Source organism: Nicotiana tomentosiformis, chromosome 2 (assembly GCF_000390325.3).
Source record: "Nicotiana tomentosiformis chromosome 2, ASM39032v3, whole genome shotgun sequence".
NCBI classification, from domain to species: Eukaryota; Viridiplantae; Streptophyta; class Magnoliopsida; order Solanales; family Solanaceae; genus Nicotiana; species Nicotiana tomentosiformis.
This window is the reverse complement of record NC_090813.1, coordinates 164142215-164214303: the sequence shown is the minus strand read 5'-3', so window position 1 is coordinate 164214303 and position 72089 is coordinate 164142215. Positions and strand designations below refer to the sequence as shown.

The following is a 72089-nucleotide window of genomic DNA, read 5'->3' as shown; positions in this document are numbered from 1 at the left end:
TGCTCATGACTAGTGACACCCCGATGTCAGTCTTTTCTTTTCTGCACTTCTGTTTTCTTTGATTTGAACTCCTTAAATGAAGGTTTTATGTTAACTAGTATTGAAATTATCTTTGAAATGTAAAATATCAGTTTGTTTGGAAATGAGTCGGCTTGCCTAGTTCCACGATAGGCATCACCATGACAGATTAGGTTTTTTGGGTCGTGACATTATCGGTTAGGGTGGATCATATTTTTGTTCTGATATGTCTCATGTGTTACTCTCCTATACTGCGATGGGTTATGATCTGTTGGTTATCTCCACACCGATGCAGTTATATTTGGGATTTGTAGCAAAATTCGAGCGAGGTTGCTCTTGGGGAGTTGAATGGTTGATTGTGCCTTAGTTATGATCTTCCTGTTTCTAGTATATAGTGATATCCATATCTCCATAGTTATGGTCACGCGCTTCATGTGTTTGATGTTGATATGCTTAATGTTTTTGATTGTGAGTATCATGGCTCGAAGTATTCCAGGTGGACCGGTGTCGGATTGGGCCATGCATCGCAGTGGCGTTATGCTAGGATATGATCCTTTGTGCTTAGTTCGTGTGTTATGTTTCCCCTTGTGTGGTGGATTAATAGCATTGCACTTCGTGGTGGTATTTGTTGAGCTAGCGGATGGAATCTTCATTTCCTTTCTCTTTTCATCATTGGGTATATTTGAGTTATTGTACGTTGGTGCACGAATTGCATGGTATGTGGCTCTAAGTAGGATTTGTGTGAAATGTCGGTCAAGTAGCTTGTACTGGATGAGGTGAGGTGATTGGTCTTGATATGAGTGCCAACGGATTTATTAAGGTATGTTTGCATGAATTATGTCACTAGTCGGCTTAGATTTTGGCTATGGTTCTTATCGGGAAAGAAAGCTCCACGACTTGTTAACCTGATAGGTGGTTATGAGTTTCAGTATGTTTCTTTCATCATTCGCAGTGTACGAAGGTTCAGAATAATGTTTTAGTTGATATGAGGTTTTTTACCGATGTCGGGTTGGTTATCGAGCAGCTATTGCTGTCAGAATTTATTGCTATGAGTATTTGAGTTATGTGGTATATCATGTGATTATGTCTTGAGATATGTTTATGGATTGATACAGCTTTTTCAGAGTTATACGGTGCATAGATGCAAGAATCGGGTCATATAATAAGTTCCAGATATTGGGGATTTGGGTTTTAAGGTTTATGGACTAAGGTTAAAGTAAGGATCCTCTGTTAGCTGGTGTTGTCGGGCTTATATAGATTGGGGTGATGTGAGATCATCCATGGTTATATGTATGGTGAGGGTATATGGCGATTTTATGGCTTTGGAACGACTCTTGGCACGTTCGAGGACAAACGTATGTTTAAGTGGGGGAGAATTTAACGACCCGGCCGGTCATTTTGAGCTTTAGCATTCCATTCTATAGTTTGAAACTTTGAGTAGCTTCATAATATGTATTATGACTTGCGTGTATGGTTGGTTTCGGTTTTTGAGCGGTTTGGGATTGATTTCGAAGAATGATTCTCGTTTTAGAAGCTTTAAGTTGGAAGAGTTGACCAAGGTTTGACTTTTGGGTAAACGGACTCGAAATCGGGTTTTATATATTCCAATAAGTTTGTATGGTGATTTGGTACATGTCCACAAATATGGGATAAATTACGATGAGTTTTGGATAAGTTTGGGTTGTATGGTGATTGTTTTCGTTTTCAACATCGATTTGAGCATAAAGGTTACCATATTGAGCAAACGGCCTTTGATTCGTGTTTCAAATAAACTATTATATCCGTATTGTAATTTTGGAATCATAGCAACTGGAATCATCGAGTTTCGACATCGTTTGAGAAATTTATGGTCATTTTACTAAGAATTGGGTTGCTAGATTTTTCAGATTAATTACGAAATGGCCATTGAATTCGTATTTAAAAATCTGTACTATTTCCAAATATTGAAACCAACATATCTCCTTCATTATAAGGTCAAATGGAGTGACTGAAATTTTACGGGGAATCCATGGGAGGTATCAAAAGTGAGTTTTGGGATCGTTTGGCAAAAGAAACAAGGCAGAACAACTGGACGTTTTTGGCGATTAATGTTCTTGGAGTTTTTCTCATCTTAAAAGTTTGGGATTGGGAGAATTCAAGAATGTTCTTCATTTTTCTTCCATAGGGTAAGATCTAAACCATAACCTAAGTGTTTTCGTTTTATTTATTCCCTAGGTTTAAGCTTTAATCCATGATTTTAATTGAAAACCCATTTAATTCTTTAAATCAAGACCTAGGGTTATGTCCTAAATTTTAAAAACTTGAAAATGAGTTAGAGGCATTTATTTTCCGATTCCTTTTGGGCTTTGTTTTTCTATATTAGGAGAACAACATACTCGAATTTGGCGAGTTTTGGAGGAGTATTTCGGGAGTTATGGAACTCAACTAGTGTGGGTTGGACTATTGGGTTATGAACACCCAAGAGTGATGGTTTGGCAAATTGGTTGAGCAATCAGACTACGATTGAGTCGGATTCGTTCGTGTGAGCTTGTATTGGTTTAGGTTTCGCTCGAGTAAACTTGTATTCGGAATACAAGGTGGACCTCGCATTGACTTTTATTGACTTTTTGGGGAAAATGTAAAGCTTGTAGCTTTATTTATTGTAATTGGTTTCTCTTGCATTATTTAATGTTATTAAGTCATTTTTTGTTAGATTTGAGTCGTGTAGGGGCGAATTTTAGGGGAAAAGCTATTTCGGAGGGTTGAGTTAGCTAGTTGAGGTAAGTATCTTGCCTAACTTTGTGTGGGGGAAACTACCCCTTAGGATTTGGATTGATTGTGTTATTTGTATTATGTGAAAGTTGTGTATGCAATGTGGGTACACAGGCTATATGTGGTATTTCACCGGTTTAATTATCTAGACTCTTTCCATGCCTTTAATTTAATTGCGATAACATGTTATATCTTTCATTGTTAATCTTCTCTTATATGCTCTATTTGACGTTGTTGGCACTTGTTCTACCTCTTACTTGTTATTTTGCTCTGATATGCTTTAGTTGAAGTTATTTCCTTCCTTATTGTCTTGTTACCTCTTAATTGTTGAATCTTTTTTAATTGAAGTTGTTATTTCGTGGAATATCATCTTGTTGAGTTATTATTGTTGAAGTTGTAATAGCGGTAATCACATTGAGGCGAAGTTGTTAATTGTTGAGATACCTTTCCTTATTGAGCATTCTCATTTGAAATTCTTGTACATATTGTGGTTGAGCCATGAGCTATTTATTGTGAAAATATTGGTATTGTTGACTTTGTGGCAAGTTGTGGCATATGGGCACTTGCGGTGTGAGTTATGATTGTATTGTGCTATTGATACGCATGCGGTGGTATAAGTCTAGGGGTTGATACGCATGCGGTGAGATAAGTGGGCTTGATATGCGTGTTGCTAGTAAGGGGACTACTTGAAGCCACGCGGTGAGATAAAGTGGGATAAAACGCGTGTAGCTATTTCGGGAAAAATAATTTTCAAAACTAAATATAAGGCTCACGCGGTGATATAAGGAAAGATTGTGATTGAAATTGTAAAATGTGAATAAGAGGCGCTACCTCGATTGTGATTTTCATTGTACATTCCATGTTGGAACAACTTGTTGATTTGAACGGTCATTGTTTTTTCTTCAATCATTCATCCGCATGATTGTGTTTGGTTATTCGTTGTTATATTGGTGTTGGAATGATTGTGGTTTCTTGTATGAGTCATGTATTCTACGTGATTTGTTGTGTTGCTTTAACATGCCAATTTGTGCCTCCGTTATAACTTGGTAAATTAATTGTCAATGTGAATTTAATTGCGTGGAGTCACTATATCATATTCTGTTAAGTTGTTAATAATATAACAGTTTAAATAAAATAATTATTAATATGTTTTAGTCTATGTATCTCTTAAGATAGAACTCGTTATCTCACACAGTTCCCTATTATTCTAAGTGGTTATCGCGCCTTTACTAGCTATAATTGTGTCCTCAAATTTTACTTATCACCCTATCAGATGTTTACCTTACTTAAAATTGTTACCATGTTTTTCCTTAACAAATTCTATATTTAATTCGTTAATTTAACTTATATTTTGCTTTGTTTAAAAATGATATTTTTACTTAATTTTATTGATTTTTAAACTAAACTCATCTTATACTTTGTTTCTTACAAATTATATGTTATTTTACTATACTTGATTTCTAAAATTAACTCATTATTTCATTTGACACCTTACTTTATTCAAGATTGTTATTATGTTTTATGGTGTTTAAATATATCTTTCGTTCATCTAAATTAATATTTATCACGGTTGCAAAGTACATGATAGCACGTGGGCTTTGTTGTGCGAAGGTGATTGTTATTGTGGGCACGAGGTGCCATATGCGTGAGATTTGAAAATTGTGGTCCATGACTTGTGGTTTATGAGGTCTGGTGCCTCGGGATAATTTTTGTTGTAAGTTTATGTGTTGGGAATGATTTAATTATTTGAGTTGTCATCCGTTTTTCCTTATTTGAGTTTATTTACATCTCATCGGTGTTCTAATTATGTTGTTTCTTTATTACTCGTTTACTACTTGCTACCATTTATGTTTTTATTACTTCATTGTTGGTTGTAAATCAATAATTTTCCCGTCGTTGGTCTTACATTGACGTCCTTTCCATTTTTAGCTTATGTATATCTTAAACATGTTTCTATGTCTAGTAGGTGTCTTGACCTGGCCTCGTCACTACCTTACCGAGGTTAGGCTTGATACTTACTGGGTACCATTGTGGTGTACTCTTGCTACGTTTCTGCACATTTATTTGCAGATCCAGGTATTCTGATTATGTTGTTGAGAGTTGCGTTTGCGCGTCGGGAGACTTCAAGGTATACCTCCTTGACGTTCGCAGGCCTCGGAGTCACCATCTTACTTCATTATCCTATTGTTAAATTGTTATTCAAAACAGTATTGTCTTTAGAAATTCTAATATGTTTTAGTGGTGCTTATGATTCCGTACTACTGGTTTTTGAAAATGTATAACTCTTGGCCGTTTTCGGATATGTATGTCATTTAATGGTTTATTAAAAATGATTAAATAGTTCAATTCTGTTATTAAATCAGCATGTGTAGGCTTACCAAGTCTTAGATACTAGGTGTCATCACGACATCCTAAGGTGGAAAATTGGGGTTGTGACAGTTCGGGTTGACTTTTTGTTGAGTTTTTCAAATATGTTAAAGATCAAAAAAAATTATATTAGCTTAGTTTCTAAAGCTTATTCTGACTTACTTAAGCATTGTTGGATTATTGATTTGTTTCCAAAAGAGGTAAGTATCGTGGTTAACTTTGATTTAAAGAATTAGAATTTTATTGGATCTATTTGCTACATGAATTGTGTTGGGGATGGCATATATGCAAGGTGACGAGTGTATATACCTTGTCATAGATCAAAGCATTCGGGTAGAATTTATTTATTTTATGTCTTATTTATTACATGATTTTACATGTTCCGTGCCTTTATCTATTACATGTTTTACCTGTTCCATGACTTTATTTGTTACATGCCTTACTTGTCACATTCTTTACTTGTTGCATACTTTTACTTGATAAATGTTTTCACTTATTATATTCTTTTATTTTATACATGCTTTTGTTGGATAAATGCTTTTACTTGACATATGCTTTTACTTAATAAATGTCGTTACTAGAACATGCCTATACTTGTTTCATACCATGCTTGTTCATGCCTTATTTTCCTGTGAATGTTGGGGATTGTGTGATCATTTGATCGTTTGTGTCAATAACATTGCTTTGATCCTTACTGCATTATATGAGTAAGAATAGCACTAGAATTTGGGAATTACCATTACTTCTTGTTCGTACTCATTTTTTCCTTAGTAAATTTATGCTTATTTATTCTCCTCGATAGTTATTATAAGTTTTATCATATTTGGATGTGTTGTTGGATGATTCTGTGTGAATTGATATGCTGGATCGGGTTACCGCCGCAACAATATTATGATAAGGATAGGTTTGCTCGCTGCAACAATAGTATGGCCATGATATCGGGTTGTCACTGCAACAATATTTGTATGTGTGTCGGAACGGTTGTGTGCCAAACATTTGTTATGAAATGTTGGTGCCGTTTTTGATATAGCCTTACTTTATGGGTTTTGTTACACCCCATGTTTTCATACGTGGAAGTATGCCATAAGTAAATTGATATAAGATCGAAAATGACATGTCACATCCCGCATTTTCATACGTCAAAGTTTCGTCGTAAGTTAATCGACGTAAGTTTAGGAATGAGATTATTTGGAGATTATAAGCATTATGCTACTTCAAACAAGTGATGAGTAAATTCGTGAAGGTGAGAGGGTAAGCAAATCGAAAAAAATAAATTTTTGTCAAAGTTTGACATTTTGAGATAAAATACGGTCCAAGCTACAATACCCCATATTTATGGACTAGTGTCATACAAGGTACCACATGACCATAATATAAAGGTGTGCAAAGTGTGTTAAAAGTGAGTATTATTTTAAATAATTTGAGATAATTCCTAATTATGTGGATAATTAGGTAATTATTGGTTAATGGGGGATTAACAAATTAATTAAGGAATTAAGTGGCTAATGTTGGATAAATCTAAATTTCCCCACGTGGCAGCAACACATGGTTCATAAGTGACTCTTGAATTAAAAATTGCAAGATGGCACAATTAAGAGGGATTGGTGCCTAAGTCATCACTTTAGACTACCTTTTCCATAATTCCAATACAAGAATTCTAACATATTTCACGTCAAATCCAAATGCTCTTTGAATTGTATAACGCATGAAAAGAGAATCATAAGATGCTGGTTTAGCCTTCTATACATCGCAAGTTCCTGAAAAATGGTAGGCAACTTACTAACGTGACATTTCTGCTTCAACAAGAATTCGAGCAAGAATATCATACAGATTTGTTCCTACTCCAGGTATGTTAAGGCTAAGCCCTTCCTTCATTTTGGCATGATCTCGTAATTACATGTGTTTGATAATGAGGCTTAAAGAGAAGTTCATTCTCCCGAATTTATATACATTATCCTAGTCTCGTAAATTATGATATTCTCCTTATCGGGACTTCATATTCAATTGAGTATTGTCTTCTTCCAGTCAAGAGAGCAGGGAGCATATATATACAGTATTACAGTATTTTCATTACCATCAAGCTCTAATCGATGGGCAGGTCCCTATTGGGCAACCTCTGATCAGATGGTAAGTTATATACCGAGCCTATTGTGGCCGAGCGCCTATGACCGAGCCCAGTTGGCCGAGATACATAGCCTAGTATGGTCGAGCGCCTATGAGCGAGCCTACTACGGCAGAGCAGTTGTATATATACCGAGACTTATAGGGCCGGACAACTATTTTACTTACTATATTGAGAGAGTTGAGTCAGTATCATCAGCTAATCATATCTTCAGATTATCTTTGACTCCCAGTTACTTTCAGTTATTATATTATCAGTTCAGTTTTAGCTTTCAGTTATTCTGTTGCCTTACATACTCGGTACATTATTTGTACGGGCGTCCCTGCAACGACCCGGCCGGTCGTTTCGAGAGTTGTAGCCCCATTTTCCCCATTTCTACTTCTTTTGTGTTATTCTGCTATATTATGTTATATCAGGTTAGTTGGCTCGGGACCGGAGTGGTTTCAGAGTGAATTGAGACACTTAGTCTCTTAAGTAGAAACTAAAGTTGGAAAAAGTCAACCAGATGTTGACCTATGTGTAAATGATCTCGGATTTGAATTCTGATGGTTCCGTTAGCTCCGTTAGGTGATTTTGGACTTAGGAGTGCATCCGGAATATGATTTGGAGGTTTGTGGTAGAATTAGGCTTGAATTAGCAAAATTGGAAATTTGGCGATTTCGGTCGGCAGTGGAAAATTTGATATTGGGGTCGGAATGCAATTCCGGAAGTTGGAGTAGGTTCGTAGTGTCATTGTGATGTGTGTGAAAAATTTGAGGTCATTCGGACGTGGTTTGGTTGGTTTCGGCTTCGATTGCCGAATTTGAAAATTTAGAAGTTCTTAGGCTTGAATCCGAGGGTAATTTGATGATTTGATGTTGTTTTGAGTGATTCGAAGGTTCGACTAAGTTGGTATGTTGATATATGACTTGTTGGTATTTTTGGTTGAGGTGCTGAGGGCCTCGCAGTGATCCCGGGTGGTTAACGGATTTGTCGAAGTTGGAATTTCCAGTTGGACCTGCTGCTTCTGCTATTTCCGCACCTGCGGAAGGAAGAGTCACAGGTGCGAGGCCGCGGGTGTGCGTGGGGAGTGCGCATGTGCGGGCGAAGATGGGCTAGGCAAGATGTGCAGGTGCGAGTTGGAGGTCGCATCTGCGAGCCCGCAGGTGCAAAACCTGAGGCGCAGATGTGGAAAAGGGAAATGCTGGGCAGGCTTCGCAGAAGCGAAGGAAACGCGCAGGTGCGCCTTCGCAGGTGTGACGGGTTTGCCGCAGATGCAGAGTCTGGGCGCGTAAGTGAGTTACGCAGGTGTGGCTCCTTGGACCGTAGGTGTGGTCGCGTGGGTGCGAGAAAATAGCTGTAGGTGCGAGAAGCCTGGGCAGAGGGTACATATTGCACACTTCGCGAATTTTGGTGCATTCTTCACCATTTCTATTCGGTTTTGGAGCTTTTGGGAGAGATTTGAAGAGGGAATCAAGGGGGTTTCGTTGAGGTAAGTTACTTGAGTCCTAATACTTGTATATATGGTGATTCTCCGTTGTTTAATCATTGTAATTAGTGAAAATGGGGGGTTAGGGCTTGGAATATTTGGAGAGTAATTTAAGGATTTGAAAGACCAAACGATGTTGGATTTTGATGAATTTGGTATGGTTAGGTTCGTGAGTGAATGAGCTTTCTAGTTTTGTGAATTTTGTCGGATTTCGAGACGTGGGATCCGGGGCCGGGTTTGCGCCAATTTCGGGTTTTGGTCTAATTTTGTAGCTTTTCTTGTGAAATTCATTCCATTAGCGTATATTGATGGTATTGTACTGATTGTGAATAGATTTGGAGCATTTGGAGGTCGTGTCTAGAGGCAAGAGCATTGCGGGGTAGAGATTTGACCGGTTTGAGGTATGTAACGATTGTAAATCTAGTCCTGAGGGTATGAAACCCCGAATTTCGTATCATTCTACTATTTTGAAGTGATGCACATGGTAGGTGATGGGCGTGTGGGCGTGCACTGTTGGGGATTGTGACTTGGTCCGTCCCATAGCAACTGTAAAGTTGCATATTTTATAGAAATTATATGATACTTATGTATTTTCAGAAAGAGTTTCTGTTAATTGGGTTGAATGCCATGTTTGGGCCTTGTGCCAATACTGTTTGGACCCTTAGGGGCCTTTTCTTACTATCCTCTCACTGTTTTCGATTGAAAATCTATACTCAGTCATGGTTATACCTGTTTACTGCATAACTCAGTTTTATTACTCGATTTTGATGCATATAAATGGTGTTTTGGGCTGAGTGACATGCCCCAAACTCAGGGAGCGCGACCGGCGCTCAACCGAGAGAACCCGGCCGAGCAAGCCTATTAGACTTACTTCTACCCAAACTCATCCATGAATAAAGAGGAGATACACTCTATTAATCAATCACTGAAAAGATTTTATTAACAACTTCCTTTTCATTCCCATTAGTAGCTTCATTCATAATTTCCAAAACATTACGAGTTTATAGAATTAATGAAAAACATAATTTCCAAGTACCAACATTTCTAGTTCAATTCCCAACATCAGCCATAACCCACAACCTGTCTTCGGAGCCTCTAAATACAATAGAAGAGTAATATGAAAATGCCGGCAACAAGGCTCCAACTATACCTCAAAACATAGTACATGAGAAACAAAAGACCCCGAAATAAAGTGGGGCTCACCAAATCAGCTGAAAAGAGTGCGCTGCTATCACTGATCAATGTCGCTTGTTGTAGAACCACCTGCATCCATTAAAGATGCAGCGCCCCGGCAAAAGGGACGTTAGTACTGTCGAATAGCACTAGTATGTATAGCTAAAAATCCTTTTTCAAAATAGAATGCCCATATAAGAAAAAGGCAACACATAAAAACAGCAAGTCCCAATCAACAATATCCAAACGTCCAGTTAAAACATAATAATTTCCAAAATACAAACTTCATATATAATTTTGGTTGGGAGATCATTAGCACCGATATACCACCGTCTTTGTTAGCATGGAGTCCGATCACGCCCGATCGACTAGGCTATATCCCCACGAACAATGTGGTTTGACATGTGATGCGAAAGAAAGTTGTTACCAAGAGTAGCACCACCATATGCGCAATATGGCATCTGATCTCCACCCGATCAACTAGGCTGCCTTCCCACATATGCCGTGCGGGTTGAATTTTCCAATCCACAAATGTGCCAGTTTCATCCCAATTAAGGGGAACAATATCACAATTTCCCAAAGGTTCCAATTTCATCCCAAATAAGGGGAATAATCACAATCCACCCCTACACCGGCACGTGTAGTTTCAGGTGTGGGCCTTATGACCCACCCTTCCTCGGTATTGCTAATGATGCTCCCAAAAATATTTTTGATTTGATTTGCAAACAGAAATATCATAAATACAATTGTACTCACCTCAACATCTTTCACATTGTATAAATTCTCATTAGTATTTCCAGTCATTCACAACGACAATATTTCCTTGGCTCATTAGGCCATTCACAAGATTCTTTATTCCTGGCACGATAGCCGTATTTCATATTCTACATTTTCACCTCTTTCAATTTCAAAGATCACCATCAAGTATCAACATATAGGATATTTCAGAAATCATATACTTCAAGTCCATTTGAAATGGAAACTTCAAATACAAATGGTTTCTTCACAAAGAATGAGGCATACCATCCAACAATAGAAAAACACATGAAAACCATAAACAATCAATACACCATTTATTCTTACAATGCTCTTCCCTAGCAATGACAATGTACCAGTTCAACACATGAGTATATAGAACTCGAATCACACTAGATATATTTATAAAGCAAAGCATTAGTTGAAGCAGCCACTAATGGGCATGAATTCAGTACAAAAGCTCTAAGGCAAATTCTATTTCTCCAAATCACTTTTAACACAGTTGAATCGAGGCTCATTTCATATTCTTTATCGCATCTTCTCAAATCATTTGCACTACTAGACAGAATCATAACTTAAATTTTTGGCACGTTGTCCACACTGTATATCCCCAATTAACTTATTTCACTTCCAACCATCTTTATAGATTTTCAACAATAAGACATTTCCAAATCAAGACTTTAGGTACACATACGAGTAATTAAGAGTCTTAAGAATATTGAGATTTTCTCACACAATTTGGCATACTATCTTTCATTGAAACACGACTCAAATACATAACCTTTTAATACGCAACCCATACTTTGAAACTTATTGAAACATTATGGAATTCAATTCCAAGAGAGAAAGTTTAGCCAACATACCTCAATCGAGCTTTCTTAACTATAGGATGATCCCGAATTCTTAGCAATATCGATCTATTTTAAGACATAACAAAATTGAACCATTATTAGGAAGATATTCATGATCTCAGCTCATTTGAGCATTTTATCAAACACTAGGTGTGCAAATCTAACTACAAGGTTCTTCTACAAGATTTCCTTCACTCCACAACCCAATCCTTACTTATTTCAGCTCAACAATCTTCCCACAATTCTTATTGGTACATGAATGTATAAATAATAATCTCATACCCATGAATCATACTCCTAATCAACCATCTTCTACCCAAATTCGAAATTGAAAACTAGGGTATGGAACCTTACCTCTTAGATAAAGAACTTGTGGGTTTTCCTTGTTAATCCTCCAAGATTTGAGCAAGACTTGATGAATAATTAGCCTAGGGTTTTCCTCTCTCTCTAAAACACTCTCCCTTCTCTCTAAAACATCTAATTTTTACTCAAACATGACCCAAAGTGTGTATTTAATGAAGTAGGGTCAGGTTTTAAAAACCCAAAAATGGAGCTCCGGAACAGGTTCTACAGTCGCATATTCGACCGCATAATGGATATGCGAATCGTATATCGGTCGCATAATTACAGACCAAAACGATCTAAAAGTTGTCCGTGTATACGGTCACTATGCGGTCCACATAACTGTTATGCGATCGTATAATGCAACGCGTAACAGTTATGCGGTCGCATAGCCGACCGCATAATTGCCCCCAGACTGGCCCTTCACCTGCTCACTTTTGCGGCCATTATGCAGCCCGCAGAGTGATTATGTGGTCGCATAATGGACCGCATAAACTCGCTTTTTCGCCAAAAATTTTTCTTTACTTTCCGGGGCATTGTTCAACCCAAAAAGTCCGAACACGTAAGCCTACTCCGGCACCACAAAACCTTGAATTCACTTGCGAATATTACGGGGCTTTACATTGAAATACTTCAAATTTTTTGGGGGGTTTTACACTGAGCACCCTGTTTTTACTGAAATGCCCGAGTGGCTTGAGAGGTTTATGACTGAGTGAGGCCGAGGGCCTAATTTGTGAGGATATTTATGGGATCGGGCTACACGCCATAGCATGTTGCATATTTATGGGATCGGGATGCACGCATCATCATGTTTGATATCGACCGAGGGCCTGAGTGATTTATGCTATGATTTGGCTTGATATAGCACTTGGGCTGAAGGAGCCCCTCCGGAGTCTGTACACACCCCCAGTGAGCACAGGTACCTACTGAGTGCGAGTGCCGAGTGCCGAGTGCTGAGTGACTGGGAGGCATGAGTGACTGTGAGGTATGCCCGAGTGGCAAGAGTGATTGTGAGGTATGCCCGAGTGGCACGAGTGACTGTGAGGTTTGCCCGAGGGGCTGTTTATGATTTCATCATTTTGCTCACCTTTGCATTTTTCCTCTATTTGAAAACTGTTAAAAAATATCGTTAAATGATTTTTACTGGAACTGGGTTATACGAGATGTTTTGATTCAAATCCTGATTTTTAAAAACATGTGGTATTTTACTGAGTTTTTCCAATATGAATGTTATATGCTTTATTGCTCATCTCTACTGCTCAGTCTTTAGTTATTGTTGTTACTTACTGAGTTGGCGTACTCACGTTACTCCCTCCACCTTATGTGTAGATTCAGGTGTAGCTAGACACGGTAGCGGTTATTGATTGTTCTGGTTGCAGATTTTCTTGGAGATAGCAAGGTAGCTGTTTGGCAATCGCAGCCCCTGCTCTTCTCCATCTTATCTTCCTCTAGTTGTATTTAGCTATTTTCCAGGCTGAGTTAGCCTCAATATTGTTAGACAGATTGTAGTAGATGCTCATGACTAGTGACACCCCGATGTCGGGCTTTTCTTTCCGCACTTTTATTTTGATTTGAACTCATTTACGTAGGTTTTTATGTTGAATGACATTGAAATTATCTTTGAAATGAAAATATCGGTTTGTTTTGGCAATGAGTCGGCTTGCCTAGTTCCACGATAGGCGCCATCACGACAGGGGTTAGTCTGGGTCAGGACAGATTGGTATCAGAGCCTAGGTTACATAGGTCTCACGAGTCATGAGTGAGTTTAGTAGAGTCTTGCGGATCGGTGCAGAGACGTCTGTACTTATCTTTGAGAGGCTGCAGAACCTTTAGGAAACTCCACATTCTTGAATTCTTGTCGTGCGAATCTGTTAATTCTAGTAACTAAACATCTGTTGTTTCATTCTCTCACAGATGGTGAGGACTCGTGCTACCGGTCAGGAGGGCTAGCCACCAGTACCACTAGCCAGGGCCGCGAGAGGCCGAGGCCACGGTAGAGGCTGTGGTAGGGGTAGAGGTGCAGCTCGTACAACAGCTGGGGCAGTAGCTGCAGATCCACTAGTTATCCCAGGTCAGGGCCAGGTTCCAATTGTTGATGCACCAGCTCAGGCACCACCTGTGCCTATTGTGATTCCAGGCCTTCAGGAGGCCCTAGCTCAGATTCTGACAGCGTGTACCGGCCTTGCTCAGGCGGTCTCTATTTCGACGGCCGCAGCCACTTCTCAAGCCAGGGGAGGCACTCAAACTCCCGTTGCTCGCACACACGAGCAGGTTATTCAGGGACTTCAGACACTGGAGGCACCACCAGCCCAGCCAGTTGCAGTTGCTCAGGATTATGTGGTTCCTGCTATGCCTGAGGATGATTAGCATAGGTTGGAGAGGTTTGGGAGACTCTATTCACCACCCTTTAGTGGCACAAAGAGAGAGGATGCTCAGGATGTTTTGGACAGGTGTCAGAGGATACTCTGTACTGCTGGTATTCTGGAGACTTGTGGGGTCTCATTCACTACCTTTCAGTTTTCTGGGGCTGCACTCAGATGGTGGGAGACCTACGAGAGGTGTAGGCCTATTGGCGCAGCACCCCTTACTTGGCAGCAGTTCTCCGTGGTCTTTTTGGAGAGAGGAGCTACGCAGATAGTTTGAGCGGCTTTGCTAGGGTGATATGTCTATGACACAGTATGATATCCGGTTTTCTTAGTTGGCCCGTCATGCGATCTGGTTGGTTCCCACGGACAGGGAAAGGATCATGAGGTTTATTCATTATCTCACTAATTAGCTACAGTTGCTCATAACCAGAGAGAGGGTTTCGGGTGCTACTTTTGATGAGGTTGTCGACATTGCTCGGAAGATTGAGATGGTTCGCGATCAGGAAAAGGCTGAGAGGGAGGCCAAGAGGCCTCGTGGTCAGGGTGGATTTAGCTGTGCTCTTTCTAGGGGTTAGTTCCAGCACAGTAGAGGTCGTCATTTCAGACAGGCTCAGCCAGCTCGGCCATTTCATCGGGGTACGTCATCTGGCCATGGTTCTCACAGTTCTCATCAGGTCCACTCATCACTTAGTGCCCTTCCAGCTTAGAGTTCGCCCCTTGCTCCACCTGTTCAGGGCTCTTCCATGCCAGGTTCTTCTACCAGTCATCCTGGTGCTAGGGGTTCCCTTCAGTTTCAACCACCAGCACCAGGGAGTTGTTTTAAGTGTGGGGAGCTTGAGCATTTGTGGAGGCATTGTCCTTGTCTTCATGGAGGTCTATCTCAGTATAGGAGTCAGCCTCCGACTTCAGCACCAGTTACCTCACCACCCGCACAGTCAGCTCGGGGTGGAAGCCAGAAAGCTAGGGGTCGCCCTAGAGGGGGAGGCAGATCAGGGGGTTGTCAGGCTCGTTTCTATGCCCTCCCTGCCAGACCAGATGCTATTGTTTTAGATGCTGTAATTACAGGTATTGTCTCAGTTTGCCACAGAGATGCCTCAGTATTATTTGACCCTGGTTCCACGTATTCATATGTTTCCTCATATTTCGCCCATTTTTTGTATATGCCCCGTGAGTTTTTAGTTTCATCTATACATGTATATACTCCTGTGGGCGATACTATTATTGTGGACCGCGTATATCGGTTATGTGTGGTGACTATTGGGGGTCTGGAGACCCAAATGGAGCTTTTGTTGCTCAGTATGGTCGACTTTGATCTGATATTGGGTATGGATTGGCTATCTCCATGTCATGTTAATCTAGATTGTCATGCTAAGATGGTGACGTTGGCTATGCCGGGAATTCCAAGGGTTGAGTGGAGTGGTTTTGTAGATTATGTACCAAGTAGGGTGATTTCATATTTTAAGGCTCAGCGCATGGTTGAGAAGGATTGCCTATCTTATTTGGCTTTTATGAGAGATGTTAGTGCAAAGGCTCCTGTCATTGATTCTTTTCCGGTGGTACGTGATTTTTCGGATGTGTTTCCTGCAGACCTATCGGGCATGCCGCCTGACAGGGATATTAACTATGGTATTGATTTGGTGCAGGGCACTCAACCCATTTCTATTCCGTCGTATCGTATGGCACCGGCGGAGTTGAAAGATTTGAAAGAACAGCTTCAGGAACTCCTTGATAAGGGGTTTATTCGGCCTAGTATGTCACCTTGGGGTGCACCGGTTCTATTTGTGAGGAAGAAGGATGGTTTCATGAGAATGTGTATTTATTACAGGCAGTTGAACAAGGTCACAGTCAAGAACAAGTATCCTTTGCCTCATATTGATGATTTATTCGACTAGCTTCAGGGAGCGAGGGTGTTCTCCAAGATTGATTTGAGGTCCAGTTATCACCAGCTGAAGATTCGGGATTCAGATATTCTTAAGACAGTTTTCAGGACCCGAAATGGCCATTATGAGTTCTTAGTGATGTCTTTTGGGCTGACCAATGCCCCAGCAGCGTTCATGCATTTGATGAACAGTGTATTCCAGCCCTATTTGGACTCATTCGTTGTTGTATTCATTGATGACATCCTGGTGTACTCTCGTAGCCAGGAGGAGCACGCTCAGCATTTGAAGATTGTATTATAGAGATTGAGGGAGGATAAGCTTTATGCAAAGTTCTCCAAATGCGAGTTTTGGCTCAGCTCAGTAGCATTCTTGTGGCACGTGGTGTCTAGTGAGGGTATTCAGGTGGATCCGAAGAAGATAGAGGCGATGCAGAGTTGGCCTAGACCGTCCTCAGCCACGGAGATTAGGAGCTTTCTTGGTTTGGCGTGTTATTACCGTCGCTTTGTGGAGGGATTTTCATCTATTACATCGCCCTTGACCAAATTAACCCAAAAGGGTGCTCCATTCAGGTGGTCGGATGAGTGTGAGGAGAGCTTTCAGAAGCTCAAGACTGCTTTGACCACAGCTCCAGTGTTAGTTTTACCATCAGCTTCAGGTTCTTTCACCGTGTATTGTGATGCCTCGAGGATAGGAATTGGTTGTGTTTTGATGTAGGAGGGTATGGTGATCGCCTATGCTTCGCGCCAGTTGAAGACCCGTGAGAAGAACTATCATGTCCACGATCTTGAGTTAGCAGCCATTATTCACGCCTTGAATATTTGGCGCCATTATTTGTATGGGGTTCATTGTGAGATCTATACATATCACCGGAGTCTGCAGTATCTGTTAAAGTAGAAGGATCTTAATGTGCATCAGCGGAGATGGTTGGAGCTTCTTAAGGACTATGATATCACTATTTTGTACCATCCGGGGAAGGCCAATGTGGTGGCCGATGCTTTGAGTCACTGGGCAGAGAGTTTGGGGAGTTTAGCATATCTTCCAGCAGCAGAGAGACCTTTGGCATTGGATGTTCAGGCCTTAGCGGGCCAGCTTGTCAGATTGGATATTTCGGAGCCTAGTCGGGTATTGGCTTGTGTGGTCTCCAGGTCTTCTCTTTATGACCGTATTAGGGAGCGTCAGTATGATGACCCCCACTTGCTCGTTCTTCGGGATACGATTCGGAGAGGTAATGTTAGGGATGTGACTATTGGTGATGACGGCGTACTGATAATGCAGGGCCAGTTATGTGTGCCTAATGTAGATGGGCTTCGAGAGTTGATTCTTGAGGAGGCCCACAACTCGCGGTATTCTTCCGGGCGCCGCAAATATGTACCAGGATTTGAGGCAGCACTATTGATGGAGGCGGATGAAGAAGGATATAGTTGGGTTTGTGGCTCGGTGCCTCAACTGTCAGTAAGTTAAGTATGAGCATCAGAGACCGGGTGGCTTTCTTCAGAGATTAGAGATACCACAGTAGAAGTGGGAGCGGATCACCATGGACTTTGTAGTTGGGCTCCCACAGACTTCGAGGAAGTTCGATGCTATTCGGGTTATTGTGGATCGGCTGACCAAGTCCGCGCACTTCATTCTAGTCGATACTACTTACTTTTCAGAGCGGTTGGCTCAGATTTACATCTGAGAGATCGTTCGCCTGCATGGTGTCCCAGTTTCCATCATTTCAGATAGGGGTACTCAGTTCACATCACAGTTTTAGAGGGCTGTGCAGCGAGAGTTGGGTACTCAGGTTGAGTTGAGCACAACTTTTCACCCTCAGACGGACGGGCAGTCCGAGCGCACTATTCAAATATTGGAGGACATGTTGCGTGCTTATGTCATTGACTTTGGGGGTTCATGGGACCAGTTTCTACCACTCGCGGAGTTTGCATATAACAACAGTTATCAGTCGAGTATTCAGATGGCTCCATACGAGGATTTACATGGGAGGAGGTGTAGATCTCCAATTGGATGGTTTGAGCCGGGTGAGGCTAGGCTCTTAGGTACAAACTTGGTCCAGAATGCATTAGATAAGGTAAAATATATTCAGGAGCGGCTTCGCACGGCGCAGTCTAGGCAGAAAAGCTACGCGGATAGGAAGGTCCGTGATGTGTCTTTTATGGTTGGGGAGAAGGTTTTGCTGAAGGTATCACCCATGAAGGGTGTTATGAGATTTGGGAAGAGGGGCAAGTTGAGCCCCCGGTTCATTGGGCCTTTTGAGGTGCTTCAGAGAATAGGGGATGTGGCTTATAATCTTGCCTTGCCACCCAGCTTGTCGAGTGTGCATCCGGTGTTTCATGTTTCCATGCGCCGGAAGTATATTGGAGATCTGTCCCATGTTTTGGATTTCAGCACGGTTCAGCTGGAGAGTGATATGACTTATGATGTGGAGTTGGTGGCTATTTTGGATTGGCAGGTTCGAAGGTTGAGGTCAAAGGATATAGCTTTAGTTAAGGTGCAGTGGAGAGGTCAGCCTGTGGAGGAGGCCACCTGGGAGACCGAGCGGGAGATGCGGAGCAGATATCCACGCCTATTCGAGACTCCAGGTATGTTTCTAGACCCGTTCGAGGACGAACAGATGTTTAAGAGGGGGAGGATGTAACGACCCGGCCGGTCGTTTCGAGAGTTATAGCCATGTTTTCCCCCATTTCTACTTCTTTTTGTGTTATTCGGCTATATTATGTCATATCGGGTTAGTTAGTTCAGGACCGGAGTGGTTTCTGTTAGCTCCGTTAGGTTATTTTGGACTTAGGATTGCATCCGAAATGTGATTTGGAGGTCCGTGGTAGAATTAGGCTTGATTTGGCGAAATTGGAAATTTGGCGATTTCGGTCGGCAGTGGAAAATTTGATATCGGGGTTGGAATGCAATTCCGGAAGTTAGAGTAGGTTCTTAGTGTTATTGTGATGTGTGTGCAAAATTTGAGGTCATTCGGGCGTGGTTTGGTTGGTTTCGGCATCGGTTGCCGAATTTGGAAATTTAGAAGTTCTTAGGCTTGAATCCGAGGGTAATTTGATGATTTGATGTTGTTTTGAGTGATTTGAAGGTTCGACTAAGTTGGTATGTTGATATATGACTTGTTGGTATTTTTGGTTGAGGTCCCGAGGGCCTCGGGGTGATCCCGGGTGGTTAACGGATTTGTCGAAGTTGGAATTTGCAGCTGAAGCTGCTGCTTTTGCTATTTCCGCACCTGTGGAAGGAAGAGTCGCAGGTGCGAGGCCGTGGGTGTGCGTGAGGAGTGCGCAGGTGCGGGTGACGCTGGGCTAGGCAAGATGCGCATGTGCGAGTTGGAGGTCGCATCTGCGAGCCCGCATGTGCGAAACCTGAGGCACAGATGCGGAAAAGGGAAATGCAGGGCATGCTTCGCAGAAGGGGAGGAAACGCGCAGGTACACCTTTGCAGGCGCGACGGGTTTGCCGCAGATGCGGAGTCTGGGCATGTAAGTGAGTTGCATAGGTGCGGTTCCTTGGACCGCAGATGCGGTCGCGCCGGTGCGAGAAAATGGCCACAGGTGCGAGAAGCCTGGGTAGAGGGTACATATTGCACACTTCGCAAATTTGGGTGCCTTCTTCACCATTTCTATTCGGTTTTGGAGCTTTTGGGAGAGATTTAAAGAGGGAATCAAGGGGGTTTCGTTGAGGTAAGTTACTTGAGCCCTAATACTTGTATATATGGTGATTCTCCGTTGTTTAATCATTGTAATTAGTGAAAATGAGGGGTTAGGGCTTGGAATATTTGGAGAGTAATTTAAGGATTTGAAGGACCAATCGATGTCGGATTTTGATGAATTTGGTATGGTTAGGTTCGTGAGTGAATGAGCTTTCTAGTTTGGTGAATTTTGTCGGATTTCGAGACGTGGGTCCGGGGGCCGGGTTTGAGCCAATTTCGGGTTTTGGTCTAATTTTGTAGCTTTTCTTGTGGAATTCATTCCATTAGCGTATATTGATGGTATTATACTGATTGTGAATAGATTTGGAGCATTTGGAGGCCGAGTCCAGAGGCAAGAGCATTGCGAGGTAGAGATTTTACCGGTTTGAGGTAAGTAACGATTGTAAATCTAGTCCTGAGGGTATGAAACCCCAGATTTTGTATCATTCTACTATTTTGAAGTGACGCACATGCTAGGTGACGGGCGTGTGGGCGTGCACTGTTGGGGATTTTGAATTGGTCCGTCCCGTAGCAACTGTAAAGTTGCATATTTTATGGAAATTATATGATACTTATGTATTTTCAGAAAGAGTTTCTGTTAATTGGGCTGAATGCTATGTTTGGGCCTTGTGCCAGTACTGTTTGGACCCTTAGGGGCCTTTTCTTACTATCCTCTCACTGTTTTCGTATACTCAGTCATGGTTATACATGTTTACTGCATAACTCAGTTTTATTACTCGATTTTGATGCATATGAATGTTGTTTTAGGCTAAGCACCCTATTTTTACTGAAATGCCCGAGTGGCTTGAGAGGTTTATGACTGAGTGAGGCCGAGGGCTTGATTTGTAAGGATATTTATGGGATCGGGCTGCACGCCACAGCATGTTGCATATTTATGGGATCGGGCTGCACGCATCAGCATGTTTGATATCGGCTGAGGGCCTGAGTGATTTATGCCATGATTTGTCTTGATATAGCACTTGGGCTGAAGGAGCCCCTCCGGAGTCTGTACACACCCCCAGTGAGCGCAGGTACCTACTGAGTGCGAGTGCCGAGTGCTGAGTGACTGGGAGGCATGAGTGACTATGAGGTATGCCCGAGTGGCAAGAGAGATTGTGAGATATGATTGAGTGGCCCAAGTGATTGTGAGGTTTGCCCGAGGGGCTGTTTATGATTTCATAATTTTGCTCACCTTTGCATTTTTCCTCTATTTGAAAACTGTTGAAAAATATCTTTAAATGACTTTTACTGGATTCAAATCCTGATTTTTAAAAACATGTGGTATTTTACTGAGATTTCCCGATATGAATGTTATATGCTTTATTGCTCGTCACTACTGCTCAGTCTTTATTTATTGTTGTTACTTACTGAGTTGGCATACTCATGTTACTCCCTGAACCTTGTGTGCAGATTCAGGTGTAGCTGGACACGGTAGCGGTTATTGATTGTTCTGGTTGCAGATTTTCTTGGAGATAGCAAGGTAGCTGTTTGGCGATCACAGCCCCTGCTCTTCTCCCTCTTATCTTCCTCTAGTTGTATTTAGCTATTTTCCAAGCTGAGTTAGCCTCGATATTGTTAGGCAGATTGTAGTAGATGCTCATGACTAGTGACACCCCGATATCGGGCTTTTCTTTCCACACTTTTATTTTGATTTGAACTCATTTACGAAGGTTTTAATGTTGAATGACATTGAAATTATCTTTGAAATAAAAATATCGATTTGTTTTGGCAATGAGTCGGCTTGCCTAGTTCCACGATAGGCGCCATCACGACGGGGGTTAGTTTGGGTCGTGACAGTCCCTTTCTCTGGGGACGCTGCATTTCATGCATACAGGTTTAGACAGACAGGCGGGTAGACCTCCTCAGTAGGTGTTGCCCGAGTTCAGCTTTATCGGTAAGCTTCACGTCCTTCGGAGTGGTCGGGTCTAGGAGTTTGGTATACATCTTGTGTATATATGTATATAGGTCATGAGTAGGTCGGGGCCCTGTTCCAATCACGGTACATCCATCAGTAGAGGCTTATAGACATAACCTGTCAGTTAGTGCAGTATGTTGGGCTTGTAGGCCTTGTATGTATATTTTGTTGGTTTGTCAACTGTAGTAGTCATGACGGCCTTGCCGGCCCAGCTTTATATTGATGTTTAGTCAGCTTTGGTATCCATTCAATTTTATATTTTGCTTCGCAAATTATCTTGCAATGTGGCCACTGGCTAAAGTATGACATTATATGTTCAGATTCCCTTAGTCGCAAGTTGGTACGCAAGGATAGGTGAGGCACCGGGTGCCGGTCTCGCTCCCCGGGTTCGGGGTGTGACAAAAGTGGTATCAGAGCAGTTCTGTCCTAGGGAGTCTACAAGCTGTGTCTAGTAGGGTCTTGTTTATAGATGTGTTGTGCACCACATTATGTAAGCAGGGGACTACAGGGCATTTAGGAGTTCGTTACCCTTCTTTCAAATCTAAATCGTGTTGTAGAACTAAGTTATAAGAAATTTGAGTTAAACTTACATGTTGGCATTTGCATGCACATATGACGGTGACTAGGAAGGCTACGGCTAGCCAAAGGAGAGATACAGCAATAGGTGAGGGGACTAGCAGGGTACCCCCAGTAGATGGGGCCCAATCTGAGGCCCAGGGAGAGACCCCTACTCAGCCATTACTGGCTCTTCCATCACCTGAGGAGATTCCTAGGGAGACCACACATCCAATTCCCCCTCCGCTTCCATCAGATCAGGACTTGAGGAGTGCGGTGCATTTGTTGACACAGTTGGTAGCTACCCAGTAACAGGCTAGGGCATCCGCTAGTGCAGGACTTTCTGAGGGGTATGGGAGTTCAAGGGTCCGAGAGTTTATTGCTTTGGGTCCCCCAGAGTTCACAGGGACAGATCAGAGGGAGGACCAGCAGGATTTCATAGATCAGCTTCACAGGATCTTTCGGGTTATGCATGCCACGGAGAAAGAGGCAATTGAGCTAGCAGCTTTACGACTCCGAGATATAACCATCCTTTGGTATGAGGGATGGGAAAGGTCCAGGGGACGTGATGCACCTCCAGCTATTTGGGAGATTTTTCGGATGCCTTGCTTGACCAGTACTTACTGCGAGAGATCCGACAATCTCGAGTCGATCAGTTTCTAGCCCTCAAGCAGGGCAATGTGAGTGTTCGAGATTATAGTCTCAATTTTGACTCATTAGCTAGATATGCACCATCCATAGTTGCTACTATGCGGGACAGGATTCACAGGTTTATAGTAGGGTTGGCCCTAGAGTTGACTGAGGCATGTGCCACCGCTGCATTGCAGGATAGTATGGATATCTCCCAGATTTAGGCATTCGCCCAGAATATAGAAAGGGGTAGGCGTCGGCAGCAGGGTACGGAGAGGACTGAGTTAGGGAAGCGTAAGAGGATGAGATTTGCCAAGTCTCTGGAGCAATCTCAGGGTAGTTATAGGCCCCAGTACTTCGAATGGCCACCTAGGCCTCCGCCACCTCAGTTACAGGGTTATAGGTATGACCGTTATACTCAGTCAGGACCAGGCGAGAGCTCATGAGCATCGGGTTTGCAGCGACAGCAAGGTTCAGGGCAGACATATTCATTTTCGCCGGGGTGTGACATCTGTGGTAGAAGACACTTGGGCCAATGCCGAGCCGGTTCAGATGCTTGTTATACATGTGGACGTCCGGGACATATGATGCGAGATTTCCCAAATAGAGATTCTGGGGGTATGGCACAACCACTGGGTTCAGCAATAGGATCATCTATGTATGTGCATCCTTCAGAGCGCGAGTCTCAGTCTTCAGCTGGTAAAGGTCGAGGCAGAGGTAGAGGTTCCAGTTCAGGTAGTAACCCAAATCCTAGCCATGCTTTAGCGGGTCGACAGGACCAGGAGTCTTCACCAGACGTTGTGACAGGTATGTTGACCATTTTCTCTCACGATGCTTATGCCTTGATAGACCCAGGATATACTTTATCGTGTATTACCCCATTTGTTGCGGGGAAGTTTGGTATAGTGCCCAAAATACTAAGTGATCCTTTTGCGGTATCTACACCGGTTGGAGAATCGATTATTGCTAGACGGGTTTATCGAGGTTGTACAATGTCAGTTTGTGGTCGTCAGACCTCACCCGACCTAGTTGAGCTAGAGATATTAGATTTTGATGCTATCATGGGCATGGACTGGTTGGCAACTTGCTATGCCATAGTTGATTGTCGAGCAAAGACAGCCAGATTTTATTTTCTGGGTGAGCCAGTCCTTGAATGTGTAGATGATACAGCGACACCCAGAGGTAGGTTTATTTCCTATCTGAAAGCGAGGAAAATGATCGCAAAAGGGTGCATTTATCATATTGTGCGAGTTAGAGATGCAGATGCTGAGATACCTACACTTCAATCTATTCCAGTAGTCAAATAGTACACATATGTATTTCCAGATGAACTTCCAGGTATTTCTCCAGAGCGAGAGATTTATTTTGGCATCGATTTGCTTCCGGGAACTTAACCAGTATCTATCCCTCCATATAGAATGGCACTTGCCAAATTGAAGGAGTTGAAGGAGCAGTTAAAAGATTTGCTAGAGAAAGGTTTCATCAGGCCCAGTACCTCACATTGTGGTGCACCAGTACTATTTGTACGGAAGAAAGACGGCTCGTTGAGAATGTGTATCGATTATAGGCAGCTGAACAAGGTAACTATTAAGAATAAGTATCCACTTCCAAGGATAGATGATTTGTTTGATCAGTTGTAGGGAGCTAGATGCTTTTCAAAGATAGATTTGAGGTCGGAGTACCACCAGGTCAGAGTTCGGGAGAAATATATTCCCAAGACAGCCTTCTGGACCCAATATGGCCACTTCGAGTTCCTTGTCATGTCCATCAGGTTGACGAATGCACCTGCCGTATTTATGGACTTGATGAATAGCCTATTCCGTCCATTTTTAGATTTGTTCGTGATAGTATTTATTGATGATATTTTTGTTTATTCACGTTTAGAGGATGAGCATGCGGACCACCTGCGAGCGGTACTCCAAACCCTCTGTGATAGTAAATTATAAGCTAAGTTTTGTAAATGTGAGTTCTGGTTGAAGTCTGTAGCATTCTTGGGGAACATTGTATCTGATTGAGGTATAAAGGTAGACACTCAGAAGATCGAGGCTGTGAAATCCTGGCCTAGACCTACAACTCCGACAGAGGTTCGTAGCTTTCTAGGCTTAGCAGGATACTACCGGAGGTTCGTAGAGGGTTTTTTTCCATTTTGGCACCATTAACGAAGTTGATGTAAAAAGCAACTAAGTTTCAGTGGACAGAGGCTTGCGAGCAGAGTTTCCAAGAGATTAAGAACAGGTTGACCTCAGCGCCAGTTCTAACACTTCTAAAGGGTCCAGATGGTTATGCCATGTATTGTGATGCCTCAGGTGTCGGGTTAGGATGTATCCTGATGCAACATGGTAAGGTAATTGCGTATGCTTCAAGGCAGTTAAGGAAGCATGAGCGAAATTATCCGACCCACGACCTCGAGTTAGATATGGTTGTCCATGCACTTAAGATATGGCGACATTATTTATATGGTGTTCATGTTGATGTATTCACAGATCATAAAAGACTGCAATATATCTTCAAGCAAAAAGAGTTGAATTTATGACAGAGGCGATGGCTTGAGTTATTGAAAGATTACGATGTTAACATTCTCTACCATCCAGGGAAAGCTAATATTGTAGCAGATGCCCTAAGTCGCCGATCTATGGGTAGCTTACCACATGTAGAGGCCGAGAAAAGACAATTAACTAGAGAGATTCATCAATTGGATTGTTTGGGGTTCGGTTAATAAACTCTGGCGATGGTGGGGTTGTACTCCAAAATACTGCAAAATCATCTCTCATAGCTGAAGTAAAGGAGAGGCAGTACGAGGACCCAGAGTTGGTCGAGTTGAGAGAGAGAATTCTGCAGCAAAATAAGCCGTTGTTAGAGCTCAAGGGAGATAGGGTTCTTAAATACAGGGGTCGTTTGTGTGTTCCAAATATGGAAGGGCTACGAGACAGGATTATGTCAGAGGCACATTATTTGTGGTACTCCATTCATCCTGGGTCGACGAAGATGTATCATGACATTAAGGATGTTTACTGGTGGAACGATATGAAGAAGAACATTGCTGAGTTTGTCACCTAATGTCCTAGTTGCCAGTAGGTGAAGGTAGTGCTCCAGAAGCCCGGAGGTCTAATACAGACTATAGAGATTCCGACATGGAAATGGGAGGCGATAAACATGGACTTTATCACGAGTTTACCTCGTTCTCATCGTAAGTTCGATTCCATATGAGTGATAGTCGATAGGCTCACAAAATCAGCTCATTTCCTACCGATCAGATCTACATATACAGCAGAAGATTATGCAAAGTTATATATTAAAGAGATAGTGCGGCTAGACGGAGTACCAATATTTATTATATCTGACCGTGGGGCCCAGTTTACAAAACATTTTTGGAGGTCATTTCAGAGAGGTCTAGGGACTCAGGTGAATCTCAGCACACCTTTTCATCCATAGACTGATGGACAAGCCGAGCGCACAATTCAGACGCTTGAGGATAAGTTACGAGCATGTGTGTTGGATTTTAAAAGAAATTGGGATGAACATTTGCCTCTTATCGAGTTTGCATATAATATCAGTTACCATCAGTATCTAGACGGTTTTGTATGAGGCTTTGTATGGGCGTAAGTGTAGATCTCCTATAGGGTGGTTTGATGTTGGAGAATCTGGGTTACATGGGCCAGACCTCGTTCAGCAAGCCGTAGAGAAAGTAAAGCTTATCTGGGAGCGACTGTTGACAGCCCAGAATCTTCAGAAGTTATATTCTGACGTGCGGCGACGAGTCTTAGAGTTCGGGGTTAATGACTGGGTATTCTTAAATGTGTCACCTATGAAGGGCGTAATGAGGTTTGGCAAGAAATGCAAGCTTAGCCCATGGTATATTGGGCCTTATAGGATCATTTGGAGAGTGGGCCAAGTAGCTTATGAGCTAGAATTGCCCTCAGAATTCGAGTTTGTCCATCTGGTTTTTCACGTATCTATGCTAAGGAAGTGCATTAGCGATCCTACCCGAGTGGTGCCCACAGATGATGTACAAATTATGGAGCACTTGTCATACAAAGAAATTCTGATTGCCATCCTAGACCGACAAATCCGTAAGCTACGAAATAAGGAGATAGCCTCCGTGAAGGTTTTATGGAGAAGCAAGAAGGCGGAAGAGATGACGTGGGAAACGGAGGAAGAAATGAAGTCTAAATACCCCCTCCTATTTCAAATTGAAGATATGGCTCGAGGTGAGATACCTTATCACAGCTCTATTCAGGCCAGTATGTCATTAGGTAAGCTCTTATTTTTTACTTTGAGAATTTATAATGGACAGATATGTGAGGCCAAGTGTTGCTATTTATAGACATTGGCCATATGTGGCATGTATAGTATGTTTTCTCGCTGCGTACAGGTTGGTTTTAGTCTAGTATACGGAGGAGACTCTGGCAAACTTTTTCCAAAGTCTCTAAGATTAAACATTCGAGGACGAATGTTCCAAAGGGGGGAATGATGTTACACCCCATATTTTCATACGTGGAAGTACGCCATAAGTAAATTGATATAAGCTCGGAAATGAAGTGCCATATCCCGCATTTTCGTACGTCAAAGTTTCGTCGTAAGTTAATCGACGTAAGTTCGAGAATGAGATTATTTGGAGATTATAAGAATTATGCACCTTCAAACAAGTGATGAGTAAATTCGTGAAGGTGAGAGGGTAAGCAAATCGAAGGAAATAAATTTTCGTTAAAGTTTGACATTTTGAGATAAAATACGGTCCAAGCTACAATACCCCGTATTTATGGATTAGTGTCAGACAAGGTGCCACATGACCATAATATAAAGGTGTGTAAAGTGTGTTAAAAGTGAGTAGTATTTTAAATAATTTGAGATCATTCCTAATTATATGGATAATTGGGTAATTATTGGTTAATGGGGGATTAACAAATTAATTAAGAAATTAAGTGGCTAATGTTGGATAAGTCTAAATTTCCCCACGTGGCAGCAACACATGATTCATTAGTGACTCTTGAATTAAAAATTGCACGATGGCACAATTAATAGGGGTTGGTGCCTAAGTCATCACTTTAGACTACCCTTTCCATAATTCCAATACGAGAATTCTAACATATTTCATGTCAAATCCAAATGCTCTTTGAATTGTATAACGCATGAAAAGAGAATCAGAAGATGCTGGTTTAGCCTTCGATACATCGCAAGTTCCTGAAAAATGGTAGGCAACTTAGTAACGTGACATTTTTACTTCAACAAGAATTCGAGCAAGAATATCATATGGATTTTTCCCTACTCTAGGTATGTTAAGGCTAAACCCTTCCTTCATTTTGGCATGATCTCGTAATTACATGTGTTTGATAACGAGGCATAAACAGAAGTTCACACTCCCGAATTATATACATTATTCTAATCTCATAAATTACAGTATTCTCCTTATCGGGACTTCATATTCAATTGAGTATTGTCTTCTTCCAGTCAAGAAATCAAAGAGCCTATATATACAGTATTACAGTATTTTCATTACCATGGAGCTATAATCGATGGGCAGGTCCCTATTGGGCAACCTCTAATTAGATGGTAAGTTATATACCGAGCCTATTGTGGCCGAGCGCCTATGAGCAAGCCCAGTTCTCAGAGATACAGAGCCTAGTATGGCCGAGCGCCTATGAGCGAGCCTACTACGGTAGATTAGTTGTATATATACCGAGCCTTATAGGGCCGGACAGCTATTTTACTTACTATATTGAGAAAGTTGATTCAGTATCAGCTGGTAAGCATATCTTCAGATTATCTTTGACTCCCAGTTACTTTCAGTTATTATATTATCGGTTCAGCTTCAGCTTTCAGTTATTCTGTTGCCTTACATACTCGATACATTATTTTGTACTGACATCCCTTTCTCTGGGGACACTGCTAGGTTCAGACAGACAAGCGGGTAGACCTCCTCAGTAGGTGTTGCCCGAGTTCAGATTTATCGGTAAGCTCCACGTCCTTCGAAATTGCCAGGTCTAGAAGTTTGGTGTGCATCTTGTGTATATATGTATATAGGTCATGAGTAGGTCGGGGCCCTGTTCCGATCACGGTACATCCATAAGTAGAAGCTTGTAAACATAACCTATCAGTTAGTGCAGTATGTTGGGCTTATAGGCCTTGTATGTATATTTTGTTGGTTTGTCAGCTATAGTAGTCATGACGGTCTTGCTGGTCCATCTTTATATTGATGTTTAGTCAGCTTTGGTATCCATTTAGTTTTATATTTTGCTTCACGAATTATCTTGTAATGTGGCCCATGGCCAAAGTATGACATTATATGTTCAGATTCCCTTAGTCGCAAGTTGGTACGCAAGGATAAGTGAGGCACCGGGTGCCGGTCTCGCTTCCCAGGTTCGGGACGTGACAAGTTTTGACTGTGTTGATTATGGATAATGTTTCTTCCCCGTTAATTTGAGCTACTGAAAAGGGTTTTGGTTACGCTATTCAAAAAGCGTGGTTATCACTTCTGTTATCGGATTCTTTTACTATTTCCAGCCTTTTATTCTTGTTATCTCAATTGTTATTTATGTTGCTTATTAACTGTACAGGTTTATCTGATAAGTGTCTTGTCATAGTCTCGTACATGGAGTCATTTATACTCATACTACACTTTTGTACTTCTTGTGCAGATTCTGGTACGGGTCCTAGCAGTGTTCAGAGGGGAGCATAGCTTGGTTCCCGTCTACAAACTCTGGAGTCACCTTCTCTCTCATTACTAATATTTTTCTTGTATCAGACAGTAATACATTTCATTTCAAACTTTGTATGTAGTATTCTTAATAGCTCATGTACTCTGTGACACCAAATCTTGGGAGGTTGTATAGATAGTGTTCGATTTTAGATTTATTTATATATATTCTTGAGCTTTACTCTTATTCTATATTATTATGTTGTTATATGTTTGTCTAGTTTCCTTATTCATTGTAAGTGTTGGCTTGCCTAGCAAATGGTGTTTAGGTTCCATCACGACCCCATAATGATCTGATCGTATATTTTGTGTATTTGAGCCTCATTCCCCTATTTGATGTATTATATTTGATGTTTGATCATTTATGGGGATGGTTGGGTTCGTTTGTGAAGGTTTGAGAGTGAATACAACACTTAATTTTATTATTGAAGCTTAAGTTGTAAGAGTTGACCAAGGTTTGACTTTTGAGTAGACAATCTCGGATTGGTATTGTGATGGTTCCAATAGGTTTGTATGGTAATTTTTGACTTAGGCATACGTTCGTATTTGAATTTGGAGGTTCCTAGGACGTTTTGGTTCTATTCGCCAAAAGTGAGAAATTTGAGGGTTTGGAGAGTTCCTAAGTTTGACCCTGAGTTGGCTTTGATGATATCGGATTCAGACTGTTATTCCGGAAAATAGAATAGGTTTGATTTGTCATTTGGAACTGGTGTGCAAAGTTTGGATGTAATCTGGATTGGTTAAGCTTGAATTGGATGCTTGGTTTGAAGTTTGGAAGTTCTTGAACGTAAGAGAAGTTCAACTTGTGTTGTGATCTTTGATTTGTTGATATGATGCTATCATATGTGTTTGAAGGGTTAGATAGATCCGAGTTTTATTATGGACTTGTTGGTATGGTTGGACGGGGTCTCAGATGGTTCGTATGAGTTTAGATCCACCTGGTGCACTTTTGGAGTTGCAGATTTTTGTTGTTGTCAGGCTCTTCATCGCGATCATAGAGGCAGGGTCACAATCACGGAGGTTTTCCTATTTGCGTTCGCGATAGGGGGTCGTGTTCGTGATGGTAAGGGGACTTGCGCTTAGTGTTCGCGTTTGGAGGGTCGCGTTCGCGATTGAGAACAGGGAGATGGAGGATTGGAATTCACGTTCGCGAACGCCTGGACGTGATCGCATAGTAGAGGCAGGCTGGTCATTATGTTCACGGGGGAGGTTTCACGAATGCAAAGGATTGATTTTCTTGGTAGAAGCTATTGTGCTTTACGAACGCGAGGCATGTGTCGTGTTCGCGTAGGATACCATGGGTGGAACATTTAAATGTTGTATTTCGGGATTTTAGCTCATTCTTTCACATTTTGAACCCTAGACTTGGAGAGGGGCAATTTTGCTTGGAGATTTTCATACAAGAGTTTGGGGCAAGTGATTTATATTCATTTTTGGTATTATTTCAAGAATCTATATAGATTATTAATACCCAAAATATGGAATTTTGAGGGTAATTTGGGGGGGTTTCCTATAACTTAACAGAGTGAAATTGAGGTTTTAAGCTATGATTTGGATTTGGTTTTGGAATCTAAATACATATTTGTACTTGTGGGTTTATGGGTTGTCGGGATCTATTCCTTGACTCGGATTTTGACCATGTGGGCACAGAATGTCTTTTGTTGACTTTTTGAGAATTGATTAAAGAATGAAGCTTTATTATTTGGAATCAATTTTTATAGCTTTGTTTGGTGTTATTGAGTTATCTTTTGCTAGATTTGAGTCGTTCGGAGGCCTATTTGCGAGGGAGAGCATTTATGGAGTATTGATTTTTCTCGTTTAAGGTAAGTATCATTCCTAACTTTGGCTTAAGAGACTAGTTGCTTTAATTGTTTATGTTGGCTACGTGCTAGAGTGGTGTACATGTGAGGGGTTGAGCATATGTGCGTGCACTAGGTTTATCCATATTCGGGTTAATCTTTAGGCTATATTATGCCTTGCTTTTAATATTGTGATTCCTGCTATCATGCTTTATATGTTGTACGACTATGTAACTTCGAGAATCATTCTAGAGATTCATGAAGGCGGGCTACGTGCATGATTATTGCTATCATGCACTCTATGTTAGACAATGGAGACTCTGTTACCTTAGATAGATCCCTAAATTTATTCAAAATTTCTTCTGGCAAAAAGACGGACGATGACTCATCATAATTAGTTTTGTTCTTCATAAATTTACTAGTATTTCTCCTAAACTCATGATTCATTAACAAGAATTGATGGTGGCAGTCAAACCATGTGTTCTTACCTCAATTTTTCAAAGTGAATGACTTTCTATCTTCCATACAAGTCGGCCAATCTAACTTTTCAGCAGTCGACCATCCGGACATCATTCCATAAGAAGAAAAATTATTTATAGTAAACATCAAAGCAGTACGTAATTTGAAGTTGTGCTTAGTTGATACTCCCTCCGTTCCAATTTATGTGAACCTATTTAATTAGACACGGAGTTTAAGAAAAAATAAAGAATTTTGGAATTTGTGGTCCTAAACAATTTAAAAAGGGGCCCAGATTATTTGTGTGGTTATAAAAGCTTATCAATAAGGGTAGAATTGTAAGTTTAAGCAAAATTATTTTCAAATTTAGAAAGGGGTCATTCTTTTTGGAACGGACCAAAAAGGAAATAGGTTCACATAAATTGGAACGGAGGTAGTATATAATATGTTTTCACACATTGATACCACAATAACTTCAACTCATCAATCAAAGGTTGCATGTGTACATCAAATGTTTTTTCGAATTGCATGGACCTGAAATAATACAATTTAAAAACAAATATTTACTTGTCATACACAACTCATGCGAAAGATTATATGGCATTACAAATACTGGCCAACATTAATATGGCACAGCAGAAACTGCAAATAGAGTGAATCCATCAACACATAATCTCAACCTAATATTTTTTGTTCACTACTAATGTTCGGGAACACCCTATCAAAATGTTTCCATACTTCTCTATCTAATGGATGACATAGAACACCATCTGGCCTTTTGTGTTCATAATGCTATCTCATAGGAGGAGCAGAGCTCATTCATGCATACAACCTCTTTAACATTGGTATAAAGTATAAGTAGTGCATCGTCTTCACATGAATCTTTTTTCTTTTTAGCATTTGTGACTTTCTTGTAACGAGGATGATTACAAAATTTGCAATTTTTTAAAGTTGCATCATCCTTATAAAATAATATGCAACATTTCTCATAAGAATCAATCTTATCCGATGAAAGACCCAACTTGAAAATTAATTTTTTTTGCCATGTAGAATTTTTGGGTAGGTCAAGCTTTGCCGGATTAAGTTCATTCATAAGCTTAATGATAAAATTCATATCCGCTTGAGAAATAGAGCTATCGGATTTAATACTAAGTAATCTAACAGCAATAGACAACTTGAAATGCATTAATCTTTTATACAACGGACAACTAGCTACCTCTAACTGTTTGAAGAAGCGCTTAGCCTCATCATTTGGTTCGGATTGTGCCTCTGGAAACATCTCAAAAACATCTCTCATCATTTCATTGAATCAAAAAATTTCAATATTATTCTCTGCTATGGAACTACCCTCTTCAACACCAAAAGAATTCTAAAAATCAATATCATCTACACTAGTATGATTCTCCCCCTGAACAGTCCATACATGGTGTGTGACTATGAACAGACGGATGGAGACAACAGGTTCCTACTACCTCCAGATCACAGTTAAGAAAGGAAAAGGATAAATCCCTTGTGCGGTGGAAAGTATCAAAATGGAATTTACTGAAAAAGTTATCAACAAATTTTGGGGCTGTAATTACACGTCTTTGTATGCTAATTACACGAAATTTCATATACTTTCTGCTTATAAATAAATCTTGATCATAACTGGGAATAGAGAGAACAAATAATAGAAAAGAAGAGGGAAAGATCAACAACAATGGCATTGACGTACTTTTCAAGAAGAAGGTGATCAAAGAATTAAATTAGCTCATTAAATTCTTTAATAGACAACTATTTAATGATGCCATTGTTAAGCTAAGAATTTTTCATTGGCAGTATAAGTTTGTATATAAAATCTTCATAACATAGTTGGAGTTTGACATGCCTCGCATCCCGTAATTAGCATATATCATACAGCCATTGACTTCCTTGATAAGCGAAAGAGAATCCCCCAAAACTTGGATAAATAATTGAGCTTTCATGGATGTCGGAGTAATCTAATATATAAGGCCCATTCAGTGTTGAGTACTCAACTTGGGTGCTAAAGCCCCTTATGGGTTATGATTATCAATGGTTTGAGACCAATGGGGTTCAGCAGGATCTTGAACCTCCACTGATGGATGATCGGCTAGATGTTCGGAATGTCCAACTCAATTATCGGTGAATAATTAATAATCTACTGATATAAGTTTGTCCAATTCTAATTATTCGAGGAGAATATAGTTGAAGATATGCACACATTTCATATTTGTATGTGGCTATTGCATAACGAGCTTAAGTTATATATATTGTCAGTGTAAATCATATGACCAAAATAATAACTATAAGCAAGTATCCTTAGAATGTGGATTTGAAATCTTGAAAGTAATATCGATAACCTGCTAGGTAAAAATAACTTGATGGTGTAAAAAATTTTACAATGATAATGTAACTTAAATCGACAAGTTGTGAAAACATTGGCATAAAGTGAAATTATTCCATAGTCATATTTATGACGAGGAAGAAAGATAAATTTTATAAAGAAAATGAAAATGCACACACAAGAAGAAATGTAAGATGCGCAATAAGCCCAAAAGTAGCTTGAAAGCATCCATAAAAAATGACAGTTGGTTCTCTGATACGAGAGTGACCTTTCTACTTTTTCACTTTCTTTTAAAGAATTGATTGTAGCAGATTAACAATTTCCATTTGAATTGATAGGGTCTTAGGTTAGTTAGAATTTCACGTGAGAAGAATGTGTGTATAAGTGGGCTATGTAGCTGATTCCAAAAGTTAATTATAACTAACTTTCCCACTCCCTTGTTATAAATCTAACGGAAAAAAGGTCAAAATTGTCCTCGAACTATCGAAAATAGCTCAAATATACCCTCAGTTTATTTTTGGTACCAAATTTATCCTCGCCGTCTAAAAATTGGACCATTATTGCCCTAAAAACTAATGACTGCCTCATCATCTTTTGGACATATTTAAATATTACGGAAAAAGGGTCAAAATTGCCCCTGAACTATCAAAAATAACTCAATTATATCCTTCGTTTGTGTTTGGTATCAAATATGTCATTGCCCTAAAATCTAACGGCTGCCACATCAGCTTTTGTACCTATTTAAATACTATAATCATGTTGACATGTCAGTACAACATGACACATAAAAAAAAAACCTTCTCCACCCACAAAAATCTATTTTTTGCGAGGGGTTGCTGCATTTTCCGTGAAAGCGCAGTGAAGCACTTCAGGTGGCCTGCTAGCTAGGCCAGTGAGGATGGGAAGGATTAGGTAGTGTCTAGAAAGTGTATCTTTTTATGAGGTTTTGGGTCTATGTCTTATTTGCGGTCGGTCTTCTTTTCTTTTCTGTTGATGAAGGCTGAAAGTAGAAGGGTATAGTATTTTAGAGGATGGTCTCATTCTAATGGTTTTTGAGTATTTTATGAGAGTTGTTTTTAAAAGGATATATCTCTGCAACTAATTTGTGACCTTTTTGAGCTATGAGCTTGGATAGCTAGCCATGGGAATACTGCAATATGCAGCTTTTGTTGTTCTCCACCACTTTTGTGATAAGATTTTTGATTTTAAGTGATAAAAGTTGGTATTTTATTTTTTGTATAGTATATTAAAATTTTTTACAGATTTGTGAATCTTAAGAATAGCCCAACTAAATTTCTCATAATAAGATTGGTGTAGCTTTAATTATTTGGAAGGAGTAACACTTAGATGAGTCAACGAATGAAAATGGAGAAAGGAATTTTATCCGTGGGGGCTTTTATCAAGATGGAGGATCATTTGTTGGAGATAGACTTTTGCTGTTCACATGAGCTCATGTGATGACCGTTAGTTTTTAGGGCAGTAATGGTCAAATTTTTAGACGTCAAGGACATATTTGGTACCAAACACAAACGAAGGATATAATTGAGCTATTTTCGATAGTTCGAGGCAATTTTGACCCTTTTTCATAATATTTAAATATGTCCAAAAGCTGATATGACATCCGTTAGTTTTTAAGACAATAATGGTCTAATTTTTAGACGGCGAGGACAAATTTGGTACCAAAAACAAACGGAGTGTATATTTGAGCTATTTTCGATAGTTCGAGGACAATTTTGACCCTTTTCCGTAAATCTAATGTTCCCCCTTGATTGTAAGGCATCTGAAAAATTAAGAGAAATAAGATTCATTTCCTCTCTCTCTCTCTCTCTCTCTCTCTCTCTCTCTCTCTCTCTCTCACTCATCGTGAACTCAGTTGTCTTCTAATCGCAGAGCAAGTTGTTCAAGAGCAATTCTTCACATTTGTTCTTTAGGCAAGCTCGATTTCTTTACTTTTCTTAATTTGAACTTTTAGATTTGTATTATTGGTATCAAAGCCCGTGTTCCTTGGATCTATGGAGATGGGTCATCACAATACTCATATGCAAGAGTTGCGTAAGGAAGTCGACAGTCACAAGGGTTCGATGGATGCAGTTACTAATTCTATTTCTAAGCTAAGAAGTGTTGTGGATCTCAAAGTGACACAAGTTTTGGAGGAAATCAGGAAGATGTTGATGACCAATCTGGTCACCAATGGAAATCCTCAACCTGTAATTCATGTAGAAAATGAAGGACCAGAAGTGATAGCTACAAGAAATGGAGGTTACCAGCTACCCACGCATGATTATTACATGGAGTCTCCCAAGTTTGATGGTTATGGATAAAAGGATTGGTTGTACAAATGTGAGTAGTTCTTTGCAGTGGATGGCACTTCTGAGGACTCTAAGGTGAAATTGCCCTTGTGTATACTGGAAGGAAAAGTACTTCAATGGCACCAATCGTTCATGAAACACGGGCTGACTAGAGAGTGGCCTCGTTGGAGGGAGTATGTAGGGTGTTTATATGCAAGTTTTGAATCTGAATTGTTCGACGACCCAATTGGAGATTTCAAGAATTTGAGAAAGGTAAACTCTATACAAGATTATGTTGACCTGTTTGATGAATTGCTTACTAGAGTTGAACTATTAGAAGAGAATATTGTTAGTTATTTTGTTAGGGGTCTGGAACCTGAAAATGGCCTGATTTTAAAAATATTAACACCAAGTAAGGCAATTAGTTTAGCCAAGATTTAGGAACAAACTCTAGTAGTGCAGAAACAAGTTTTCATGGGCACACCAGTCCCTTCCTTAACCAAAAGTACCGCAATATTTTCTTTTGTTAACCCCCTCTTTTCTCAACACTCTGGACTAACTTCCTCTAAATTCAGCCAACCACTCACTAAACCCCAAAATTTTACTATTGGTAATGCAAAGCCTACCTACAAAAATGCTAAGAAGCTAACTCCTGCTGACATGGAAGAAAGGAGGAGCAAAGTTCTGTGTTATAATTGTGATGAAAAATATAGCTTTGGGCATATGTGTAAGAACAGGAGGCAATTATTTTCTATGAAAGTGGAGGAGGGTAATGAAGAAGTCGAATTAGAGGAGGAAGCAATGTTAGACCCTGCTGAGCTATTAACCATGATAGACCAAGGATTGAAAACTAATGTTGAAGGATCTATCCTACCTCATGTGTCAGTTTATGCCATGAATGGATTGCATGATTTTAGAACTATGAGGGTAACTATATCAGTCAAGGGAAAGGCATTGCAAGTTTTAATAGACTCTAGTAGCACTCATAATTTCTTGGACCTAATTACTGCCAAGAAATTAGGTTGTATCTTGACTACTATTTCCCCTTTTGTTGTATCTGTTGTTGATGGGAAAAAAGGTACATAGAAACTACATATGCAAGAAGCTAGTTTGGAAGATGCAAGGTGTCTCTTTTGATTTTGACATGATGGTCCTACCAATTAGAGGCTGTAACATGGTTCTGGGAACTCAGTGGTCAAACACTTTGGGTGATGTCATGTAGAACTTTAAGAAACTCAAAATGGAGTTCAGCATCATGGGGCATAAGGTCTCATTGAGGGGTATTCAACCTCCTGCAACTAGGATGATATATCATGCCAGCATGGACAAGCTATTAGCTAAACCAGCTGAGCTATGTATGATTTCTGTGGGCCTGTTCCTAGAAGGACAACAACAAGGAATTGAAGCTAGCTTGTTTACACTGAAGGGTATGCCCAAGGAACCAGAGATGAAGAGTGGGTTGTAGCTAGTGATGTTTTATACGTCAATACCACACAAGAGGGGGGAGAGGATTTGTGTGGTGTCTAATTTTTTGCGTACACATATTATAGAAGGACCTGGTTCTTCTATGTGTTTCAACTACTACTGTTGCGGAATAATAAGTACAGAAAATAAAGAACATCTAGATTTTTACGTGGAAAATACCTGGCTCAAAAGATAAAAAAAACCACGACCTACTTCCCAGTAGGATTTTCCCAAAACTCTTTACTAAATCAGTGAGCCAAAACAGCATTTACAAAAACTCTTTTGTAAACCTAGGATTACATCTAACCCCTTGTAGCAAACTAGCCTCTAGCTATTTGCAACAAACTTCAAGTTAACTCTAACTTGAAAACGCAAAGTATCTATTACAGACGCTTCTAGATAAAGCTAAAAAGGTACAAGTTAAAACCACCTACTACAAATAACTAGACTAAAAGACAACAGTTAGAACTGGTTCTTCTAGCTAGTTCAAGTAGTGTCAAATTCGCACACTCAAATATCACTCGAACTGCTTGCAAAATTGCCTCGCTATTTTGCTCTCAATTCTTGCTTAACTTCTGCTTTTGTGCGTACCTGTACAATAAGAACATTCTTCAATATATAGGAGTTAGTAGATAAAGAATTAACTAGAATCCTAATGCTACTCTTCCTTGGTGGAAGAGTTCTAGTTAAACTCAACTCCTAAATCCTTCCTTATCTTAGATACTGTTCTTACTGAATAAGGAGTCCTTCTCCTTATCGTTTTTGCATTCTTTTCGATCAGTAGATATCTCATTCTACCATAATACGCTTATCTCTTGCATGTGCACCTCACGTACCTTGACTCTACCAGTGTCTATGTCTGCAAATGGACCTGGTTCATATCTGAGTTCCTTTGTCAATCTTCAAAACTATTATCTTTCTTGGGCCAACAAATTCCCCCTTTTTGATGATGACAAACTTTGTGCGTCCATAAGCTTAGGCATGTTTCAACTTAATCCAACATTGGCACATATTAGAGTATTAAGCAGTTATCATAAAGAACCAGGGTCATTTAGGTTATAAATATCACTTGTTCAGAATACATATTCCCCCTTTTGGCAGCATCGAAAAGTTGCAAAAAGATGTATAAGTCCCAGATTTTATAAAAATTACTCATGGCCACTGGGGCAACTGCAAAATGCATTCATGGATCAATCATCAGTAATCAACTAAGAATTCAAACTATCAAAGAAATAGAGACAGTGCATAAGAACAAGAGCAGCAAATTTCATTGATAGAAAGTGCGGTTCTTCCACAATCCACAAAATGAAACAAAAACATTTAAAGCATGAGCAACAAAAAGAAAAAGTCCCGAATCTGGGTCACTGAATTTCTAGTCAGGCTAGGCAACTAAGGCTTGGAAGAACTAGGGGAATTGGTTTTGGCTTGGAGAAGATTCAACATATCGTGAAGAATTCCCTCATTCTTCTCCCTTTCCTTTGTAAGCTCAACTCTGAGAACATCCCTCTCAGATTCAACCTCAGCCAAACGAGTCTTCAGCCTTGTTATCTCAGCATCCTTTTCCCCACTCTCCTGTACTAGGGCTCTGACCTTGTTGTTTACATGTGTCTTTTTCGATGAACCGGGTTCATTGAGGACGGAATGGATCTCATAATCATAAGCAAGAAAAGTATTGATCCCAAAATGGTCTTTGCTTGTGTCCATCTCCGCCTTCTTCAATGGCACCTTATAATGAGCAAGAACCGAAGTGAGGATGAAACCATAAGGAATGGCATGGGCTTTGGAGCCATTGACAACTCTATCCAAAAGCTGAATGATGATCCCATGCTAGTTTACCTGCCTTCCACTATCCATACACTCCATCAAGACCAAGTCCATGTAATTTGCAATATGCCTCCTTTCCTGCCTTGGCAACACGCACTTGTTGATGAATTCAAACATCACCTTGTGGGGTGGCTTCATTTCATTTTTATAGACTGACTTGGGCTCACTCTCTTCTTCATTATCACAAAATTTCCTTGTGATAGCCAGGGCAGTTGGAAGAGAATCCAGACTGGGCCATTTCTGCCTAGTATAGTCATCATAGCCTTCAGAGGGTATGCCAAGGATTTCACCCAGTTCTTTAGCATCAAAAGAGATTTGGACCCCTTTCACTGGGATGGTGACTCTGCCATCCTTGACCTCAGCATTGGCCATAAATTCCACAATCTCATTCCTAGCCCGTCTCCCATCCAACTGAAGGACCATGTCCTTCCATCCCTGTATCTCAAGCTTCTCCAGCAGTAAAATCATTCCTTCTTCTTCCAAGTCCTTCAACAATCTCCCCTTCAGAATTGTTCTTTTACCAAACTTTGTCAGCTTGTCCTTCTAACCATCAAACACATCCTCCTCTTCACCACTCCAATCATCTTCTTCAATAATTTTCACTTGCTTGGCTTTCACTGCAGACTTGGTTCGCTTAGCCAAGATAAAGGGTTCAGTAGACTTAGAAACAGATGAAGACTTCTTTGAGGAAGTCTTGGCTTTCTTTGGCTTAGGGGTCTGAACCTCTACCTCTGCCACCTTTTCACTTTGATGGACCAGGTCCATCTCATCCAACTCAATAGCCTCAACAGGCTCAACCACTTTTTCTTTCCTTTTATCCACTCTTTTCTTCTTACTCTCCTCTAATGCTCTATGCAACTCCTCCTCACTCTGCTTTAGCTTGCTCCTTGTAGTTATTCCTCTTGGAAGAGGAATATCAGAGGTCTCAGAAGGAGCAGCTTTCCGTTTCTTGTTGGCTCTTGCAGTCCCAGAGGTTGTAGCTTTAGGATTTCTTTTCTTCTTGGGTTGGTAACTGTCACTTAACCTTTTCAAGAGATCAGCCAGGGTTTCCTCAGTAGATGAACTAGGTTCATCTGCTTGCTTTCCAAGATTTACTAGCCCTTCAGCGGCTTCTCCTGATCCACTTACCCATGTGTTCCTGCCACCTTCTTCCTCCTTCTCTGGCTCAGCTCCACAAATAGCCATTCTAACAGATTCAGAGGTGAGTGAAGAATCAACCACTTCTTTCCTTTTTCCCCTCTCTTCACTCCGAACTCCTTTTCTCTCTTTTTATTTTTCAATTTTGTTTTTACCACCACTCCTTCTTGTCTCATGCATTTCCACATCTATCACAGACCCAACCAGGATGAACCTAGATTCTAAATTTTTAGCGATCTCAGAGATAACCTTAGATGAAGGTTTTGGGATAGAAGTTACCTGTTCAGAATCGGAAGACCCAGTTTCTTCCCCCTCAGTCGCTGATTTAAAGGAATCACTCAAATTTTGTGAGTTTTGGGCTTGGCTTGCTTGAAGCTGGGCATTTAATTTTTGAGATAAAGCACTGTTGGCCACTGTTTTTCTAGCAAGCATTTTGACTCTCCTTTTTCTAGGTTGGGGGTAGAATTAGGTTGAGGGGTTGTAAAGGAAGGGGATGGAGTAGGGGTGGAGGAGTACCAGGGTTATTCCAGGGGTTAAACATTTTGGTTATGGTTTTGTGATGAAGGAAAAAGCTTGGATTGAATTCGAAGGCAAGGAGAGAAGAAAGTGTTTCGACGGTTTTTCAGAAATAATGAAGAATTTGCAGAGTTGATGAGGGATTTAAAGGAGAAGTGTAATTAATACACAACGGCAGCTTTTGTGGTCAATTAGAAGTCTAATCACTCTGCAATTTTCAGTTTGGAATGACGGTTACAGCTCCCCTAGAATCTAGGTGTTTTAATTCGGTGAGGATTCTTTAGTTGAAACGGAACTGGTTCAATTTTTTATTGCATAGGCTTTGGAAGATTTTGGACTTGGGTAGTGTTCTGATCATGATTTAAATATTAGTATTTCAAAATGTGCAGAGCTTAGAACACATACCTCATTTTTCAAATGAACCAGCACTGTTGAACCAGGTTATTCACTAAGAATCCTCTCAACTATGTCTCAATTTGCAAAAATAGAGAAAATTTCATTAGAGACCAGTGATTCATATTAAAACATGGCATAGGAGTATACTATTTATAGTATGAGACTGAGCAACAATTAATCTGGTTATTTACACAAGTTTCAGATTTTCTAACCAAAAAAAAAAATCATCATTTTTTTTTCATTTACAATCTGAACTGGTTCACTTAGGTGATCTTAGTCATCCCTAATTCTAACATGTTCCTTTTAAAGTGCTCTCTACTTGGTGCTTTTGTAAAGATGTCAGCAATCTGTTTATCAGTAGCACAAAACTCTATAGTGATCAATCCCTACTCATAATTGTCCCTTAAAAAGTGATGTCTAACATCTATGTGCTTTGTTCTTTTATGATGAACGGGGTTCTTTGTCATACTAATAGCACTAGTGTCATCACAAAAGATAAGGATACATCCAACATCGATTTCAAAATCCCTCAATTGTTGTTTAATCCATAATAGTTGAGCACGACATGAGGCTGCAGCCACGTACTCAGCCTCAGTAGTAGATAAGGCCATAGAATTCTGCTTTTTAGTGGCCCAAGACACAAGGCATGAGCCAAAACAAGTGTGCCATACCTGAGGTGCTCTTTCTATCCACTAGAAAACATGCATAGTCAGCATCAGTATATCCCACATATTGAAAGTACTACCTTTTGGATACTAAAGACAAAGATCAGTGGTACCTTTTAGGTATCTCAAGATTCTCTTTACAGTAGTCAAGTGAGATTCCTTTGGATTTGCCTAAAATCTTGCACAAAGTCCTACACTGAAAACAATGTCAGGTCTACTAGCAGTGAGATACAATAATGAACCAATCATTCCCCTATACAACTTCTGATCAACAGATGAACCAGGTTTATCTATATCCAACTTTGTGATTGTTGCAATAGGAGTGTCGATTTCTTTGTAATCTTCCATTTTAAAACTTTTAAGCAACTCTTTTACATACTTCTGCTGATGGATCATAGTTCCATTTGAATTTTGTTTAATTTGTAAGCCCAAAAAGAAATTAAGCTCACCCATCATGCTCATTTCAAATGCACTCCCCATTAGTTTAGCAAATTCTTTACTTAGTTTATCGTAGTTGCTCTAAAGATTATGTCATCTACATATATCTGAACTACCAAGAGATCTTTACCCTTTTCTTTCAAGAACAAAGTGTTGTCAATTTTACCTCTCTTGTAGTTATGCTCAAGCAAAAACTTTGATAATATTTCATACCATGCTCTTGGAGCTTGCTTGAGTCCATAGAGTGCTTTGTCAAGTTTGTACACATGATCAGGATTTTCCTTGTTCTCCAACCCTGGAGGTTGCTTGACAAACACTTCTTCCTTTAAATAGCCATTTAGGAAGGCACTCTTGACATCCATCTAGTGAAGGATGAATTCCATGTAGGCAACAAAGGCTATGAGGATCCTTATAGCTTCCAGCCTTGCCACTGGGGCAAAAGTCTCATCATAGTCTATGCCTTCCTCCTGACTATATCCTTGAATCACCAATCTTGCTTTGTTTCTTGTAACGGTTCCATCTTCATCAAGTTTGTTTCTGAAGACCCACTTAGTGCCAATTACTGATCTATCCAAGGGTCTTGGTTCCAGATGCCAAACTTGACTCCTTTCAAATTGGTTGAGTTCATCTTGCATTGCATTTACCCAGTCTGCATCCTGCAAAGCTTCAGCAACATTTTTAGGTTCGAAAAGAGATAAGAAAGCATCAAAAGTGCAAAGATTCTTTAAAGAAGATCTGGTTTTGATTCCAGAGGTTGGATCATTTATGATGTTCTTAATAGGATGAGAACTTTGATACCTGTAAGGTTTCATAACCAACTGGTTACCCCTTGATGTTCCCTCAATATTTTGTTGTTGTGGAACAGGTTCAGGTATAGGTTCCACTGAAGTTTGATAATTATTTTGTTCTATTCCCCCTGTCATGTTGTCGGCGATAGATGAACCTGTTCCATCACATGTTCTTTCCTCCAGAGATGCTTCAGTCTGGGCTGTGATTTCATTTAAGTGTTTAACCAGCCCAATTGCTTCATCATCCTGTTCCTGTCTCTCAGAAAGAATGTTAGTTTCATCAAAAACCACATGTACACTTTCTTCAACACACATAGTTCTTTTGTTATAAACTTTATAAGCTTTACTATGTGAAGAATATCCCAAGAATACTCCCTCATCACTTCTGGGATCAAACTTACCTAGGGAGTCCTTACCATTATTGTGCACAAAGCACTTGCATCCAAATGCCCTAAGATGTGATATGTTTGGTTTTCTCCCTTTAAGTAACTCATAGGGAGTCTTCGCTACTAGAGGTATTGTCATGAACCTATTTATGATATAGCATGCAGTATTTACAGCTTCTGCCCAGAAGTTGTGGGGCAGCTTACTAGAAAGAAGCATAGTCCTAGCCATATCTTCAAGAGTCCTATTCTTTCTTTCAACTACTCCATTTTGTTGTAGAGTTCTAGGGGAAGAAAAATTATGATCTATGCCATGCACATCACAAAATTCAGCAAATTTAGCATTTTCAAATTCAGTACTATGATCAGACCTAATTGATGCAAGTTGATTTCCTAATTGTTTCTGAGTTTTTCTAACAAAGGAAGTGAACATGTCAAATGCTTCATATTTAGATGTTAAAAATAGTGTCCAAGTAAACCTAGAATAATCATCAACAAGCACCATCACATATCTTTTACCACCTCTACTTAGTGTTCTTATTGGACCACAGAGATCCATATGAACCAGTTCCATCGTTCTGGTGGTACTTACCACTTTCTTGCATTTAAAAGAGGATCTTACCTGCTTTCCCCTTGCACAAGCCTCACAAACTTTGTCTTCCTTGAACTTAATATTAGACAGTCCTATCACCAAGTCCTTGGCGACTAATTTGTTGAGTTGACTTAGACTTGCATGTCCAAGCCTCTTATGCCAAAGGAGGGGATCATTATCCAGCACACTTAAGCAAGTTAGTTCATTCTTTGAGAGTGTGGATAGATCTATAATATATATATTATTCACTCTTTTACCCTGCAAAACAGTCTTGTCAGTGATAAGATTTATCACAAAACATTTAGTAGAGGTGAATGCTACCAAGTTACCTCTATCACACAATTGTGACACACTGATTAGGCTATACTTCAAGTCGTCTATCAAGTAGACATTTTCAATGGAATGAGAGTCATCCTTACCTACCTTACCAACCCCAGTGATTTCACCTTTCTTTCCATTTCCAAAGGAGACATTTCCTCCTTTGAGGTCCTCAAGTGAAAGGAACTGGTCCTTGCTTCCTGTCATATGCTTTGAGCAGCCATTGTCCATGTACCATATTTGGCTGCTCCCCTTCACTTGAACCTACAAAAGGAAATCAGTGGTTAGTATTAGGAACCCAAACTAGTTTGGTTCCCTTTATATAAGCAAAAGGATAAATTAAATTCTTTTTAGCCCAACTTGGTAACCAATTTTTCCCTTGAACAAAAATTTTGTTCTTTTGACTGGCCCTTTCTTTTTCATTACATTCACTTTTATAGTGACCAGTCTTACCACAGTGAGTACAAATCTTGTTCTCAGGAAGAGTGAGGTACTTGCTTTTAGGATCCCACTTAGGTAGCTGATTCCCAAAGCTAAGTCCTCTTCTATTGCTACTGTGATGTTCCTGTAGCCATGACAAAGCATCGGAGGACCTGTTCCATTTACTAGTTCTGTCTAGTTCATGCTTGACCTTGCCTAGATCCTCCTTTAGAATTCTTACCTGCTCATCCTTCCTATACAACTCATCTTTCAGTTTGCCTACATTTTCTTCTAAAGTAAGTTGTGTGCAATCAGTTGTCTTCTTACTGGTTCCTAGTTTCAGTTTTAGATTTTTAGATTTTAACTCAAGAACATTTGCTTCAAATGTATGAACATGGTTCTTCAGAGCAGTATTTTCACTCACAATCTCACTAACTCTGAGTTCCAGGTTCTTAAACTTTAATTTTAAAATCACACAATCCTTAGACAACTTTTCTTTTTCTTTATTTATTACCTCAGATTCATCAATGAAATCTAGCAATAATTCAGAGAGTTTTTCTTTGGACAAAAACTTAATCTTGTCTTTGAGATGAATTATACTTACCTCAGATTCCTCGTGAGATTCCCCATCTGATTCACCAATTTCCATAAGTGCTTGTTCATCTCCATCTTCATCATCTGATTCCGCATCTGAACTTTCTCCCCAAGCAGCAACCATAGCCTTTGTTGATCCTTTATTCTTCTTGGGATGAACCTGTTCCTTCTTCATGTTCCTTCATTCATATCTTTCCTTCTTCCATTCAATTTACCATTGAGGGCAGTTCTTGATGTGATGATCAGTCTTCGCACACTTGTAGCAGCCCTCATTGGTCGTTTTTTCAGGAACCCTTTCTTTGTTGTAATTTTCACCTCTTGAAGAACCTTTTCCTCTCATAAGGTATTTCTTGAAGTCGTTGGTGATCATAGCCATTTCATCTTCCTCCAGATCAGCACCTTCAGTGATTCAGAGTGTCAGGCTCCTTTCCTTCTTGGGCACATCCATCTTCATGGTCTGCATTCTAAGTTCATACGCAGTGAGATTTCCAATCAGCTCATCCAGTTTAAGAGTTGAAATGTTCTTAGATTCCTGAATTGCAGTGATTTTGCTTTCCCAAGAAATTGGTAGAACCCTAGTCAGAATCTTCTCAACTTTGTCTTCCTCAAGAAGAGTCCTTCCAAGAGACTTCAGTTCATTAGTCAGTGTGGTGAACCTTGTATACATCTCTTGGATAGTCTCTCCTTCCTTCATAGAGAAATTCTCATATTGAGAATATAGTAAAGTACCTCTGGACCTCTTCACCTGAGCAGTTCCTTCATGAGCCACTTGCAAGGTGTCCCGAATTTCCTTAGCAGTAGTACAACTTTAAATTTTGTTGTACTCGTATGGACCAAGTCCACACACAAGCCATTTCTTAGCCTTAGCATTCTTCTCCCACTTTCTCAAGTCCTCAGCAGTGCAGTCAGCTCTTGTGTTTGGCACATCTACTCCTTCAGCATTCTTTTTCATGGTAGCCAAAAGACCATCAGTAACAATGTCCCATATCTCGTAGTCTTCTCCAATTATGTGGTCTCTCATTTTGTTCTTCCACCAGAAGTAGTACTAGCCATTAAAAAGTGGAGGCCTAGCAACTGATTGTCCTTCCCAGTTCCCAGGTGGTGCACTCATCTTAATCTTCTCCTAAGGTGTTAGCCTCTTCAAGGATAACCCGCTCTGATACCAATTGATGTTTTATACGTCAATACCATACAAGAGTGGGGGATGATTTGTGTGGTGTCCAGTTTTTCGCGTGCACAGATTATAGAAGGACCTGGTTCTTCTATGTGTTTCAACTACTACTGTTATGGAATAATAAGTACATAAATTAAAAAACACAGAGATTTTTATGTGGAAAACACCTGGCTCAAAAGGTGAAAAAACCACGACCTACTTCTCAGTAGGATTTTTCCAAAACTCTTTACTAAATCAGTGAGCCAAAACAACATTTACAGAAACTCTTTTGTAAACCTAGGATTACCTCTAACCCCTTGTAGCAAACTAGCCTCTAGCTATTTGCGACAAACTTCAAGTTAACTCTAACTTGAAAATACAAAGTACCTATTACAGATGCTTCTAGATAAAGCTAAAAAGGTACAAGTTAAAACCACCTACTACAAATAACTAGACTAAAAGACAACAGTTAGAACTGGTTCTTCTAGCTAGTTCAAGTAGCGTCAGATTTGCACACTCAAATATCACTCGAACTGCTTGCAAAATTGCCTCGCTATTTTGCTCTCAATTCTTGCTTAACTTCTGCTTTTGTGCATACCTGTACAATAAGAACATTCTGCAATATATAGAAGTTAGTAGATAAAGAATTAACTAGAATCATAATGCTACTCTTCCTTGGTGGAAGAGTTCTAGTTAAACTCAACTCCTAAATCCTTCCTTATCTTAGATACTGTTCTTACTGAATAAGGAGTCCTTTTCCTTATCGTTTTTACAATCTTTTCGATCAGGAGATATCTCATTCTACCAAAATATGCTTATCTCCTGCATGTGCACCTCACGTGCATTGACTTTGCTGGTGTCTATGTCTGCCAGTGATAGACCTGGTTCATATCTGAGTTCCTTTGTCAATTTTCAAAACTATTCTCTTTCTTGGGCCAACAGCTAGTTACAACAACCCAGTATAATCCCACTAGTGGGGTCTGAGGAGGGTAGTATGTACGTAGATCTTACCCCTACCCTGGGGTTAGAGAGATTGTTTCCAATAGGCCCTCGGCTCCCTCCCTCCAAGAACTTCCTACCTTGCTCTTGGGGTGACTCGAACTCACAACCTCTTGGTTGGAAGTGGAGGGTGCTCACCACTAGAGCAACCCACTCTTTTCAGTGGGTTGTAGCTAGTGTTACATAAATATAGTGATCTGTTTGAGGTCCCTACACAGCTTCCTCCTCCAAGATTACATGATTATAGGATCACTCTGAAGGAAGGAATCTCTCCTATCAACATCAAACCCTACAGGTATCCAACTATACAAAAGAATGAGATTGAAAAGATGGTGAATGGGATGCTAGCTTCTGGGATTATCAAGCATAGTACCAGTCCATATTCTTCACCTATTGTGATGGTAAAGAAAAAGGATGGATCGTGGAGATTATGTGTGGGCTACAGGGAATTGAACAACTGCATAGTGAAGGATAAGTTCCTTATACATGTGATTGAAGAATTGCTAGATGAGCTACTTGGTGCCAAATACTTCTCTAAGTTGGATCTAAGGTCAGGGTACCATCAAATCTGAATGTTTGAACATGACAAACCTAAAACTGCATTTAGGACTCACCATGGCCACTATGAGTTCCGAGTAATGCCTTTTATTTTAACTAATGCCCCCTCTACCTTCCAACACCTAATGAACCAAATTTTTTACAATTGTCTCAGAAATTTTAATATATAGTCCTGAAGATCCTCTACCTTCCAAGCCTTCAAGATCCTCAGATCTCATGTCCTGTTCATAAAGCAAAGAAAATGTGCTTTTGGGATTACACAAATCGACTACTTGGGGCATGTCATCTCTGAGCAAGGTGTGGCTATGGGAAAACAGAAGGTAGAATGTGTCCTAGACTGGCCTCAACCAACTACCCTCAAAGAGTTGAGGGGATTCGTAGGCTTGACATGCTACAATAGGAGATTCATAGAGGGGTATGGAGTAATTGCAAGGCCCTTAAATGACCTCTTGAAGAGACGCAATTTCCATTGGAATTCTGCAGCCATTGTTGCATTTGAAGGACTGAAACTATCTATCACATCAGCACCTATCCTAGCCCTTCCAGACTTTTTCAAAGAGTTTACAGTGGAGGCTGATGCATCTGGTGGAGGAATTGGGGTTGTACTAACACAGAACAACAAGCCAATTGCCTTCTTTAGCCAAGGATTATCAGACAAAAACAAGCCATTGCCTGTCTATGAAAGAAAATTGTTAGAATTAGTAACTGTTGTGCAGAAATGGAAATCCTACTTGTTGAGAAGACCATTTGTATTAAGACGGATTATCATAGTCTTAAATACTTGCTGGAGAAAAGAATTACCACACCAAGCCAACAGAAATAGTTGGTCAAGCTCCTTAGCTATGACTACTCCATAGCTTACTAGAAAGGAAAGAAAAATGACGTGGTTGATGCACTGTCAAGAAAGAAAGATTCTATCCAACTATATAGTATTTCTGGTGTACATTCCGACCTATTAAAAGTAGTTAAGGTCACCTGGGTGCAAGATCCTGCATTTCAACAACTCACTAAGAATATACAGGTTGCACATGTCCACAAGCCTTAATATAGATACCAATCTGGTATCTTGAGTAGGAAAGGCAAGATGATAATAGGGGATGATGTTGTAATTAGAACTAAGCTGACAACTTTTTATCATGATAGCCCTATGGGTGGTCACTCTGGTATTACAACTACCTTAAAGAGGCTCAAACAAGACTTCTATTGGAAGAAGATGAAGCATGATGTCTATGCTTATGTGAGGAGTTGTGAAGTGTGTCAGAAATTCAAGGTCGAGAATGTAGCTTATCGTGGCCTTCTTCAACCCCTCCTTATACCTGATAAAGTATGGCAAGATATCTCTATGGACTTTATAGAGGGGCTTCAGAAAGCTGCTGGGAAGGAAGTAATTTTTGTTGTAGTAGACAGGTTGAGCAAGGCTGCTCACTTCATAGCCCTCAAACATCCATACACTGCTTTGGATGTGGCTCAAGTATTCACGGAGCAGGTCTTCAAGTTACATGGAATGCCTAAATCCATAGTGTCAGATAGGGATGTTGTATTTATAAGAAGATTCTGGAAAGAATTATTCAAGTTGTAGAAGGTGTCATTGCTTACTTCAACTGCATACCACCCTCAAATAGATAGCCGAACTGAGGTTGTCAACATATGTTTGGAATGCTATTTAAGATGCATGACTTGAAAGACCTAAGAAATGGCCACAGTGGTTGCCTTTGGTAGAATGGTGGTATAACACCATTTTCACTCTAGCATCAACATGAAACCTTATGAGGTAGTTTATGGCCAAAAGCCACCTCCACTCCTTCCTTACATGAATTTTGACTCTCAACTAGATGTGGTGGACAGGAGCTTACAAGCCAGGGAAGCTACACTAAGAACCCTCAAGTTCCACTTAGAAAGAGCTCAAAATAGAATGAAGATGCAGGCTGATAAATACAGAACTGATAGGAGTTATGCCATTGGAGATTGGGTATATGTCAAGCTGCAACCTTAATCTCTTAAGTAGCATGCCTTTCAGAAACTCTCAGCAAAAGTCCCTTTCAAATCATAGCAAGAGTTGGGTCAATAGCATACACATTAGCCTTACCTATTGGTACTCGAATTCACCCAACATTTCACATTTTGCAACGAAAAAGGAAGATAGGCTCTCACTCTGCCTCAGTCACCTTACCAGTAGTACACTTAGAGGCTGGGCATGTCCTGCTGGAACCAGAAACTATCTTAGATAGAAGGATGATTCAAAAGCGTGGTAAAGTTGTCGCTCAGATTTTGGTCAAATGGTTCAATGTTGCGCCGAAGGACTGTACATGGGAGGAGTACCGTGAGCTTCGACAAAAGTTTCCACACTTCAATCCGTGAGATCATGGATTATTTGAAGGCGAGGGTAATTGATACGACCACAATGAGTGACCTTTCAATTTTTGTTCACTTTCTTTTAAAGAATTGATTGTAGCAGATTAATTCTATTTGAATTGACAGGTTAGTTAGAAGCTCACGTGAGAAGCATGTGTGTATAAGTGGGCTATGTAGCTGATTTCAAAAGTTAGTTATAACTAACTTTCCCACTCCCCTGCTATAAAGCTAATGTTCCCCTCGATTGTAAGGCACCTGGAAAATTAAGAGAAACAAGATTCCTTTCACCTCTCTTTCTCTCATCCTGAACTCAATTGAGTTCTAATCGCAGAGCAAGTTGTTCAAGAGCAATTCTCCACATTTTTTCTTTAGACAAGCTCGATTTCTTTTCTTTTCTTAATCTGAATTTCTGGAGTTGTTCATTCTCACTTATGATGATAAAAGACCAACAAGAAAAAAGAGAATGACTAGATAGGCCACTAGTTGGAAAGTGGGAATTCAACCAACATAGTGTTTTGTGATGCAAGTGTAAACTAATATGACTGCAATTCTGCAACACATCTCATGGTATTTCTCGGAAACAAGAGTTTCAATAGAAACCCTAATTGATCCAAGAATCTGATATTAAGAGAACCTTAACCTAATGTAAACACTATAGCTGAGTAGCTGATACAGGAGGCAAGTACTTGTTCACTTGTTGAGTAAGCCTAATTTCTAGCTGCATTACAAAGAACCTTAACAGTGTCAAAAGTGCAAAGCTAAATGAAAATGAACCAAAATAAAACAGAGTTTCAATTAACTAAATGCACAGTAGAATATAATTCTATATCAATCGAACTGTTGTGCTTCAGAAGGACTATTTTTCTAACGAAGATGATGTCCTGGTCAGCTGGTGCAAACCTCAACTATTCCACTGAATACTTGGTCTGCTTTCTTATCACATGAAGATCTACTACACAAAAAAGAGAGGTTGCTAAACAGCAATGAGACCTAGCATTTTTTGGTTGAACGGGATGGTATTTCCAAACAATGGTGTGCACAATCTCAATGCAGAATCACAATTGAATGAGGAAAACGAAGCACTTCAATCAACAACACATTATGTCTCAAAAGAACACACAGGACAAGGTTGGCATAAACAAATATGCCTAAACATGAGAATACCAATAATAATACTCAAAAGCAATAATGCAGAATGAGGATTTAAGAAGCACAATAATCTTATGGCACTGAAGCAGAAAAAAGCATGCTTCACTCAGTTGCAGCTGCTTCCATCTTCTATTGCCTGCATCAAACATGGTAACACTCTGTTCAGCCTGTTGATTGGTAAATTCAAAAGGCAAGTGCTAACTACTTTCAAAAAACCAAGAAGGTGAAAACCAAAGCAAATCATATTGGATAAAGATTATCGTTAACCAAATTACTCTTTTATCTGCCTTTGCTAATTCAGGGTCTCCCAAAACTATACCCTAACATCATAGTCACATCGTTATGCAACATCTGATAAGGCAACTCGGGAAAGCAAAGTATCCTTTCTTGAATTTAACATTGAGCATACAGTGGCGATGGCAACAATACACAAATGTTTGAGAAGTAAAGAGTATGATAGGCCGTTGATAGCAACATTTTTTAACAAACTAATAACAATCCCTCAGTTTCAAGTTATATGATGCTCTTTCTATTTTGGAAGGTTCTACAATATTTGACACAATTCAGTTATACAAGATCGCTAATAGATGAAACTATTCACATTAATTCTAAATTTTGACGAGATGTTTTAACTACCGGACTAACTTTCAAACACTAATTTAATATTTTTTACTAATATAATATAACAGTCAAATATTATCTTCCAATATCAAGTGAAATACCACGCCATAAACTGAAATAGAGAAAGTAAAGCAGTACACAACGTAAGCTAGAAGGAAACTTAATTACGTTACTGTTGAACTTTCTCTTGGATATCCATTGACAACTAAATGTTATGCAAGGCTGCAACATTTTCTTTCCCCACCAGCAAAAAGATCATAAAAGCAGCAGGTTGAATAACTCACCAGAGCAGCCGAAATCAAATTAATTCTTATTATGAACTTAAATTATCCAATAACTTTACTTTCTACACTACTCTCTTAAAGCCTCTTCTATAGCTTTCTCTAATAAAATGTTACCTGATGAGCAGTTCTACTCATTGATAATATATGACATAAATTCCACCAGTATATTGAATTTCAAACAACGAGACATCATTTTATGCTATTTTGCTTGAAAAAGCAAATTAGTGATCATGGACCTGCTTCTTTTCATCTTTGGCGTATAGTCTTGATTAAGTTTCTTTACTTCCAGATACTATCCAACTGTTTACACTGATCAATAAAACAGCATTGATCATACCTGTTGACTAATAACTATTTTTGGATACAACAAGAGGAAAATTAGGATGATTAACCAACAGTACAATAAAAGATGAGGTACCATCGTGCATGCTCTCTGCAAACGATATTGTGTTAATCAATGAAATTAGAGTGGGTGTCAATCAAAAGTCCCAACCAAATGGCGAAACACTTAACAGAGTAAGGGATTTAGGATAAGTAGAAGTAAGACACAATACATGCACTACAATTCAGATATGCAGGCTCAATGTTGCAGGAGGCAGGATTGAAGTAGGATGGTTGAAACAGAGGAGTACCAGAGGAATGTCATATGAAAAAAGTTACCTACCAAAGTGAGGCAAATTTTAAAGAACGGCCAGACTAGCAATGTTGTATTGGAGTGAATTCTAGGACTCTTAACCCCAAAATATCCACAAGATGAGTGTCGTAAAGATGTGAATATTAAGATGGATGTGCAACCACGCAAGATTAGATAAGATCAGAAATGATCACATCCGTTAGAAGGTGCAACTATAGCAAATGTAAAGGATAAAATTAAAAAAGATATCACTTGAAATGGTTTGGCCACGTGTTACACAAGCCTCAAAATGCAATGGTTCTTACATGTGAAAATAATGACTGAAGGCGCAATATAGGAAAAATTTGCCCAATATCACAAGGAAATAAGTTAACTCAAAAGATTCAGAACATCTCGAAATTTTGCAAAAGATAAAAAATAATAAAAAGTGAAAATCTATATATGTGATACTAACTAGAAGTTTAACATTTACTAAAAGACTCTAGATATCTCCAAAAATATAACTACAACAGTACATTAGAGAATCCTTAGTGTTATGTAATCCTTAAGTACGAGGTATTAAAATATTATGAACTCAAACATAGCATTTATGATGAGGATTGATACAATCGACCACAACGTGCTTGTTCCATGCGTTCACTTGGTTTCTCCTAAAGTACTGGTGTCGCAACGTAATAAGGGAATTGCGATCACAATATTAGTGAATTCATTGGACTAATGTGCTAATGACACGAGTAAGGTAACGCCAATGTGTATACAAACCCACACGAGAATGGTGCAGCCATTAGGATAGATAATGTGTATAGTATAAGTTGGATGTATTTTGAAGTGATGAAGAAGTCCAAAGAGGCCAAGGATCAAAATCGAAAACAATGGTAACCCCCAGTACCTTTCACGTTAGTGTAATTAGGTGTAATTATATAGTTTTGGTCTATTTATCTGGCCAAATAGTTGCTTGGTCATCATAGAATTGGATGCATTTGAGAGGCTTCATGGCTTGAATGCTAATAATGCCACATTGACTAGCATCTTCTTAGCACAGCAGCCCAGTGTCGACTTCCTACATTCAAAAACATGGCAACGTAGCTCACAGGTCATGCCCCGGCACGTCCAGCCTAGTACAACCCAAGGGTCCTAAACAAGGGCAGTGGCGAAGTTGAGAGACAGAATACTTGTAGCAACACGAGCGCAAGACCTGGGGAAATTCAGGGGCTCGCACCGTGAGCTCAACGCAAGGGAGCTCAAGTGGTCAAGCTCAAGGGCAAAAGCCGGTTACAGCAAAGTTATGCCACTGTGGGCCTTATCGCGAGAAAGCCAAGTCTGGGAAATTAAGAAGGCTTGTGAATGAGCCAAAACAAGAAGGTTGTCATACCGCAGTGCTATAAATAGCATTGAGGTCGAGGAAATAGAATATTTTGGTCATTTATTGGACTTGAGAGCTCAAGGGAGAAGACACGGACATAAATTAATTTCATCGCAACGAGGGTCATTTATTGTGATTGTTGATAGATTTTAACAATTTAATCCAAGTATTAACATCCAAAATATTTGGATTCCACGGAAATCTCAAGAATCACCAAGAACAACCAAATTCTTGAAAGTTCAAGTTTTTCCAACAAGATAATCTCACATCTTGACTTGCATGATGACTAAATAAGTTTATTAAGCATATTTATGGGTAGAAATTATGGTTAAACATTTTTTTATTGTTAGAAATTATGGTTATATATGGTATAAAAGTAACTTTAAAGTTGGGACTTGTGAAGAAGAAGCAACAACAACAACAATAACATACCCAGTATTATCCTACACCGTGGGGTCTAGGGAGGATAGTGTGTACGCAGACCTTACCATTACCTTGTGAGCATAGAGAGACTGTTTCCAATAGACTCTCGGCTCAGGAAAACATAAGCACCACATTAATGAAATATAGACAAGGTACAGTACCAAAAAGCCATATAAAAGCATAATAAAAACAAGACAGTAAGGTGATCAACAATGAAAGCAAACAACAGTTAATCATAAAAATCTACTACCAATAGAAAGAGAGAATGCGTATCAATACTACTGTTATGAACACTCTAGACTACCTATTCTACTACCTTAATCCTCGACCTCCATACCTTCCTATCAAGGGTCATATACTCGGTCAGCTGAAGTTGCGCCATGTCTTGCCTAATCACTTCTCTCCACCTCTTCTTTGGCCTACATCTACCTCTCCGTAGGCCCTTCAATGTTAACCTCTCACACCTCATTACCGGTACGTCTGTGGTCCTCCTCACATGACCAAACCACCAAAGCCGCGCTTTCCGCATCTTGTCCTCAACAGGGACCACACCCACATTGTCGCGAATAACCTCATTTCTGATCCTATCTAATCTAGTGTACTCGCACATCCATCTCAACATCCTTATCTATGCTACCTTCATCTTCTGAACATGAGCGATCTTAACTGAGATTAAAGCATCTTGTGAAGAAGAAGATGAGTAGTAAAACTCGAGATTAAAGAATGAGTTGGATAATGACTTGACAAACACCATATTAAATTAATGGACATGTTTAATGGTATAAATGAAGGGGATTGAATTTGGATGGCGTGTAGCTAATCTATGAACCATAGATGGCTCATATTGATCTTCTTTGGACAGGAATTGATGGAAATTAAATGTAATTCATGCAGATATTGGACATATTGGACGTCATCGGGACAATTTGGAGGCAAAATCGAGGTAAGTTGAGATGTACTTTCCTTTAAGTCGTTTTCCTTGAAAATTATCTTTCCAAGTTTATGAAAGTATCATCAGAATGTAAGTTCATAAGAGCAAGCGAGCCATACTCTCCATGTTTGATGCAAATTAATATTTTTGCTATCTCATGACAGTGTATATACATGTATTATTAGGTCTTAGTTACTATTTGTCAAAGAGCACTCTACGTTATGTTTATGAATGGAGACAGACCCTAGAGTTAAAAGGTTTCAAGTTGAGCAAGATAAATACAGAATACTTAGAGAGTAGGTTGTGTAACGTGACTCATGAAGCGGACGTGGGCGTGAGTCTTAATATACAAGTCATCTCTAAGAGAGGAAGTTTCAAGTACGTACCTGGGATCTGTAATCCAAATTAATGAAAAGATTAACGACGATATCACACATCGTATTGGTGCAGGGTGGATAAAGTGAAAGCTCGCATCTGATATTTTATTTGATAAGAATATACCACCAAAACTTAAAGGTAAGTTCTATAGAGTGGTGATATGTTTGATGCAAATTAATATTTTTGCTATCTCATGACAGTGTATATACATGTATTATTAGGTCTTAGTTACTATTTGTCAAAGAGCACTCTACGTTATGTTTATGAATGGAGACAGACCCTAGAGTTAAAAGGTTTCAAGTTGAGCAAGATAAATACAGAATACTTAGAGAGTAGGTTGTGTAACGTGACTCATGAAGCGGACGTGGGCGTGAGTCTTAATATACAAGTCATCTCTAAGAGAGGAAGTTTCAAGTACGTACCTGGGATCTGTAATCCAAATTAATGAAAAGATTAACGACGATATCACACATCGTATTGGTGCAGGGTGGATAAAGTGAAAGCTCGCATCTGATATTTTATTTGATAAGAATATACCACCAAAACTTAAAGGTAAGTTCTACAGAGTGGTGATAAGATAGACTATATTATGGACGAAATGTTGGTTAGTCAAAAACTCCTATGTTCAGAAGATGTGAGTAGCAAAAATGAGGATCCTGAGATGGATATGTGATTATACCATGAGAGATAAGCTTAAGAATGAAGATATTCGGGACAAGGTCAGAGTAGCCTGCGTAGTGGAAAAATATGGGAAGCGAGATTGTGATGGTACGGGCATGTGAAAGGAGACGCACAGATGCCCCAGTAAGGAGATGTGAGAGGTTGGCCATGGTGGACCTAAGGAGAGATAGAAGTAGGTCAAAGAAGTATTGGGGAAAGATGATTAACAGAACATAGCGCAGCTTCAACTTACTGATGTCATAATCCTTGATAGCAGGGTGTAAAGGTTGAAAATTAGGGTAAAAGATAGTCTAGCATACCCCTGTCCCATACTAGTAGTATTAGTATTATTTTCTTTATTTCTAATGCGCTGATTTCTACTATTACATGTTTCTTTCGCTTCAGTCATCATATCATCTTATCTTATTGTTGTTACTGCTTGTCGTTACTGCTTATTTTTCTTCTGTTCTTGAGTTGAGGGTCTATCAAAAATAGTTTTTCTATCTTCACAAGGTAGGGTAAAGTCTGCATACATATTATCTTTCCCAGATCTCACTTGTGGGATTACACTGAATGTATTATTCTGTGATAAAAAATCATATTTTCATGTACTACTTGTTTTCAAACTTTATGATTTGGTTTTAAATGCAGAAATTTATGTTAAAACCACCAGCGATAAGTTTGGATCGAAAATGATATTTAAGGGTCACAAGTGCCAAAGTTACAAAAGAATTATTCATGGGCCATATGAGTCAAAGTTCAATGTATAAAGGACAGAAAGGATTTATATGTTTAAAATAAAAAAAAATTGGGAGAACCTTGGTAATTGGGAGGGTAATCGATTTCAAAAGGGATTACCGTTTATCTAGAACCAGACATGTTGTGCACCGAGCAGCCTAGAACCAGACATGTCATTGAGGGATCATAATTTGTGCATTTATGAATTGCGACTATGTTACAGTATTGCTAGCCAACTTCAGTTAGTCTAATCATGCCGCACCAAGATGAGACTACCTAGTTAATTTGGGATTGGTGATTGGATACAATGATGCACAGTTGCACACATAATGAATCATTTTTATGTTGCTGATTAAATAAACTCCCCGATTATCGTTAAGTTATCTTATGTTAGGTTATAGCCCATGTCTATGGCACGTATTTATTTGCTTTAGCTTAATGGACCTCATGATTTTATCCCTCGGACTATATTATTATAGAGCCCAAAAACGTGCATATCATATGAAATTGTGCTTTGTCATATATAGCACTTTACCTTTCTCTCCCTTTGCGCTGTCAGATTTGTCTAAGATGTCATATTTATCTCTTATTCGAAAGCTTACTAGCTGAGATGCCTGTCAGAACTTCTCTTTGATCCTCCCAGGTCATAGGCCACATACATTCCTTTTAGAGACTCAGCGTCCTTGCTAACCATACAGCGAGAGTCTGGCTCTTATACTCTACCTCCTATCATAACCTAAGCCCATGGAACGTATTTAACGCCTTTGGGCCAATAGACCTTACGAATTTATTTCTCGGGCTACGATCTCATCGAAACCAAAAGTATGTGAATCTATATTGTCATATATAGTACTTCACTTTTCTTTCTCTTTCCGATGTACGAGGTATCATATATACCTCTTATGTAGAAGCTTGCTAGCCTAAAAGCCTGTTAGTTATTCTCTTTATGACTTTACCGCCATCATCAGCCGTCCTCCATCATGGGTGTCACAATTATGATAAAGGCTTATTGACACAGTTTCAAATTATGAAATGATTTATATTTTCATGCACTTTGTAATAAAATGTTCGCGATAATTTTATATTTATACATGAGAATAATGATTGTACTCATGCTCCTATGGGGTGCCATGTTATGTCTTTCTTGCAATATAGGTGCACTCACTATATGCGATGTGCGCTAAAAAGTATGGCAGCAAGCCCACCAATGTTGCTAGAATCTGCCAACAAATTTTATTCCAGGTCAAAATTGTGATGGAAAAAAGGTTCAGCAAAATGGATTGGGGTTGGAGCTGGCATACGGTATGCGATATTTCAGAATCCTACATGGCGCCATGTCTCAGATGTAGGATGGTCAAATGGCTGAGACCAGAGGAGAATACCTGGAAACTAAATACGGATGGAAGTTTTATGGCAGTATAAGGGAGAGCAGGAGCAGGAGGCATTGTTAGGAAGAGAAATGGTCATTTGGTAATGGCATTTGCAACTCCAATACAATTCTCAACTAACAACTTCTTAGAAGCACAAGCTGCTCTTCAGGGAACATTGTGGTGTTACCAACAAGGTTTTGCGGGGTTGATCCTAGAATTTAATTCAATGCTAGTAGTTAACATGATTCTTGGCACAACTAATATTCCCTGGAGACTACAAAGGGATATTGGTAAAATCCAGGAGAACGTCAGACAACATGGAATCAAAGTACAACATTGTTATAGGGAAGGAAATCATGTGACAGATTCCTTAGCCAAATATGCAACAACTTTGGATGATGAATGCATGTACTTCCATGAAGCTGACCTCCCTAGTGAAGCTAGAGGAGCAATAAGGATGGATAGAATGCAAATCCCCTCTTTCGGAATTAAAACTACTAAATACTCAGGGTGGTACTTTGATCCACAATAGGATGATGCTCTCACACATGGAGGTATGATGGTGTTATCGTCTTAAGCTATAAAACCTCCATGTTGCGTAGTGCCTTGGGCACAAAGTTATTGTTACGTCATACAAGTGCCCCAATGCACACCATCTTTAAGTTTCGACATCAACACGGTATCAAGGTTTCTACTTAATGTTCAAGACAATTTTTGCTACTTCTGTACTAAGTCTTACGGAGGTTTTGGTTTATGCCCCCCCTCCTTGTATTTTTAATATACATGTTTATGCCCCCCCCTCCTTCGTGTTTTTGACTATTTCACTCTTAAATTTTGACTCGGATTCTCTGAATTAACTATTTCTTTTTGTTATATTTAATTGATCTATACATCAGAAAGCAGGTTCTTTTAGGTCTCATCTTTTTAAATTAATAAATTCTCGAGGGCAGCGGCACAAGATTCGAATCAATAGATAATGAGCACACCTCCCTGCCCCTTTTCACTTAAATATCATGTTATTTCCCATGGGAGAGTTCGAAATCGTGATGTGAACCTAACCTCATCTCGTGTTGCGCTCTTCCATAGCATATTGAGTCATCATGACCACTTAGGAGTGCTATGTCACAAAGAATTTTAGAGGAATAGTTTCTCAATTTAGGGCATGTTTTGGAAGGACAACGTGTAATTGAATCTGAGTGTAATTGGATATAATTACACAAGTTTGGATTATTTATCCGGCCTATTTGATCAATATGAAATTGAGTGTAATTGATGGGTTGCAATTATACTTTCCAATTACAATGTGACTGTTCAAATTCACTTTTATTATTCTTTTTACAATACTTTTTTCCATTTCAAATATATGAGGAACACACTTAAAAATAATTTTGCGCTTTGCTACTTTTTTATTCGTTAGTACAATGATTTATTACAGAAAAATACTTTCTAAACTCATACATATCCTTCTATTATTTGAAAATGAAACAATTCATGAATTTTATATTATATTCAAATGTGTTGAAAGCTACTGATTACTCTTTACAATATTAATTGCTAATATATAATTATTATTTTTTTTTTTAAAATATCTATCTTAAACACCTAGTTATAAATAATGTAATATTTTTTATATGCACGTTAAAGTGTTTTTACTTGTTCTTCTCAAAAATATTTATTAATTTAGTTTTAAATTAAATTAGTTTGCATCGTAATTACATCAGTGCAACCAAAAATGATGCAGTGTACTACACAAAATTACAAATAAATAAGTCTTAATATTTACTGTATTGTGTAATTATTAGGTTATTGATTACGTAATTATACAATTAGTAATTACATGATAATTTCCAAACACACCCGTAATGTTAACTAATGATAACATTGAAATCACAAGGTCATGTGTGAAATTTGAGAAAACATTGAATGGTAATAATTAAGACAGCAAAGAGAAAAATACTTGTCTCTCACCTACTCTATATTTCTCTTTTGTGATCTAATCACATGTCTTTATAATTATTATATTACATAATTACTAGTTATGTTGTTCGGACTCTTCGAATATATCAATAAATGTGTTTTTGATCCTCCAATGATGTATTTTTGAAGGATTTGATATGGGTGCGGTAGCATTTTGAAGAGTCCATGCAACATATGTTACTAGGCTATGTAATTACTAGGATAATAATTATACCATGTAGTAATCATATTGTGTTTTTTAAACACACTATTTTACATTTCTTTTTTGTGACCTAATAAACTGGGTAGAAAGATGGAGGCGCATCTTGGTTACCTATTAGGGGAGAAAACAGGCGGGTCGGATCGGATATGTGCGGATAAAAAATGGAATAAATATTGACACACTCATATTTAATACAGATAGAAAATGAGTTAACCGGCGGATAATATGGATATCCATATTTTCCATGGCTTTTTTGAAATATGATCACTTTTGGGAGGATTTCTAGTCTCCTAGATTTGAGGTATCCCCAATTTGAATTCGTACAAATGTAAAAATTAAACACATTGGTTATCTATTGCCTATCCATGGTTATCAAATTTTTAAGTGGATAATATGGATCGTATTCATATTTGACCTATTTTTAAAAAGCTCATTATCTAACTCATTTTTAGTGAATAATATGGATAGATAATATTTTTTATCCATTTTACCACCACTAGTACCTATCTTTCGAGCAGAGTGTAAATAATGTTTAATTATTACAACTCTTTTCCTCTATCTTTATTGTCTCTTCAATGAAATATTGGTTAGTTAAGGAATAAAGATAAATACAACAACCACCCAGTGAATCTTAGGAATAAAGGTAAATGCCCTTTTATTACCGCGTTAGTTAAGCTGCTGATTGTTAATAGCTCCATCTACTAACCATGAAAGTATTTATAAGGCATTTTTTAAGTTTTTCATAAGTTGAGTTTGTAAACAAGAGTTTTTTAGCTAGCGTTCGGACATAGATTTGGTTGAAATTTGAAAAAAGAATTTTTGAAGTTGTGTTGAAAATTAATTTTGAAAGTAGAAGTTATGTTTAGAAATGCATTTTATTTGAGAAAAAGTTGAAATTTTGTTAGTAGAAGAAATATTTTCAAATTTTCAACTTTTTTTCAAAAACTGATCATATTGCAGGAACAAATAGTGTTTTCAAAATCCTTTGTGTAGCCAAAATCTATTCCAAAGGGAAGCTTAGTTTTGGGTTAAAGTGTTAATCTGGGCTTTTTTCTCAGGAAAAAAAAAAATTCAAATCCAATATTTAAAAAACTCAAGATCTAGTTTCTAGATTTTTAAAACATAAAAAACAGAGTTTGAATATTTTAAAAATATATTTATTTTACAAAAACAGATCAAACAAACACTTAACAGACGACCCCGTCTTACTATCAAATCTTGAAAAAAGCAGCTGGTATCATATGTTTGTCTCCAAAAGCAGCTGCCATTTCTCATGGTTTAAACTTTAAACCCAATAGGGTATCAGCTAGGTTATATATATAGCCACGCCTCATTTAACAACTCCAACGCTCCAAACCCTAGCGGCGTTAAACTGCCAGGTGTTGCCTGAATTGTGACTGACATTTTGGGTGGGGCTCTATCTATAACTAAAGGAGACATAATAAAATAAAAAGAGGTGTTTAATTAATATCTGTCTTCCACCATTGTTAAAGTGAACCCTTCATTTCACTGATTAACACCTGGCTATGGCTATAGACATGCTAGGAAGAAGGGAACCAAACAATGAGACAGCCAAGCCGATCCCCTTCCTTATTCGCAGGAATCTATGCAGGCATCATAAAAGACAACATACTAGGTAGCAGTGTATAAAATATAGGAGAAAATTAATAGTCTTAGCTTTATCTGAAACCAAGAAATGAAAAAGCCATTTTCATTGTACTATAACACGTCAATCCAAAAAACACCCATAAATGAGAAAACTTTAGCAGGGAAAAAATTTCAAGAAAATGTGGAAAAATAAGCTGGAAGATAGAGCATAAGATTTAAAAGAGAAAATTACCATTTGTGAAGATGGGATGAAACTCAGTTTTTTCCTTTTCCTTTCTGGTCTGAATGCCTACTGTCATTATAGAAGAGCTGTAAACGGCCGGCATCATATGCAGACAGAAAGTGGTGATGGTTGTCAACTGATGCAGCAGCAGTGTTGTTGGGAGCTGTAGCAGCAGCTATTGTGCTGCCATTGAAGAAACTTTGTGATCCCTCATACCTCTGGAAATGAGGGAACAAAGAAGAAGAATTGGACTGAAGGGTCCCCCTATTATAACCAGCAAGACCGGAAGAAGACGATGATGATATGCTAAAGTTCAAATTATACTCATTAGCACTATTACTGGCATGGCCATTAGTTCCCAAATGGTCACTTACAAACGGAAAATGCTGCAGCTCGGGATGATGGTCTCCCGTAATACTAAACATTGGTGATGACATAGGGAGTGGCTGTGGCTGCTGTTGTATAGGATTTCCCAAATGAATTTGGGCTTGAAAACCAGAAGTAGAGTTGTCGTTTCCACGAAGACCTAAAAGTCCTGAGGGAAAGTACTCAAATGGAGATGAGGACCATTGCCTAGGAGATTTATTAAACAAGTTTGTCTCACTACCTCTACCATTACAAGTATTAGTATTGTTGTTGCTGTTCATACCTCCCGTCAATAGTTCGGTGAAAGAAGAATTCTGTGAAATTCGAGGCACATTTTGGTGATGTGCAGTTCGAGTCGACTCGTTTTCTTTCTCCTTCTCCTTCTCCTTCTCTGCAGCCCTTTCCCTTGCCCGTTCCCTCGCCTTGACTCGGTTTTCTGAACGGGATAGAGACAAGCCAGAACCTTTGCTTGTCTCAGAAGTGCTACTACAAGCAGATTTCGACAAAGACACATGTTGGTGTTGGTAATTCGGATCACCGTCCATTTCAACCTCAGCTGAATCAAGACCTTGCTCAGTTCCAGCACTAGACCTTTTATCCTCACTGATCTGTTGTGTGTCTGGAAATGCATTGAGAGAAGGAAGCTCAGAGATTGAAGGAGCTGCTGCTTTTAACAACCATTCAACAGCTTTGCTTGGTTGATCATAACCAAGTCGATCTTGCAAATCGTAGAACTGTATAGCTGTGTTAACAGACAGCCTAACTCTCCGATCTCGGAGTCCTTTTGAAGTCCACACTTTGCTGTGCCTATCTTTCCCTCCTGATGCACGAGAAACTCGAACAATCCGATTTGAAGGCCACCCACAAAGCCTACCACCGCCAAGCCCATGACTCCCTTTCACCGCTCCATTTTCATCTTGTGACTCAAATCTACCATTTTCATTGCTGATTCTTGGAAACTTACACCCTTGTTTTTGAATCTCATCCACCTCCATACCACTTTCATACCTTTCTCAACCAAGCACTCTAAACCAACCCACCTTTCTTGAAAGAGAGAGAATAACACCAATCAGCAAAGAGGGTATTTTTTCTCTCTATCTATGTGGATTTGGGATTGTAATTAGGGTTTAGGAATGGAGGAGAAAAAGAAAGGTAGATAAGAAAAAAAGTGTAGGTAGTGTATGGGTTGATGTGGGGGTGTATGTAGATGTGGGTTTAGGATGTACTTTGCATTGATGATGATCACACAGAATACTTTGGCTTTTTCGGTGATATTTGCATACACACAAAAATAAAGAGAAGGGGGGAAAATATGTGGAAAAGTAAGGTTCGATGTATCACGTTTGGTACCAGAGAGGGAGGGGGCTGGTTGAAAATGTCAGAAGAGAAGAGAGGGAAAAGAAGGCTCCTTTTTGCAGTGCTTTCAAAAGCAAAGCCTGTCTACTTGCTCAGAACTCTTCTCAGCCTCTTAGCTCCTCAGCCCTGTAAGAAATATTACAGTCAAACTCATAACCACAAAAATCAGAAGCCCCTCCTCCCCCCAAACCTCCCCTACCCCCCCCCCCCCACACACAAAAAATTTTAAGAAATGAAAATATAAATAAAGACAAGATATGAAGAAGCATCAGATGCTAGAGAGACGTACAACACTTCTTTTGCTATCTTTATACTACTGGACTTGAAGTCTTGATTCTATGAGTAAGCTTTGCCACCATCGTAATGAAACCCTTTAGCTAGAAAAGCTAGTACTAGCATGCTTTATAGTAAATGAAAAAGTCTATTTTTCCCCTTTGATTTGAAAAAAAACTAGCCTTTTTCACTTGGCTTCAGATTTAAACTAGGGAACTGCAGGGTTGATGAGAAAAAGCTAAACAAGAGGAGTAATTGCTGCTGCTACTTGATCTAAAGAAGAAGAATAAGAAGAAGCCTTTGAAGGGTGTAGAGCTTTTCGTGGCTAATTAAAGCTTTGCTGACCCAAGATATTGCAGAGTACCCTACATTATTGCTATGCTCAGATGTAAAAGATTAACCACAAACAGAGAAAAAAATGGAAAATAATTTCATTAAAACAAATTAAACTATTTGCCATAGATATTAAATTTAATCTTCTTACACAATACCATCAACAATTAAACAAAGTAATAAAATAGCGTTAGCATTTACTTGTGTTTATCTATATATCTTCAACAACTATATTATATACTCCATCCGTTTTAATTTAGACGATACATTTTACTTATCGAGAGTCAAATTGTGTGAAGTTTGACCAACATTTTAAAATATATTTTATTATCAAATTGACATGAGAAAAATTATAATTTATAATACTTTTTGTGTAGTATTTGAATATTTAAAGTTTAATTTTAAAATATTAATTTGAACTTATTCAATTTAACTTTAAAATTTAGTCAAATTAATTTTCGAGAATCGAAATGTGTCGTATAAATTAAAATAATTGAATATATAAATTTGTAGGTATTTATCTACCCTTTACTTGTCTCTCGAAGAGATGCAATAAAACGCCAAGATGTAAACTGTTTGGATCTGTGAGTTTTGTGCTCTTTCAAGGGCTCCAACTTGCCAGATCAGCTTCTGCTTTCACATAAACAATCACTTCCACAAGTCACCAAAATATCTTCCTTAAATCCCAGTCCTTCAATTATGAAAACATTTTTTTTCCTTTTTTTCATCATTATAACCAAAAAGGATGCTTCTTTAATGTAGGTTTAGCTAGATAGAAAGGTAAGTTAATAAAAGATCTAATTTTGCAAGAAAAGAGTACTAGTAGCTTCTTAAACACATTCAAATAAATAAGACATCACAAAAGTATACCTGAAAACTACTACTCTCTCTGTTCCAATTTATTTAAACATGTTTGATTGGGCACGAAGTTTAAGAAAAAATGAAGACTTGTGGTATTTGTGGTCCTAAACAATTCAAAAATGGGCTCAGAATATTTGTGTGGTTATAAAAGCTTCTCATTAGAGATAGAATTGTAAGTTTAAACAAAATTGTTTCCAAATTTAGAAATGTGTCATTCTTTTTGGAACGGACCAAAAAGAAAATATGTTCACATAAATTGGAACGAAGGTAGTACTAAAAAAGCATCTTTTATAAACAAAAATTTGAACTTTTACCTTGAAAAATACTACTACCACCGTTTCAATTTATGTGAACTCATTTGACTGGCACAGACTTTAAGAAAAGAGAGAAGACCTTTGAACTTATGGTATAAAAAAACATATTTATTTTGTATAACTATAAATCATTGATTACAGATAAATTATTTCCAAATATAAAAAAGATAATTTTTACCACGGAGAGAGCTCAAAATTGGGAAATAGGACAAAGGAAGACAGATCAAAAGGAGCAAGTAGAAGAAGATGATGATGAAGAAGAAGCAAATAGGTAAGAAAGTAGGAAGCTAGTTCCAAAGTTCGAAGAATGTTACCCCAATTTCCTCAAATTTTGCTTCCTCATCTCACAACTTTCCGTAGTCCAAAGCCCAAGTCAGTACTGATTCTACTCAAACCCAAAAAATTTAGCAAAATAGTACTCCAGTAGTATTAAACTAGAAAAACAAAAACAAAAGAAAAAGAAACTCTTAGCTAAATAAAACTCATAACTACTCATATAACTATAACTTTTTTTCGCCAAAGTCATATAATTTTGTTATATCACACAAAAATTATATAACTATAACTTTTTTTCATCAAAGTCATATAACTATGTTTTCTCAGACAAAAATCATAAAACTTTTACTAACTTACACAAAAATCATAATGATCGAAAAATATAATTTTTTAGTAGTATTTTCTTATTTTGTGGTTTTTTATCTTTTATTTTTTTTTCAAGATTTTTATTCAAATTGATATCATTTTTATTTCAAGTGCTCTCTAATTATACCTTTTATTTTATTTTTTTTATTTTTTTCAGAATCTCATGCATTCCGAACTAAATATTTTATGGGGGAAGAGTTCACTTTTAGTATTATTTTAACTTACGTTTATGGGTATTGGGTCAAGCTGGGTTGGGTGATTTCTATTTTAAGAGAAAAATATAAAATTAACCGGTCGACCGAAACTAATTGTATTTGCTAACCAAAATATATATAGAATGTGTATGTCATATATATATATATATATATATATATATATATATATATATATATATATATATATATAAATAAAATATTTTATCGGCTATTATTTTTAGGAGCGGCTAAATACTAATATTTCTTCTATTTTAATTGGGTAATTATTTATTAGACTGAAAATAAACAAAATAAAAAAATATAAAATAAGAAAATACTATCGAAAAATTTATTTTCCGACCACTATGATTTTTGTGTGAGTTAGTGAAAGTTTTATGATTTTTGTGAGAAAATAAAGTTATATGACTTTGGTGAAAAATAATCATAGTTATATGATTTTTGTATGAGAAAACAAATTTATATAAGAAAAAATTACAAGAAAATACACGTGACTTCACACCATAACAAAAAATGGCCCATATTTTTAAGTTTTACCAAACCCAACCCATATTGTACATATTTTGAAAGCAGTAGCAAATTCAAAATCTATGTTCTTACAACTATTGTTACTAAAAGTTATGGAGTTAAATCTGTATTCTCACAACCATTGCTTTCACTCTCTCTTCTTCTCACATCTTCTACCTATGCTTCAAGGGGCCGTGTATTTTCTGTTTCTCCCCCTATGTCACATGGTTGCAATGTAAGAAAATTGAAGAGTAGAAGTCCACCATTGAAGGTCATTCAAAGCTTGGCTTTCGAAAATAGGATTTTTTGAGTTTGTTAGTTGTTTGGATAGGGTGTTGTCAAAAGGAGTTCAAAATTTAAATTTGAAGTGATTTGGAGTAGATTTGAGCAAGATTAGAGTTGAGTTTCAGAAAAGATGCAAGGAAGAAGACGAAGTCAATTTTTTATATAATTATGTATAATCTTGTATAATAGTATATATGAGTGTATAAACACATCTTATACACTATTATACACTTTTATACAAGCGTCTGTAGCCGAACTTCTTTCACAATTTTCAGTTGCAATTCTTGTTCAAAACCAATCCAAATCTCCATTAAATGACTTTAAATTTTTTATACAACCTCCTTATACTATTTCTAACAAGTTTAAATAACACCCACTCCAAATTTCTCACAAAATCAAATTCGGAATTTAAACCCACATATTTAAGCTTGTTAAAAATCTAATTTTCACCACCCAATGGATTTGGTTTGTTGAACTAATATTTGAGTCACAGTTACTGATTCAAAAATTAACTTAAAGCTTGAGCAATAATTTTTAAAAATTAAATAATAATTTCGAGAACTTTATTGGAGTTGGATGTTGAATCTTAGCCTATTATTTTTGGGTTAGTTGGTTGTAAATTGAAATGTTGGCTATAAAATTGAAAAGTATGGAGCTCAGTTGTTTTTATGTGAAATTTTCTCTTTACGTAACTTTGATGAAAAAAATTATAGTTATATGATCACTTGTGAAATTTACCCATATTAGTAGAGCTGAAAATAGGTTAGCTGTTAATAAAAGCTTCAAACTAATTATCCCTATTCTTTGGAAGGAGGAAAATCCAACATTAGATTATTATTTTTACCTCTAGAATTTTTGGATTATGAATTTAATTTAAAGAATATCTAAAAAATGTGTGGAGAGAGAAAGAGAAAGTGAGTAGATTCGGGGTGATTATCGAGAATCAAAGTGCTAATTTTCTAGTTCGCAAAATATATAGCGCATACCACTAAGAAAAGGGGCAAGAGATATTGCTAATTTTCTGCTTTTAGGCTCTTTTTTGGTGGTGCTGCAGCAATGTTGATGGCAGCATTAATTTTTTTGTGATGGTGTAACAAAGATAGAAGGAGGGAGTTGTAGTTGAGAAGATGAGAGGTTGAATTTTGTGTGAAATAGTGACAATTTTTATCCATTCACGCGCTCAACTTCAGGTGTCAAACTTATGCTATGCCATGTCAGCATTAAGTGTTCAATAACACATTTATGACATACTTCAAGTGTTCAATAGGTCACTACTTTAGTTAAAATGTCTAAATGAAAAATCTTAACAAGTTTAAAGGTCCTATGTATTCAACCTATAAAATATCTTTAAGTATTTAAAAGTGGATAAGTTTAGTCTTTGCCTCTAATAGAGACGCTACACTAAGCCCTCGTTTGGTCATGTATTTTGTCAAATATTTTTTAATTTTTTTTGACAAATACATGTTTGTTTATAGATTTTATCTATATTGTGGTAAATTTTTAAATCTCAAATCCCATATCCCAAAACCAGCTCAAGAACTGTTTTTGGCCCAAAATATTACCGTTTGGCTTTTAAAAAAAATTCAAAAATTGCCCCAAATTTTCGTATTTTATAGAAAATTTCACTTTTTGTTATTATGACTTAACTAATTCATATCTATCCACTTTTTCCCCATTAAACTCACGCGCTTTGCCCTTCTCTATAAATAGAAGAAAACATTAGCCAAAGTTATCGTGCCAAATTGTGACAATCCACCGCAAAGGCAAAATTTGAAGGTAATTTGCTAAAATCTGCTAATGTTTGTATAAATTTTCTTCAGATTTTTTTCTCTTGTTTTGTATGAATTTTCTTCAGATTTGTTTCGCTTGTTTTGTATGAATTTTCTTCAGAGTTGTTGAGTATTTTTGATAGTTTTTAAAATTTATGGGTATAAGTCACATTTCATGTTTTTTGGAAAAAAAAGTGAAGTATGTTTTAAAAAATTATATCCAAACACATTTTCATCTTCCAACCAAACTTCACCCAAATTAAAATTTTTAAAACAAATTAGGAAATCTATGGTCAAACGCTAGCTAAATGTTTCTGTTAGAGACTCTCACTATCTTCCATATTTAATCCCCCTTTCTCCCAAATCCACTCACCTCGATCCCTTTCTCTCAAAAATACTACGCTCAAGGCATTAGTGATTGAAGTCTCAAACATTGAGAAAAATGCAAAGTGACTAAGAAGCGCTGCAAGAATCAAGTCCTGCTTTGAAAAACCTGGAGAACCTACAAAACCATATGCCAAAAACTCTGAGAACCTACAAAACCATATGCCAAAAACTCTTAGGAGAACCAAACTCTGTTGTACAACTTCATCTCCAATAAGAGCTTAGCTAAAGCAGCAACACAAAGAATTAGTTGTCCAAATATTTTGCACTCTGTGTTCTTGAAATTAGAAAAGTTATTAATAAATACGTGCTTTTTGAAATCTCTAATCTCTTTTAAAAAGACAATGATACTCGGTATTTGAAAATGAAGTTACTATTCTTTTCCATTGAAGAGTTCATTCTGCCACCAATAATATTGTTTTTTTTCTTTTACAAATGAAGAGTTCATCCAAATGCACATGTTGGCCAAAAAAAAAAAAGAACTCCAATTCAAACCTAAAAAAGATGACTTCAATAGTTCTAGTTCAATTACGAAAAGAGTTAATGCCCTAAAATCCCCCTAAACTATCATGTTTTTGTCAGTTTTCTATTTAAACTATTCGGTGTCCCCAAAACTCCCATGAACTATATTGCCCTTCATATTAAAATCCCTTCATTGCATTCTTAGAGGTGCGTCTAGTACACACTCCTAATTATCTTAAAAAACGTGCCATGTAGCACTACACGTGGCTATTTAACTCAGCATAAAACCCTCCTAAACTATCACTTTATTGTCAGTTACCTACTTAAACTATCTGGTGTCCCCAACACCCACTGCACTATATTTTTCTATATATTAAAATCCATCGTTGGACTTTTAAAGGTACGTCTGTCTAACTATATTAACTATATAGTTTACTCATGATTCTCGAATGATTGATTAATTCTAGGAGTTTTGGAAAAAATAATATCTAATGTACTGTTGTTTTTAGGTTTAATTATGATTATAATTTATGCTAGACTCCAATTGATAAGTCCTTATTTATATTCACTTTGTAGCACAGTAAAAATATAAATAAAGTCATATAGTGTTGCATTTCTTAAAAATCATCTCAAATAAAATTTCACAAATAAAAAATTAATTGACCAGCAATTACTTTCTCTAATTCCAAATTACATAAAAAGGGTTTAAGA

General features: G+C 38.5%; 1 protein-coding gene across 2 annotated transcripts; it reads right to left on the bottom strand.

Annotated features, from left to right (window-relative positions):
- Positions 1–52114: 52114 nt before the first annotated feature.
- Positions 52115–66005, bottom strand: LOC104086040 (transcription factor TCP2-like). Of its 2 annotated transcripts, XM_009590192.4 has the most exons (4): positions 65626–66005; positions 64264–65462; positions 63624–64149; positions 52115–52338 (listed from the first exon to the last, which is right to left on the bottom strand). In XM_009590192.4, the coding sequence occupies exons 2-3, from the start codon at positions 64973–64975 to the stop codon at positions 63647–63649; spliced, it is 1215 nt and encodes a 404-aa protein (XP_009588487.1). In that variant the 5' UTR covers positions 64976–65462; positions 65626–66005; the 3' UTR covers positions 52115–52338; positions 63624–63646. The 2 variants fall into 2 exon arrangements, with proteins under 2 accessions (XP_009588487.1, XP_009588486.1); XM_009590191.4 differs by having other exon boundaries at positions 63624–65462; positions 65626–66001.
- Positions 66006–72089: the final 6084 nt, after the last annotated feature.

Coding starts and splice junctions, on each gene's coding strand:
- LOC104086040 (XM_009590191.4), bottom strand. CDS start 64,975: ATGGAGGTGGATGAGATTCAAAAACAAGGGTGTAAGTTTCCAAGAATC.